The 72,089-nt window shown below is 36.6% G+C and overlaps 1 long non-coding RNA gene across 1 annotated transcript; it reads left to right on the top strand.

Moving 5' to 3' along the window:
* Positions 1 to 34,929: 34,929 nt before the first annotated feature.
* On the top strand, positions 34,930 to 51,539 carry LOC118762778. The gene is made up of 3 exons (XR_004998527.1): positions 34,930 to 34,972; positions 36,898 to 36,900; positions 51,416 to 51,539. It is a non-coding gene; the product is annotated as an uncharacterized LOC118762778 (long non-coding RNA).
* The last annotated feature ends 20,550 nt before the right edge of the window (positions 51,540 to 72,089 follow it).

Here is a 72,089-nt window from a genome sequence, read left to right on the forward strand (position 1 = left end):
TATTCTTAAAAGCGATGAATTAGAATTGTGCAACATTTAGGATTTTTATTTTCTTTCTTCTGCAGTTTTTTTTTCTCTGTACCATATTTCAGATAAATGATAAAATATTATGTTACCATGCAGTTTTCTAATTTTCCTGCTTAATAGATTTCCATATCTAAACTATCAAGTGCTGTTTTAAGATTCTTCTCTAGATTTATCAAGAAAATAAACACTGAGATGGCAGTTAAATATTCTGTTGCCTTAAATATGAACCAAATATGTAGATATAAACTGAAGAATGACATTACAGCTTGCAAAATATTCAGGTGCTTTGAAAATTGTGCAATAGTCTTTTATTTTATGTATGTTTTTTATTTTTACTTTAGAGTAGATTTATTAATTCCAAACATTTCTCACATTACACAAGTGATATTTTGTTTACGAGAAAACTTATTCTAAAATAAGGAATAGGAATATTTGCCTGAAACAGTAGAAGATCATTGGATTTCTCACTTGGTTTTGCTTTGTTCATATTTCTAGATAAGTTTAAGAGACATAGCTATCCAGCATTTATACGATTCTCAAATCTGTGAAAATCTAGTTGAGAGATATTTTAGGTTTAAATAATCTGATACATTTTATTGGAAATGTAACTGTTCAATCCATGGCAACTGTAAAACTTTAGCAACAACAGTCATATGTTGAGAGAAAAATAAGGTTTATTGAACAGTTCCATGAGAAATAGTTTGTCTTGTTTTTGTTGTCTTTTCATTTCACAACTGCAAAAACCATTCTAAAAAGTAAGAACATAAATTTTGCAACAGTAAGTTCAGTTAGTATACATAACATAAGAGACCAAAGTAAACCATAAAGAACATTTCTGAACTGTCATTAATATTTATGAACATTCAGAATTTTGCTTAGATGCCCATACATAAATGTGTATGGATTTATGCAGATCCAGAGACACTGAGATGTACATTAATATTGAAAAATGCAATTCAGATACACACTCGCACACATATATTTATGCACACTCACACACCACACACACACTTGTGTTTGTTTGTGTGTGTATGTAGAAAGAGAGAGAGAAAAATTTTTATATTTATATAAAGCTATCAACATCAAAATCTTGTTAATATGTTCTGAGAAAGAAAATGAATTCCTCAGCATTGCATTTCAAATGTTCATTTCATTGTTAGTACAATGTATATTGAACTAAGTTGACTTCCTTGCTTGTTAATATATTTCTCTATTTTTGTTTCATATATTCACATATTCATTTATTCAGTTATTTAAATATTTTATTGAAAGATCATTCAGTTTAATTATAATTGTAATACATTGTTATAAAACAATAACTAAATAACAGTTTCAACAGCCTTAATAGTTTTGTAACTATCAAATGAAAGTATGTATGACTATATGTGTTTGTGAAGAAGTGTGCATGTGTGAGTGTGTGGCTAGTGAAAGCATTATTATACAGAGTGCAATAGAGAATCTTAATGATTTTTTTTTTTTTTTAATGAATGCAATGTTGACCAGTGTAGGATAGTAACTGCTTATTGTCAACAGAGCAATGCATCCCATTCCTAAATATATAAATAACACATAAGTAACTTTACAATTAATTTTGAAAACACCATTCAAAAGGCAACAAGATGACAAACTCATTAGCCTGTTGGACAAAATGTTCTGTAGCATTTCATTTGTCCATACATTCTGAGTTCAAATTCCACCAAGGTTGACTATGTCTTTCATTCTTTCAGGAATTGATGAAATAAGCACCATTCAAGCACTGGAGTCATATTATCAATTAATCTCCTCCCCCAAATTTTCAGGCCTTGTGCCTATGATAGAAAGGATTATAAGTATTATCTTGTATATATACATGTAGCCTAGCCTGGAACTTCTGTATTGCATACTGCATGGTGTCTTGAGGAATAGCCTTTATTTTCCCAACAGCAGCTTTCATTTCATCTGACAAGGGAGCTTTACTAATGAACACTTTCCCTTTGAGGTTGTCCAAAAGAAATAATCACAAACTAAAAGGTTAGGGTAGCCAATCAGGTCATGCTTACTGCACTGGGAGATGATTGATTAGTAAACATATCTTTAATAACATTTATGAAGCTCTTGTTGTACACCACAGCCACACCTTTTCAATTTGGTAAATAGTAATGAGTAATATAAACACATAACAAACAGATGCTTACACTCTTCAAAGGATTTCGGACCTATTACAAGAAAATTTGTGACACAGCACAATACTTTTGCATATTCACGTTGAAGGGGATCCTCATGAGGTTATCATGGATTGCTGTGCATCTAATATGAGGGCCATAATAATACAAGGCAAGAGAGGGAGATATGCATTTCATCACTCATAAAATAAACCAGATTGCCAGTTCATATTCTGATTATGTTTCCTATAAACATTTCCAAGCATTCCCAATTTTCAGTCTTTATTAATTATTGACTGCCAAAATTGTAATTATTAAGATATACATATGTATATAAGCTCGCTCTCTCTCTCTCTCTCTCTCTCTCTCTCTCTCTCTCTCTCCTCTCTCTCTCTCTCTCCTCTCTCTCTCTCTCTCTCTCTCTCTCTCTCTCTCTCTCTCACACACAAACACAATTATTAACTGATAATTCTTATTTATACCATCTGTTTAAATCTATATTTATAAGCAGCGGTGTTTGTCTGGTTGTCCTGAAGCAATTCTGCAGTTTCTCAAAGAACTTCTATCAAAATTTACATAAATTTCCAAAATCATCCAAGAATAATGTATGAAGAAAAAAAATGGGGTTTGAAGGTCTCCCTGGAGCCATATTAGAACATTTTGTTATACACATACACTACACACACACACAGATACATACCTTTGAGCATGGCAAAATGTCACCATGACAACAACAGTTAATAGATGTCATTATTGCACATAAACAGAAGAGGCAAGCTGGCAGAATCTTTAGTACATTGGACAAAATGTGTAGCCACAAATCTTCTGGCTCTTTGCTTTCAGTTCAAATACTACCAATGTCACCTTTTGTTTTCGACCATTCAGAGTTGATATAATAAAGTACCAGTCAAATACAGAAATCAATGTAACCCTTATCCCTAAAATAGCTAGCCCTGTGCTAAAATTTGAAATAATTATGATACATAGACAGTCTTTCAGTTTCTACATTTTCATTGAATGTTTCATTCAGTTTCTACATTTTCATTGAATGTTTCATTATTATAATATAAAATTTAAATGATATAAATTAATAGAAAAAATATAAACTTGTTTCTTCACATATATATGTATGTATCTATCTATATTCTCTTCTACTTTTAATTATTTGAATTCTTCCTCTAAGATGGAAGTTGGTTTCTAATAAAGATACAAATCTCTCTCAATGGAATGTTGATGACAAAAATAATATCACATTTTAAACTTGAAAACGTTTATGCATATTTTTACTGTTCCACTTACAGATTCTATTTGTAATGTGCAAGTTAGTTGGTTAACTTTTTGAAAACCCTAGCTTATCCAAATTGTCACCTTGGCATTTACTCACAAAATCAAGTGCACTGATTGTTATTAGTATAAATGTGAATATATAATCCAGATATAGAAGCTGGAGGTTTCAATGCAGTTGTCCATAGTTAACTGCTTTCTCTTTGAGTTTGAAAGAGATATTTACATCAGCAGGCTAGCTGACCTCAATGTCAGTACATACGTTCTTGGTTTGTCACAAACAACAATATTCAGCCTGTTATGTTTACACTTGATGTTTTGATTGGATGTTCCACCTGTATTCCTAGTGTTGATGTTTGTGTATGTATTCAATAACAGGGGAGTTCTTTATATATTTCTCCTACATCTGTCTTGCTGTGAAGGTCATATCCATAGTAACACAACCAGAAGGGAAGTCACGTTGTGATTCATACAGGACAACTTTTATTCAGGCAGGAAAGAATACTTAATACAGTTCTATATTTAAGAGATGAGGAATTATGTACATTATTTACATTATTTACATTCGACAGATATTTGTCCTCATCTTGTTTGTTGTTAACACAACGTTTCAGCTGATATACCCTCCAGCCTTCTTCAGGTGTCTTGGGGAAATTTCAAACCTGGAATCTCATTCCTAAGGTATTCTTCGATGTTATTATTATTATTTTTATGATTATCATTATTATTATTATTATTATTATTATTATTGTTCAGGTCACTGCTTGGAATCGAACTCAGAATCTTGGGGTTAGTAGCCCACACTCTTAACAACTGTAAATAATGTAATTAAAGAAGAATATTTGCCAGAAACTTGTCATAGCTGAGGGTACAGCAATACTTCTATGATCGCCACACTTTATTCTGACACCCTTTCTTTTATAAAGAGGAAGGATAATTGTATCCTTCCAGTCACTGGAGACAGCAACATCCCCCCAGTCTATGCCTGTGAAGTTTCTGTTCAATATGGTTACCACCAAAGTGCAAGACCTCAGTGCAAATTCCACCTTTACCAGGTACTTTAGCAAGATCCACCTTACTTATTACTGTTACTACCTCGTCTATTGAGGGTGAGGAGTCCAAGGTGCTGACGATAGGTCTTTGCTGAATAGTTGCAATTACAGCACCATCTGCAACTGACGCACAGTTTAGAAATTCAGAAAAATGTTCAATCCAGTGACCCGTGATTTCTGATGATTTAGTAAGTAGGGTAGCAACCTCTTTGGAAAGCAAAGGAACTAATACAGAACTTTTAAGGCCAGAAGCTAGTGGATAGAACTTCTTGCTGTCATTTGCATCACCAGCTGCTTCAATATCACAAGCAAGACTTTCCCACGAGGTGTCCTGCATCTTTCTGAGTGATCGATGCAGTAGAGATTTTGTATTCTTATGATGGGTAAGTGCTAGGTTCTGCTGCACAAACGATAGCTTTTTGTGCAATAATACATTGCAGGCATTGCACTTTGCATATAGGAGTCTCTGAACCACAGTATCCTTTTCATCAAACCAATGCCTATGGTTGGCTGTAGAATAATGATTCTGAAATTCTTTCCTCACAGTAGAATCATATATCTTATGGACATCCAAATGCTGAGGAATCCCAGCTAGCCCTCTTCCCTCCTTTACTCTGATTACCATCCAGATCCTTGCCCACACCAAGCAGTGGTCTGTCCAGCACTCTGATCCATGAAAGACTTGACATTACAAATGTCAGAGATATCATGCTTGCAGATGATAACATAATCCAGAAAGTGCCAAACCTTAGACCTTGGGTGCATTCATGTTGTTGTGAGATCATCTCTGTGTGTAAATTAAGTGCTTGCAATGTAAAGGCCATATTCATCACAAAGCTCTAGGAGTATGAGACCCTTGCTATTCATCTTCCCTACACCAAAACAACCAAGAGAGTTCAATGTTTGCCCATCTGTTCCAACACTAGCATTGACATTCGAGAATGATTTTGTCTGACTTGGGGATTTTCTGGATTACAGCTTTCAGCAGGGCATAGGAAGTTGTTTTATCTTCATCAAAACTGGCCAGAGTAGGTGTATAGCAATTATCAGAGTAGCACCCCCTCATACATGTGTATGCATGTGTATAGAAGCATATATATATATATATATATGCATGTGTATACAAGCATATATATATATATATAGATACATATATATATAGGGAGAATTAACAAAAAAAAACAAAAGACGAAGACAGGTGGTGTAGACAACAAACAGATGTATTAGTATAATGTTTGGGAAGTGAAAAAGTCGCACAGCAACGTTTTTCAAATTCCATCCATGAAGTCTACTCACAAGGCTTCGTTTAGCCTGAGGCCATATCAGAAAACTAGGAGACACTTACCCAAGATGCCAAGTAGTGGGACTGAACCAGTAACCATGTGGTTTGGAAGCAAAATTCTTACCACATGGCCACACCCAATCCTTTGTTGATGGAATTGAACAAAAAAATGTATTCTTTGTTGAGTTGTTAGCTTTTAATTTCTATATCTCACCATTATCATCATTATTATTTAACCATCCACTTTTCCATGCTCACATGGATGAGATGATATTTCTGTTGATGAAAATGAGTTTCTTAAGTCAATTCCTTTTTGCCATAAAAAAAAGAGCAATTTCAAAACTTCATCTGTTAAACACATACAAATTATTCTGTTATTTGTTTAATGTTAATATGGTTGGTTACTTTTTTTTCTTATCTTTTCTTTTTATTTTTCATGTCAGAGTTCTCGTAGTGACTTGTACAATGTATGAAGGATTCTGAGTCAGAATCTCCTGACTATAGTCACAGAAAAGTGAAGAGATTACTTCTAACTTCCTCAACAGCCAAACACTTCACTTTCATACTTCACCTTAAACCACTTCCTTTAAACATTAAGTGTTTACCCAGTATTATGTATTATGTGCTTGCCAGTATTGCTGTATGTGAATATGTATACATAAACATGCCAATACATATACACATACACACACACATACAATCATACTGATATATGTATACATATATATATGTATGTACATATATGTGTATATATATATATGTGTGTGTGTGTGTGTATATGTATTTGTGTGGAGGCCAATGGCCCAGTGGTTAGGGCAATGGACTCGTGGTCGGAAGATCGCAGTTTCAATTCCCAGACCAGGCATTGTGTATGTTTATTGAGCGCAAACACCTAGAGCTCCATGAGGCTCCGGCGACCCCTGTTGTACTCTTCTGCCCCAACTTTCTCACACTCTTTCTTCCTGTTTCTTGGGTAATGCTGCAATGGACTGGCATCCTGTCCAGCTGGGGGGGAACACATATGCCACAGAAACTGGGAAACTGGGCCCATGAGCCTGCCTTGGCTTGAAAAGGGCAGAAAAAAAATATGTATTTGTATATAATGTGTAAGTATATATATATATTTGGATAAATATATATGTAATATAGGTGATATATATAATTACACCTACACATATCAAATGCAAATACATGTGTATACGTATGTGGATATACATGTATATATGTATTTATATATATGTGTGTATGTATGTATATATACATATATACATACACATATGTATATATATATATGTGTGTGTATATATATATATATATACAGGCACATACATATATATACTCAGATGCACATAAGCATTTATGGAGATATAAACATATATCGATGGGTATATATTACAGATATACATATCGTGTGTGTGTGTGTATGTTACATCTTGCAGGGACCTTGACATCAATAGACTGCATTAATTCATGACTTGAAGTTCAGAACTTTGGCCCCTCAACCCAGGTATCAGGAAATTAGCAATAACATTGTGTATATGTAGGAATATATAATATATATATATATATATATATATATATATATGCAGAAAGAAAGAGAGAGAGAGAGTGACATAGATATGCTTATGTCCATACACAGATATGTATGTATGTCCCACCATGCCAGCATGAAAGGTAGACAATATGTATATATATATATATATATATAATTATATATAAAGAGAGAGACAGACAGACAGAAAGAGAGAGACGTATCTATACACATATTTATACATACATAGAGAGAAAGAGAGAGGCAGTGAACATATCATGTTTATTGACAGATGTATGCCTGTTTGTGTATTTGCGTGTGTGTGTGTGTGTGCATGCATGCGCGTACATGTGCACATTTCTATCTGTCTACAGAAACATAGATAAACTGATGAATGCTAGATATAAATTTATATATATAATTTCTTTATTTACCATCGTATAATATTGATCAAACATCAATCACCCACATATATATATTTATTCATATGTGCTTTATTTATTTTGTCTGTTTGCATGTGTATATGTATTTATGTATATAAATGTGTAAATATCAATAAATTTAGAGGACTAATGTAGATTTATTTGATTTTTCAGACAGTAAAATTAATTAGCTTCATCCTAATGAACTTTGATTTTATTCATACAATGGCTCCATACAACTGTGTAGGAACAAATTGGTTTTGTATGGCACATGCATTACTGCTTATTATTTATTACTTTTTGTTTTGTTTTGGGTTTTTTTTTTCAAGATTTTGGCATATTTATTTTAAACTGAATATTGATGAGTTAAAAACTTACAATTCATACACATCCATGTAGAGGGTTATATTTGTGTGTGCGTGTGTGTGTGTGTGTGTGTGTGTGTGTTGTTGTAATATGCCCTGTCACGCTAAATGGAGTGTTTGACAATCCATTTCATCACTAGTCTATCTGAATGTTTGCTGAAATTTTTTTACTTGAGCGACAACTTGATTATGGTGCTGTGATGTTCATCTGTTCCACAAGAATATTCACAGTGTCTAAAACTCTATTTGCCAGGAATATATCACCCTCTTCAGTAATCAACAAACATTGCTACGTATAGAATTGGCCAAAATGCCCATTCAATTTTTGTCAACACTAAACTTCAAGTATTCTAAGTAGCTAACTCCAGTCTGTCCCTTGTGCATTGCACTCATTAGATAATTGACATTTCAATGTAGTTTGACACAAACTTGCAATGAGACAGGTTGTATTTTGTATGTTTGGGATTACTCTGAAACTGAAGAAAGAAAGAATACATTAAGCTTTATAGTACACCGATAAATGGGCTATGGAATGACCTGCTGTGATGAAGTGGGTGGCAAAGGGATGGTCTGGTATGAAGTGTGTTTCAAAAGTAATCAGCAAAGCAACGGCCTGATTTCTTCAATGCAAGGTGCTCTGCAAAGTTTGAAGATAATACAATATATGAGGTTTAAAGATGTGCAACAGAGCAGAAGTTTTGAGTATTCTAGTATATTTATGTTTCTAGGGTCTATCTATAATTATATAAATGCATGCATGAAACCACACATTGGTACTTATATATCCAGATAAATGCATATACATCATGCATTTTTCTGGTTAGATATGGGATTATTAATACACACATACATACGTATCTATATGTATATATATATTATATATGTATACATATATATATATATATATATATAATTATATATATATATATATATATATATATATATATATATATATATTATATATATATATATATAAAACATTATTGGTGAATGAAGAAATGGAGCTGAACGCAGATTGAACAGAAATCGTTTTATTTCATTCTACACGTGTTTCGAAAGGCACAAATTACCAAAATCCGATTGAATAATGGGACCATATTGTGTCTTTCTCTTCAGGAAGAAAAAAGGAAATCCGTTGGAAAAACAAAAACAGAACAGAGGCAGAGCAAAAACAAATCGAACTGTGCTCCTAAGAGCCCATGGCGAAACAGTTTCGCCATGGGCTCTTAGGAGCACAGTTCGATTTGTTTTTTGCTCTGCCTCTGTTCTGTTTTTGTTTTTCCAACGGATTTCCTTTTTTCTTCCTGAAGAGAAAGACACAATATGGTCCCATATTCAATCGGATGGTAATTTGTGCCTTTCGAAACACGTGTAGAATGAAATAAAACGATTTCTGTTCAATCTGCGTTCAGCTCCATTTCTTCAATTCACCAATAATGTTTTTAATTTCAATTATCCGCACCAACGCACGGTTGCAACGCCAGATGGTTGTACCTCCAACCGTGCTGTTCACTGCTGTGATTTTTGCTACTAAGGTATCGTTAAACTTTTGATTATCTACTACAAGATTATTCATCTTTCTATTTCACATAAATTATATATATAATATATATATATATATATATATATATATATATATATATATATGAGCTGGCAGAAACGTTAGCGCGCCAGGCGAAATGCTTAGCGGTATTTCGTCTGTCGTTACGTTCTGAGTTCAAATTCCACCGAGGTCGACTTTACCTTTCGTCCTTTCGGGGTCGATAAATAAAGTACCAGTTTCGCATTGGGGTCGATGTAATCGACTTAATCACTTTGTCTGTTCTTGTTTGTCCCCTCTTGTGGGTAGTAAAGAAATATATATATATGTACAAGCAAACTAGCACAAATGTGAAATGTTACAACACATAGACAGAAATTCAAAAGATGTTGTAGAAAATGTAAACACAAAAAGAATTAACAATAAAAGTTTGTACAGGGATTTGTACAGAAATAATACAGAAAAAAAGAAATGAAGCAAGTTGTTGTGTTGTGTGGACTCTTTATCAAAGTAGAGTAAACAGTGGATAAAAGAAATGATACTTATGTACATACATATATCATCAACATTTGATATCCATGTTACATGCCAGTATGGCTTTGGATAATCAATACACACACACACACACACACACACACACACACACACTCACACACACATATCATCATCATCATTATCATTTCACATGCATTTTTTATGCTAGCATGATTTAGATGACTTGACAGGAGTTGGCAAGTCAGAGAGCTGCACCAGTCTCCAATTTTCTGTTTTGGTATGGTTTCTATATCTGGATGCCCTTCTTAATGCCAACCACTGTACAGAGGTTACTGGGCGCTCCTTACGTGACACCAGCACAGGTGCTTTTTAAGTGGCCCTGCCATAGGTACTTTTTATGTGGCATCAGGACAGCATGGTCTCGAAGTAGCTTGGGACGCAAAGACCTCTTAATAGAGAGAAGCTGTGGAACAGAGTGAAGTGGCTTTGTGCCAGGACAGAGGTTAGAGTATAATAGAGAGACAGAGAAAGTTATTTTACTTTAAAGGTGATATGTATTTGATAATTGGAAAATGCATCATATATATGCATCTTTCTGAATATATATAAGTACCAATACACAGATGCTTGTATATATTTATTTACATTTATCTGCATGCTATAAACATTAGAATATACCAATAAATATATTTTAGTAGCATAATTTTCTTCATGATATTTATAGTAACATAATCTTCTCAATCTAAAAATTTTTGAAATGCCTATTTTAAAATTCTTTCCCTTACATGCCTGACTGGTCACGAAACAATAGCAAAATGTGTGCATCAAACCAGAATAACTGTTTCTACCATCCCTTTATCTCAACCCACGTTTTACAATCACATATACTGTATTCTTATTGCTTTCCATTCCCTCCATTTCTTACACAACCAATTCTCTTACCTAACTACATCATATCTAATTTTCATTCACATCACTCCACCCATCAAAGGAATACTCATTCAGAAAATATATGCAGCCAGGAAGGTCCAAAGTAAAGGATAGCCAAATGATGGCAGCTAAGCTGAAACTTTAGCATCACTATCAACCTTTTTATTGAGAAAATTAATGAATATGTACTTCACAAAATAATATTGATTAATCCTTCAGTTTAATGTTCAGTTTTTATATATAACTTTAAACACACACACACATATAAAAAATTCATATTGAATTACTTGGTATGTGCATGTGTGTGTGTGTGTGTGCATGTATGTGTATGTTTGTGTGTGCATGTGTTTATGTGTAGATATATTTGGACATTTGTTTTAAGTTATTTATAGTCATAAGTTGTATTTTATTTCATTTGTCCTTTCCTTCTGCTTAACTTCTGGCTAACAGCCAGATTTTGAAAATATTGTTTTACTAGCTTAAGGTGACCCGCTCTATGCATGGATGAGGGTGTGGTAGTTACTTTCTGTTGCTTCCTTTCTGTTTCTTATTGACACATTCTCTCTCTTTGAATCTCTCCTTTCTCTCTCACTTTCCCACTCTCTTACTCTTCCTTTCTCTCGGACTCTCCCTCACTTTCTCTTACACATGCATGTAAAATCACAAAAATAATTCAAAATTACTTAAAATTTTGCGAAATTTCATACTTTTTTCTGGTATATTTTGACAGTTCATGATGCAAATGAAAGCTAAAATTTTGGCCTTTAACACAATGCTATTTTTACCCATGTCAACCAAATAATGCAAACAGAAAAAAATTAAATTTAAAAATAGGGCAAAAATGTACTCTTTTTAAAAGTTGAAAAATTTTAACCCCCTTTCCAAAATCCCCCAAATTTTTACACCCACAATTAAAGATAACTTTATTCAAACAGCACAACCTGTCTATCCCATAAAACTCAATTTTTCCCATATTCCTCACCATGGCAACTAAACGGTAGCCCTGAGTGACTTGCAACCCTCCTCACACCATTGCCCACCCCATTTTACTCCCCAGTGTAAATTTTGGCACCAATCTGACCCCATCTACCGCCCCTTAAACCATTTCCATCCCAAAATGAGACAAACAACTTTTTCTCATTTCAGCTTTATAGATATTGAGGTTTCTAACTCTTTAGCATTTAAACCTGCCATATCTGGCCTAGATATTTTGTCTGTTTTACGTTCAATCTGGCCAGATCCTGTCTCTCACATCTACCCTGCAATGTCATTCTAAAAATAATCAATAACATCTTTGAAATCTCAAAGCTTTGAGATAATACAGGATTGGTGTTATAAAAAGGTAAATATATAAGTTACACACTTGACAAAGTAATCTGAATGCTAAAGGGCTTAGGTAGATATATATTATTCAATTTACAGAGAAATACCCATGTTTTATACCTTTGTTTTGTAAGTACAAGACATGCAAGACTCATACTTGAGTTACTTATGTAGCTATGCAGCTAAACAGTAAGAAATTTTGTGTGCTTTTATGCAGACGAGTGTATCATCATCATCATCATCATTAAATATCCACCTTCCATGCTAGCATGGGTTGGACGGTTTGACAGGAGCTGGGCAGAAGACTGCATCAGACTTCTGTGTCTGTTTTGGTATGGTTTTCACAGCTGGATGCCCTGCCAAATGCCAACCCCTTTACAGTTTGGGCTGAATGCTTTTTATGTGGCACCAGCACTGGCAGGGTAACCTGTGAGACAAAGATCCTTTGAGAGAGACGGGGGCATTGGAAGAGGTAATCATGTGTCAGATGATGAAAGGTTAGAGTGTAACAGAGAGACAGAAACAGGTGTCTTGCTGTAGAGGAGGAACATGGTTACCTGGCAAAAGATAGAGAGAGGGAGGGAGAAAGAGAGAGAGAGGACAGAAACAGGTGTGCTGTTGTAAAGATACATGATTACCCAACCTGAGAGAAGAGCAAGAGAAGGAGAGAGAGAGACAGCAAGAGTGCAAGAGAGAACAGGACAGAGATGGTGGCAAAGTGCCAGGGCTTCCTTAGAAGGGATGGGGATCAGAATATAAATGGGATGGTAAAGGAAGAGAGAGATAGATGGTTGCAAGTGCCAGGGCTTCCTTAGAAGGGATGGGGAACAGAATATAAATGGGATGGTAGAGTAAAACAAGAGAGAGATAGATGGTGACAATAAACCTGTGTCAACAGTGCAGTAGGTAGGCTGTTTCTTGTCATCAAAAACTAAAGCTGTGTCTGTTTCGAAGAGGACATATTGTGTTAATTACACAACTAAACATTGTATACTATAAGTGAGTAGTATAAGATATGGATTCAGAGAATTGTGCAGCTGTCACAGTAAGCTCCTCATACGAACTTGACTATCAGTCTACATAGTAATCAATTACAAACTAGAAAAATATAAACTGTTTACGAAACTGAAAATCCAGAAAACCTGAACAATAAAATTATTTTGTGAGGAGTACCGTAAATCCTCAAGTATAATCCGCATTTTTTCCTAAAATTTAAAGGTCTAAATCCCTAGTGCATACTATATACGAGGTTTAAAAGGAAAAATATTTTCTAAGCAACGTCCGAGTCTCTATTTGCTGTCTGGCAATGTTTATTCAGATGTATTTTGTGATGTTGGGTGCAAAAATACCTTAAGCTAAGCCTGAAAGCAATGAAGTCATAAAAGAATCATCGATAACTTGCAATAAGCAACATTTATTAAAATAAAAGTATTCAGAACACAGAATAACATATAACAAAAACAATTTGCAAACATATTTACATTCCCATATAACAGTTAAGAATATCACCATTATTGTATTACACATGTGCAGAAGTGTTTGTTCGACTAGGTGCTGCTGGCTTAATTACGACAACTCAAGTTAGAGAGGGAGTGCATATTATATACAAGGTTTAGATTTTTCAGAGGTACAGCCCCCTAAAAATCCCCTGCGTATTATACTCAAGGGCAGACTATACTCAAGGATTTATGGTATATAAAAATATAAAGCCAGGAGGTATAGAGAGGTGAATATAGATTATTTAACAATGTGACTTCCACAGGATTATGGCCATTTCACAACCTTATTAATTTCAGTATGCAAGAAATTATGCATATACGTTTGCATTAATATGTATGCTTTGGAATAGTTCAACTGTTGATGTAACCATGATATCCTGGTGATCTGATGAGGCGAGCTTTCTTTATTTGCATAAATTTGTGAATATACGATTGTATTGTATAATGCTGAGCTCACATATTAATGCAAGTATGGATGCATAATTTCTTTCATACTGGAATTTTTACTATGAAGAACATTGTGAAATAGTTGTGATCCTATAGAAGTTGTGTAACTAAAGAAATCTAACTATATTCACCTCTTATACATCCTAACATTATGTATGTATGTATGTATAGATAGATAGATAGATAGATAGATAGATAGATAGATAGATAGATAGATAGATAGATAGATAGATAGATAGATAGATAGGTAAATAGATAGATAGGTAGATAGATAGATAAATAGATAGATAGATAGATAGACAGATAGATAGATAGATAGACAGACAGACAAACAGACAGATGGACAGACGGACAGACAGACAAACAGACAGACGGACAGACAGACAGATTGATAGATACCTAGATAGATGAGCTGATGAGGTGGAATCAAACTGTTTTAAATAATAATAATATGAATAATAATAATAACAACAATAATTTCATAGCGTCTATTGCCATTAACAGCCAATGAAAATGCATCATAGCTCTTCACTCCTACATTCAAAAGTCCAAGTACTATAATGACAACTTATTCTTTATCCTAAATTATAAATATATGAATAATCCTCTATTTACCTAATATCAAGGTCTCATTCTTTTGTTGTCTATTATTATTATTATTATCATTACTATTATTATTATTATATTCATATATACATATTATTTATTATTATTATGTATATATTATATATATCTATATATATGTAATACACACACACATACACACACACACAAGGCACTTTCATACAGTTGCTGTTCTACCAAATTCACTCACAAGATATTGGTTGGCCTGGGTTTTAGTAGAAGATACTTGTCGAAGGTGCTGCACAGTGGAGTTGAAGCCAACACCAAATAATTGCAAAGTGAGCTTCTTAACCACACAGCCATAGCATAGCATTATAATTATATACAGAAGTGGATCCACCTCTCCTGATATTTGGTTTTGATTTTGTTCTTGCTGGATATTGGTTAAAAACCATAACTTTATTAGAAAAATAAAATTTTCGTTCCAGCCTCTTCCTTTCTCACCTTTTATTTCTTTTATGACTAACTTCAGGAATATTTTTACTCCTCAAGCTTCAGCTGAAAGATCACTGCTATTTATGCTTGGAAGCACAATAGGACCAGAATTATTAAGATTTAGAAGATAAAATAATAATGTTAAAATGGATGCTATTGAAGCATAAATACAACCAGGATAATACAAATTGCTGTTTCAAAGGTAGAAAAGCGTAAAAACAAAAACATATTTTTAATAATCAAGGAGTAAAAAAGAAAAAAAAAATCATAGCTACAACTATATAAATAAACATGATGAGATGAACCAAACCAAAAAGTGAACAAGGATTTTCACCGTTACGCTGCTACACAGTAAAAATCATTAATTTAAACCACTTTACAATTCATGCTTCAAATTAGTCCAATCTCATTTTGATCCATCTGTTCCAAATTTGAATATTTGGTATGAGAAGCAGCAGACATGGACATAGGTTCCAAGCATATAATCACAAAATATTTTATACATTCAGAACTTGATTAGAACTATGAGGGATACATATACATACATATCTTTTATTTGTTTCAGTCATTAGACGGTGGCCATGCTGGAGCACCATCTTTAGGAACTTTTAGTTGAATGAATCACCCCTACCAGTACATATTTTTGTTTGTTTTTTTTTTAGCCTGGTACTTATCCTATTGGTATCTTTCTGCTGAACCATTAAGCTATAGGGACATAAACAAACCAACACCAGTTGTCAAGTGGTGGTGGGGGACAAACACAGACATGAAGACACATACATACACATGTATGTATTATATATATATATATATATATATATGACAGGCTTCTTTCAGTTTCCATCTACCAAATCCACTCACAAGGCTTTGATCCACCTGTGGCTTTAGTAGAAGACACTTACCCAAGGTGCTATGCAGTGAAACCATGTGGCTCAGAAGCAAGCTTCTTACCACACAGCCACACTTATGTGTATATGTAAATATGAATATTTATTTATTTATTTAGACAAAATGACAGACAGACAGATAAATAGATGGATAAATAAATATACACACATATATATCATCATCAGCATCATCGTTGATTAACATCCGTTTTCCATGCTGGCATGGGTTGGACGGTTTGACTGAGGTCAAGAGAGCCAACGGCTGCACCAGACTCCAGTCTGATCTGGCAGAGTTTCTACAACTGGATGCCCTTCTTAATGCCAACCACTCTGAGAGTGCAATGTGTGCTTTTTACATGCTACTGGCACAGGGGCTATTAAGGCGGGCTGGCAACGATCATGTTCAGATGGTGCTTTTTATGTGCCACCAGCATCGGTCACAATGGGTTTGCACTTTTTACATGCCACTGGCACCAGAGGTAGTAAGGCGGGCCTAGCAACGAACACATTCAGATGGTGCTTTTTATGTTCCAGAAACAGGAGTGACAGTGATTTCAAAATTTCAGAATGCTAGTGTCTGTTAGACTGTTCAATGAAGGCTAACAAATTTTTTTTTTAATCCCAATCACAATTCTACTGAACCAATGTTAAAGAATCACATGATAATGAAATTATTTAATATTTCAGTACAAAGAAACAAAAGTAAGTCTTTAACAGCCAAATTTTTTAACCTCTTAACATACACATTTTTTTTTCAGTTTCCATGCAAAAATTTTTTTTTATTATCTGTTTTGAATCTGTATATAAGGAAGAATAAGTACACAAATCGTTTTGGATCGTTTATGATTTATTATGAAGTTACTGATAGAAATTCTAGTTATTGATAGTTTATGATAATAATGGAAGTCAAAGAATTCGATAATGATGTCAGTGATGCTGGAGGTGGGAGCAGAACCCAATGGTGGACGCACAGATGCGGCCACATGTTGGGCATGTAACAGCGGAAGTAGAGTTGGGGATCCTCTCTTTTCGGGCTTGTTGCTTCTGGTCCAGGCTCTTGAGGTGCTTTTTCTTGAACAGTCTAACACCCTTTTGGACAGCTAGACACCAGGCACCACGGTCAGAGGCAAGCTATTCCTAGTCATGGGCTGAAATGCCACAAGCTTCAAGGGGAGTTTTAAGGCTGTCCTTGTATCAACTCAGTAGCCTTCCAGGGTTTCTTGCTCCAGAAGCCAGCTCAGAGAAGGAGATCGTCTTTGGTAGTTGCTTATCATCCATTTGGACAACATGTCCGACCCACCGGAGCTGGGCCCTCATGATGAGGGCTTCGATCTGGGCATTTTGGCTCTGTGAAGCACCTCAGGGCTGGAGACTCTGTCCTCCCAGGAAATTCCCATGATTCATCGCAAGCAGTAAAGGTGGAACTGGTCAAGTACTCACATTTGCCTCCTATACAGCATTCACGTCCCACAGCCGTAGAACAGAGAGGTGATGACGACTGTCCTATAGACCGCTAGCTTGGTGGAAAGTCTGATGCCTCATTTGGCCCATACACATGTCCAAAGTCTGCCAAACAAAGCTCCTGCTTTTGCAAGCCTCATGGAGACAACTTTGTCCATGCTGCAGTTTGAGGACAGGCAACTTCCCATGTATGTAAAGCTCCCCACGTTGTTCAGAGTTGTGCCCTCAATCTCAATTTGAGGCCCAGGAGGTGTCAAGCCAGGTGCAGGCTGAAGCATCACTTCAGTTTTTCACAGGCTAATGGTCAGTCTGAAGGCTTTTGCTGCTTCTGCAATAGTTAATGATAGAAAACAGGAATAACATCATGAACAAAGTATTTTGGGTTAGAAATAAGTGACAGATATCTCAGAGTACAGTGAATGTATATTTTCATTCAAATATATATTTACTAGACATCTCTGAATGAAAATATACGGGTTAATATGTTAAAAGGTTAACTAAAATGAAAGAAAAGTACTCAAAAATATTTTATGAGGAAGCAATCCTTCAACTCTTTAGCATTCAGATTACTATTGTTAACCCTTCATTGGCTGGCGGGGTTTGAATTACACAAAAAGCCATTGGGGTCCCAAGGGACACCCTTTTATTTTTGCACATTTCCACACTAGCCATAAAGTAATATTTCGTTAATCTTGTATATATGTGTGAGTGCATGATACAGAACAAGAAATTTAGCACTTTATAGGTATATATTTGAAATTATTAGTGTTTAATGGAGGGGAATTAAAATATAATTTATTGACTGTAAAATACCTTTATTGAAAGAAATCAACATTTTTTTATAGTTTTATAAACTACACATATAGCTCTAAATATAAAATAAAACAAAATTATTTAGTATTTCGATTCATACCAGTACATATACAAAGAAAACTTAACTTGTAGTTCATCAGAATATCTGAAAAAAGAACAGAAAAAAATAATTTCACAGAAAGCCAATGGGATCCAGTTGGACCCCAATGACCATTTTTATGCTATGACTGGAAATTTTCCATGTGCATACATAAACTATTGACAATAAAAGTCATGAGATATAAAATCATTTAAATATAAAATGTAGAAGTTGCATTACTTTTAAAATTTGCTGGGGTCCCAAGGGACCATGCCAGCCCATGAAGGATTCTCTTTTACTCTTTTACTTGTTTCAGTCATTTGACTGTGGCCATGCTGGAGCACCGCCTTTAGTCGAGCAAATCGACCCCAGGACTTATTCTTTGCAAGCCTAGTACTTATTCTATCGGTCTCTTTTGCCGAACTGCTAAGTTATGGGGACATAAACACACCAGCATCAGTTGTCAAGCGATGTTGAGGGGACAATCACAAACACACAAACATATACACACACACATACATATATATGTATATATATATATATATATATATACAACAGGCTTCTTTCAGTTTCCGTCTACCATATCCACTCACAAGGCTTTGGTCTGCCCAAGGCTATAGTAGAAGACACTTGCCCAAGGTGCCACATAGTGGAACTGAACCCAGAACCATGTGGCTGGTAAGCAAGCTACTTACCACACAGCCACTACTACGCCTAATTCACATTGTTTTGAATTAACCATGTGTTATCCCATAACTTCAAGATTTCAATAGATGGCATGTGGCTTAGTAGTGAAGGCATTTGGTCCATGACAGCAAGGTTGTGAGTTCAATTCCCAAAAGCACATAGTATCCTTGAGCAAGACACTTTACTCCACTCTGCTCCAGTTCATTCAGCTGCCAAAAATGAATAGTAACTGTATTTCAAAGAGCCAGCATTGTTACGTTCTGTGTCACACTGAATCTCCCTGAAAACTATGTTAAGGGTACACGTGTCTGTGGAGTGCTCAACCACTTGCACCTTAAGTTCATGAGCAGGCTGTTTCGCTGGTTGGATCAACTGAAATCCTCATTATCATAACCAACAGAATGCCAGATTTTTATGATTTCAATGATGTGATTGTTTAGTTTTATTTGGCAGTGTTTCTACAGCTGGATGCCCTTCCTAACGCCATATCAGATTTATGATTATAGGATAGGTGTTAGAAGCTGGATCTGGCCAATTTTAACATAAAGCAGATAGAACAATTGGGCCAGATATGGCCAATTTAAATGTTAAAGGGTTAAATTGAAACATAAATTATATAGAAGGTTGCTGTGAGCACAGACAAGATGGAGAATAGAAATCTAGTCACCTTTACAGTTAGTGAGGTGCTATATGGACATAAAATACAAAGATGGTTTTGTCTCTGTTGTCGTATTTTATTATTTACTGCACAATCTGAAATTTAAAAAAAAAAGTAAAAAAGAAACAGCTTGCTTTAGTTTTTTGTTTGTGCTGAAATACACAAACTTCAACTTTATACATGTATGCACACGAACACAAACACACACACACACACACACACACTCTCCTTCTCTCTCTCTCTCTCTCTCTCTCTCTCTCTCTCTATCTATCTATCTATCTATCTATCTATCTCTCTTTCTCTTTCAAAATAAAATCTGTTGGAAATTTACAGACAGAAAATTTTAAGTTTAAAAACTTTTGTCACACTTTCTTTCACTCTATAACTCTCCATTGCTTCTGATACATTCTCACCTTTCTGTTTTCAGTATTATCCAAAAATTTATGAATAGTTTATATCTTCATAACCACATATTCTTTCATATAACCATATTAATATATTAATACTTCATGGATAACTCCACACTGAAAGAAGATATTCATAATAGAAAACTCTGGATGCCATAATTCCCAATCATATCTTTCTATGTCAGATGATCTGTACCATGTGTATCTATTGAAATATTCATTCAGGATAAATTAGTGTCTCATCTACATTTAAAGATGCAATGACTCTGAGAGAAATAACAGCCATAACCTTTGTTGGTCAAATTTGGTATCTAGCTAGATCATTTGGTAACAATTGCTTTTGATAAGACTTTCTGGAAAGCTTACCTGAGAATTTTACCTCCACAAGAAGTGGGTGAGGAAGATGGTTAAAAAAAAATATCACCTTATTATCTATTTTACATTCATTTGATAAGATAATTAGCCTGAAACATTCTGCAGTTCATATATCTTTAATTGATAAATAAGTATTAATTCTTGATGTTTACTGCATTTCAAGTTTTCATTTGATAGTGACTACTAGTGATATTGCTAGCCTTCTGTGTGAACATATGCATGTGCATGTGTGAGTGTGTGTGTGCGTCTGTGTGTGTCTGTGTGTGTCTGTGTCTGTGTGCATGTATATGTGATGCATTCTAGAAGTTTTGAAACTTTTTTAGGAGAAGCAGTTATTGTAATTTGTGTATATCATTACCATATTTATAATAAGCTAATCTGCCAACTTTTCATCCCATTTTGAAGGAGACAACTGTAACAGTACTTTGAACACACCTCACTAAGCACTACTTCTCACAACTGACTAACTTGCAGTATGTAGTTGGGACATAAAGACAATTTGGAAGCTTTTTATGCAATAAAGTTTTGTGTTAAACTGGACAAAAACACTACAGAAACTTGTGAGATGTTCCACACTGCTTATGGATTATCTTGTATGAGTGAAACATGTGTTTTGTTGGCTCAAGAGGCCAAGAAAAGCAAGATTACCAGGAAGCTCATGATGATTCCTTTTTTTGATAGTAAGGTCATCATCAGTATCCACTGGGCTACTTTCTGAGGGTTTTGAGGGAGTTCAAGAAGAGTTTTTGTTGCAAAAGGCTAGAGCACTACAACAAATGCATTGAAGTTAGAGGATTCTACTTTGAAGGAAATTAGAGTTTTGTACTTTTTAAATGGATGTCTCTCCTGAAAAGATCTCAAAATTTCTGGAATGCTTCTTATACATGCATGCATGCATGCGTGCATGCGTGTGTACATACATACATACAATCATATGCCAGATTACTACCTCCCACTTTGAAGGGTATGTATTTGCAATCCAGTAACAAGAAATATCAACCAAGTACCTAATGCTCAAAAGGGATAGAGATGCGGGTAAAGCTGTAAAGTGTGACAACCAATGCAGACTTTGAGGAGTTCACACTGAAGATATCACCCACATCATAAGCAGTTGTCCAAAAATGTCATCACGGTATTATCTACCAATGAGACATGACATTGTAGCTGGGACACTCTATAATGAAGTCCATCGGAAGGATGATCCCGATGACAAAGAAATAATATGGTAGAAGTCATAGCCACCCATAATAAAAAGGAATACTGGTGGAATGTACCGGCAAAGACCTCAATAAATATAAGCAAAACAGACCTGATATAATGATTTGGCATAGAGAAGAGAAACTATGCACAGTTAAAGCTGAAGATCAGTGAAAAAGAGAACACCTATGCTGAACTATTGAGAAATCTGCAGTTACACTATCCAGATTACAAGTTCAGGTTTACACCTGTAATTATTGGTGCCCTGAGATATGTAACACACTGCCTAAATACCAATCTTGGGAAATTAGGCTTCTCAAAACCAAAAAAATAGAAAACTAACTCGAAGACTACAGATCCAGTCCATCACTGGAACTGTAAAAGTCTGTAAAACTTTCCAGAAGTTTATCATTTAAATATATATGAACATGTATAGATATGCAACTATATGCCTGAAAATACATGCATAAAACATACAAATTTGTACGTACATACATACGTACAAACAAAAATACCCTGTTGTTGATGTTGAAATTCCAATGAAGGAACCTTGGATCTAGGTTAGAAACCGGTTCTTTCCCTATTAGCAAGAAATCTTGAAATAAACTGAATAATGACATACATACATACACACACATGTACACACATACATACACACATACATACAAACACACATACATACATACACACACACACATACATACATACATACATACATACATATACACACACACACACATACATACATACATACATTCTAAAATATCACTGCAGTTTTCTGTATTTTGAGAGACTTATCAAAAGCAACAGTTAGCATTTAGAAATGGAGAGACAAAGAGAAGAAACAATCTCAGTACAGGATTTGTACTCCATTTATCAACCCCCAAGAAACTGGAAAGCAAATTTGATCTCAGCAATATTTGAACTTAGAGTACAGAGAACTAGAACAATTGCCACAAGGCAATTTATCCTATATTTCAACAACTTGATCAATTTTCCATCTCACACTCACACACTCTGTGTTTCAAATGCTGAAGAACAAAAGTGTTTACATATAATACTTAAACTTCTTTCCAAAAAGTTTTTGTTACACTGTTTGTCAAAAGCATTTTTAAAAAGTCAACAATTTTTGAGAAAATCTTTCTTTATAAGGAGTCCTGAAAAGTTACTGATTTTAAGGTTATTGCAAAAGGCCTGGTTGGAGGTTCAAACTTCTTAGTTCTTTTACATGGCTTACAAAAACTGAAGGACCACTGCAACAAGTTTATGAATCTGAGAGGGTAATATATTGATTGAAATCATAATTAACTGATCTTTCTGTATTTTCCTTTACCCAAAACCAGGAACTTTCAGCACACCCTTGTATATAGTCCAAATAATTTCTAATAGAAAATTCCTTACACATCTAACTTGTAAAAGTTTGTAATACCTATTAGCGAATAAAACATGTGTAATGGTAAATAAATAATACCAAAAATTTCCACATTCCTGCTTTGTAATATATTATCATCACCATCATCATCTTTTAACATCCATTGTCCATACTGGCATGGGTTGGACAGTTTGATCAGGGCTGGTAAGCGGGGCTGCATCAGACTCCAGTCTGATTTGGCATGGTTTCTATGGCTGGATGTCCTTCCTAATGCTAACCACTCTAAGAGTGAAATGGGTGTTTTTACGTGCCATTGGCATGGGTGCCATTTGCATGGGTGCCATTTGCATGACATCATTATCCGCCATGACTATGATTTCATTTAGCTTGATGGGTCTTCTTCTCAGGCATGGCATACTGCCAATAAATAAATATATATATATATAAGCTTATAAAATACTATAATTATTATTTACAGAATTTTAAAAATCGATGATGCTTAACGACATCATCACAACAAAAGCACATGAAAGTTTGCTTACAAAAACAACTACGAACTAATTATAGTTCTTAAATCTGACAGAAAGATGTTGGTGAGCTGGCAGAAAGGCGGTGAGCTGGCAGAAACGTTAGCACACCGGGCAACACGCTTAGCGGTATTTCATCTGCTGCTACATTCTGAGTTCAGATTCTACCGAAGTCGACTTTGCCTTTCATCCTTTCGGGCTTGATTAAATAAGTACCACTTATGCACTGGGGTTGATATAATCGACTTAATCCATTTGTCCATCCTTGTTTGTCCCCTCTGTGGGCAGTAAAAAAAATATGAAAGAAAAAAACAGGTTGGTGTGTTGGTGTAACGGTAGCACACTTGGTTGCATAAACGAAGAGGTGTGGGTTTGAGTCCCACGCATATGAGAAAACCCCCATTATTAGACTATTTTCTTTAGTCATTACACGGTGATAACTTTTCAGCTTTAAGTTTATTAAGTAATATTATTATTATTTATAGAATTGTAAAAATCGACACTGTTTAACAAAACTATTGCAGTGAAGGCTCATGAAAGTTTGCTTACAAAAGCAACTACAAACTAATTATAGTCCTTAAATCTGACAGAAATAGGTTGGTGTGTTGGTGCAATGGTAACACACATGGTCGCGTAAACAAAGAGGTGTGGGTTTGAGTCCCATGCATGTGGCAAAACTTACATTTTCTGTCAAAGGCTTACATGCCCCCTTCTTGGACTATTTTCTTTTGTCCTTGCACAGTGATTGCTCATAAGCTTTAAGCTTATAAAATACTATTATTTTTATTTACAGAATTGTAAAAATTGATGCTGCTTAACAAAACCATCACAGTGCAAGCACACATATATATATATATCATCATCATCATTGTTTAACGTCCGTTTTCCATGCTAGCATGGGTTGGACCATTTGACCGGGTCTGGGAAGCCAGGAGGCTGCACCAACCTCCAGTCTGATCTGACAGTGATTTTACAGCTGGACGCCCTTCCTAACGCCAACCACTCCGTGAGTGTAGTGGGTGCTTTTTACATGCCACCGGCACAGGTGCCAGGGGAGGCTGGCAATGGCTATGATTGGTTGGTGCTTTTTATGTGCCACCAGCATGGAAGATATATATATAAGAGCAAAACGCCCCCTGTCCAATGGACAGTGCTGAGTTGTCAAACATTTAAACCAAATTTTCTCAAAACAACTTGTCTGACCATCCCATATGTCTCCCCTTTGAGAAACACTGATTTAACCTAAATTTGAGACACCAGCAAAAGAAGAAATAAAGATAAACTTTTTTTCTATTCCAAGAAAAACGATTTTACAAATGCACGTTCCTACAACTTTATCGATCGCATTCTCACCTGGAATCGATTTTTGTAATTTTTTTTCCATGACTTATACATGCCCTGATACTGTCGATATCTACATATCAAATTTGAGCACAATCAGATGGAGGATGCCCGAGATCCTAGAAGACACACAGACAGACAGACAGAACGGATTTTATATAATATATATATAATATATATATATATATATATATATATATATATATATATATATATATATATATATATATATATGCATGAGGAATATGAAGTTGTGTAATTGCCACTAACCTATTCATATACTCTCTTAAAACATCCAACAATAGAGAGACAAAATGCATCACTTTATTCTCAGTCATAATCTTGTAAAACTCATTCATTTCTAAACAATTACACTTCAGTTGATAATGTTGCTTGGCTTTGGGTAATTTAAGTACAGTGGATATAAAGTCAAAGTGTTTGTATGCTGACATGTTCCATAGTTCAAAACTTGCTATAGGCCATATTTTGTAACTTGATATATGTAACAAGAAGAGGAATAAGCACTTTTGTTTTACTTATTGGATTGATATATAAATAGATGAATCTCACATTACAATGAATTGGTTAGCAATAAGAATGCTGTCTAGCATTGAAACTTATCCTCTACAATTGTCGAAAAGTTGATAACGGAAAATTATCGCAAAACCATACTCTAAAAACAAACAAAAAATATCAAATGTATATCAGTTAAAATAAAGCACTTTAAAGCTATATCACACACACACAAACACACACACACAAACACACACACACACACACATACATGCATGCATGCAAACATACATAGATGCAAGTCGAGTTGTATGGTTAAGAGGTTTCTTTCTCTATTATGCAGTTTCAGATTTGGAATGTGTTTCTACTGTCAGAAATCTTGGAAAAGTATCTTCAACGATAATATTTGAAAAGATATGATTTTAGTGCTGCATACTTCCAATAGATTAAATCCTGGTTAAAATCCGCACTTCCCTTTGTTTTTCGGGGGTTTTTTATGACAATTTGCAGCTTGGCAAGTATGTCAGGGAATACCATTCAGTGCTCTGCCAAAGCTTCAGCATAGTGTCAATTACATAACATGAACTAACTTAGGCACAGGTATGGCTGTGTGGTAAGAAGCTTGCTCCCAACCACATGGTTTCAGGTTCAGTCCTACTGCGTGGCACCTTGGGTAAGTGTCTTCTAATATAGCTTCAAGCCAACCAAAGCTATGTGAGTGGATTTTGTAGACAGAAACTGAAAAAAGCCCATTGTATATACATATATACACCTATGTGGGTGTGTGTCTTTGTTTGTCCCCACCATCACTGCTTGACAACTGGTGTCGGCGTGTTTAAGTTACCATAACTTGGCAGTTCAGCAAGAGACTTGTAGCTTAAGTACTAGACTTTAAAAAAGTAGTCATGAGGTCGATTTCTTCAACTAAAACCTCTCAAGGCGATGCTCCAACATGGAGCACCTATCCAAGTAAAAGAGTAACAATTCCTCTCTTGAAATGTTGGCTTATTACTCACTTATCTATTACCTCTACTGTACATTGAAAAAGCACAAAATGTTCCACAGGATCAGTGTGTCACAACTGAAAATATGGTTGAGATTTTTCATGCTAATTTTACATTGATAGCTTATTACTTATAGCCCAGTTTCAATTACTATCATGAATATTTTATCTTATCCTCAAAAGAGCAAAATGCCTTTTGGCAAATTTCCCTTGCCAGCTCGTGAATTCACTACTTAAAGAATACTTAGAATATAATTCTACTTATTTAATCCATCATCAACCTTTTTTTATTGATATAAGTTGATTGGTATAAATTTTAAGCCTCTCCCACTTTTAACTGGCGTCTATTCAAGATGCTTCCATATATTCTGCTTATGATTGATTTTTCAAAGATATCTGCCAACATCAAAAGAATTTATAAGGAGTGTCATTGATTAGTTTCCAATGGTTCCTTTCTTATTGAGATATTATGCCAGCATAGGCTCATCATGTGGTTAAGAACTTCACTTAATAATCAGCTTGTTCTAGGTTTAGTCAAACTTTCTACTACCATAGCTATGACCCATGCCAAGCCTTGTAAGTGAAACTGAATAGATAGAAACTTTGTGTGAGCCCTTCAGATAGACAGTGTTGTATAATGAAAATAACAGGTAGAAAAATAGACAATGAGAAATTACTTTAAAATATGGAAAAAATTTGGCTTTGACAATCAAATAACACTGTATTCAAAGCTTTTGATTTTGCCCTTGATATTAAATCTATGGATAGAAAACTGACAGAGGTAATTTTTTAAAACAGAAAAAAAAAAAAAAAGATTATGATAAAAGATTATAAAATAAGGACAAAATCAGCTTCAACTAATATGTGGCCATAGATTTCCATTGGTTATCAATAAAACGGGTTGCCCATACAAACTAACATATTAGACTCATTCCTCTCTAGTTTTTACATGTTCCCTGCACTCAGTGCCCATGTTTCACTACCATGTAACATTGCTGTTCATACATAAGCATTATACAATCTGCTTTTCTCTTGGGGAGAGAGAGAAACTTTTGTTGCCATCAAAGATAATAGCTCTCAGTACTTCTTCCATTTTATTCTTACTCTAGCAAGTATATTTTCAGAACATCCTTCTCCACTGCCAATCAGATCATCTTGGTAACAGAACCTATCTACTACCTCCAGGGAGCCTCCAGATTATTCAAGAAAAATATATTTTCCTTGTGGCTTTAGTGTTTATTGACCCTGCACATCTTCCACATATAGTACTATTTTCTTCATTAAACTTCCTGTGATTCCATTGTACCTCTTGTGTGTCCATAACTTATTCTGGATACACCATATGGAATTCCAGTCTATACTTCCCTACATATCAAGCTCAGTCATTCACCTGAAGAGAGTAGAATCCTGTATGCTTTACTGCTTACTAGAACTTTGGTCTTTGAATATCTATTATATAAAATCCCTTCTATCTGTCTGTGTGTGTGTCTTCTAGGATCTCAGTAGCTGTGTAAATAGCTCACCATCCGATTGCATTCAAATTTGATATGTGGATATCGACGGTATCAGGGCAGTTTGCACATGCAGTTTGTACAAAAAAAGCCAGCTGGCTTGAAATAATGCCACAAAATGCAGTATATAGTCTTTTACCTATTTGTGTGAATAAAATCGTTTTTCTTTGGAATAGAAAAAAGTCTATCTTTATTTCTTCTTTTGCTGGTGTCTCAAATTTAGGTTAAATGGGTGTTTCTCAAAGGGGAGGCCTATGAGATGGTCAGACAAGTTGTTTTGAGAAAATTTGGTTTAAATGTTTGACAACTCAGCACCGTCCATTGGACAAGGGGAGGGGCGTTTTGCTCATATTAATATAAAATAAGAATGAAATAAATGAAATAAAGTAAATAAGAACAAAGTAAATGAATAAAATGAATGAAATTGAAATAAAGATAGAGAGATAGAAAAATCATAACATGAAAAGGTAAATTACTACAAATATAGTTTTTCAGTTTCCTGAAGCAGTGCCTGAAAAGGTCCAAGAAAGGCAGTGTATAGTTGAGAGATGTTGTAGGTGCAGTTACCTCCCCTGATGGTAGCTGTCTAAATAGCTCATCTCAAGGTGGAGTAGCATGTAACTTTGAAATTCTAGGACTTGTCTCTCTCTCTTTTTCACTGCGGCTCACAGCAAGCAAGACATGACTTCCTCGGCTCTTCATCTCACCTTGGGGAGATGCACAACCATGAGACAAGCAACAGCAAGTAGACATTAAGCCACTATGACTTGGATTCCACAGAAGATGAACATGGTCTTCACTTGCAAATATTTTGTATAACTTATTCTACTTGTACATATCTGAGACCTCAAGTAAAAGGCATAAAAACTACAACTTGGTTCTGAGATGTTCAATACATGGTGTTCTTTCTTCACAAAGTGATATCTTCTTTTCCATCTTTCTGAACAGAGCCGTTATTTAGATGGTTCTGCCACGCTAGGCAACAGCACATCTAAAATGCTCTCTTAAGTAATATCAAACCAGATATACCAGTCACAGTGAAGACAAAGTTAATGCATTACTACAAAGGAATGATGAGCACAATTAGCACATTTAGTTGAGATATTGTAAATGGACAAAGTCATATCAGTTTATAGCTCTGGTGAAATATGAAGTTTATGTGCTAGTTTGAGACATTATGAAAAAACAAGTGCCATAGTTAAAGGTTTTATGCAAAGAAGCAGATATTTACAAAATCTAAGATTGTAAAATAGATGTGGCATTGATGTAGTAGAGCATAAACCTCATTTTAGGTGTTAGTAATTCATAGGCATAGAGATGAAAATAAAAGACATAGAGAGATCTGGGAAAAACATAGAAATAAGAGAGTAAGATGCATAATTATGTAATAAGGTAATATTAACTAATTTCCCTAAGATAATGTTGGAAAGCTAATTTTAATTCATGCTTACAGTTAATAATTAATTCTTTGCATTTATTGAATAAATTCTCACTATTAGCTTATAAAATTTCCACAGCTTCATGAAGACATACTCTGCAGGTTCATCTATTGCCTTGATTAGGTTCGTTTCAAATTATAATAGACCAGTTAATAAGAAACCTTACATTCTTGGAATTTAAGGAAGAAATATATTCTGCTAGTGGTGTCAAACATTTTGATATATCATTAATATAGGAATGCTTATGAACAGAAATTCTCTCCTTGACTAAGTTAATTGTAGCTCTAATGTAAAAACAAGTTGTATTATTGGTTCTATCTGCACACTCATGAAGGCACATGGCTCAGTGATTAGAGTGTCAGGCTCACAACTGTGAGGTTGTGTGTTCAATTCCTGGACTGGACTGTATGATGTGTTCTTCAGCAAGATACTTTATTTCACATTGCTCTAGTTCACTCAGCTGTAGAAATGATGCCAAGCTATATTGGCCTTTGTCCATCCTTGGACAACATCGGTGGCATGGAAAGGGAAGACTGGTATATATGGATGACTGCTGATCTTCTACAAACAACCTAGCATAGACTTGTACCTCAGAGGGGAACTTTCTAGGTGCAATCCCACGGCCATTTGACTACATTCCAGTACATCTAAGGAACAATCTTTCTTAGATCTACAATTACAGTTGTTCTCTAAATCAAAAAGCCAATTTAAATTATTGCATACACATACACACATACAAATGATCAGATGGTGCCTGACCACTTCAAAAGATATATATAACATACATTATATATATATATATATATATATATATATAGAGAGAGAGAGAGAGAGAGAGAGAGAGAGAAAGAGAGAAGGAGATGTATGTATTTATCAATCTATCTATATTTACATCTGTCTATCTTTCCCTCTCTCTGTCACACACACACACACATTCTCTCTCTCTCTCTCTCTCTCTCTAAATATATATATATATGCACATACATATGTATGTATGTATGTATTATTCCTTTCTCAAAGCAGTATGTTATGCTCCTCTTTACTTAATGGAGATTAAGTAGCTAAAGTATTACGCTAGCTGAGAGGATAAGATATTTTACTTTTGTCTAATCAACTATTGATTTATATTCTGTTACTATTGTTACTGGTGTGCAATACTTTGCTGTTTTCTAAGGCAAAATACCCAGTTTCTTTCTGTGTTTTTTTTTTGTTTCATACTCTAATTTATCGAAAGGGAATTGGAATTACTTGTAGTAGTAGTATAGGAGGAGGAACTAAAAGTAAAAATATAATAAACAATATGGATGAGGTAAAATAAAGCAAGAAAAAATATGGAACCAATAACAACAAGACAAAAAAAATTAAAAGAAAATGGTGAAGATGAACACAAACAAGAACCTGAAGATCATGAAGGAAATCTGGGATAAGAAATTGGGAATTTGAACATTTTAATAGATATTCTGTTTAAATCCTTGCATATCAGTAAGTTCTAGGACATTGTTCTTTGTAAACTACTATTAGAAATTATTGTATAAAATGACAATAATCTAATAGGATATATTTAGACAATTAAATTCTTATATATAACACGGCTAAGCACGTAGATTTCGGATGCTCACTACACCCACTTTATAGTGATAAATCAATATTTAGCTACGTCAAGTTTGTACGTAGTAATGGAAACATTTGCACTGGGATTCACAGCTATCATTATTTAGTTATTATCCATTTGGATTTCCTATTCAAAAGTTCCTTTAAGTAAGTTAGCTCTTTTAAAGATCGCTGTGATCCATAAGGGCAGTGCTTATCTTTGGATTAAACAGCATTAAGGAAATGGAAGATAATATACTCCATGAATGTAGCTCAATATAGCAATGTTATAATATACAGAAAAGAAGGCAGACACATTTGAAGGATTTCTCTTTGTTTTCTTAATAAAGATTTGTTGTGGTATGTTAAACTGGAGTTAGCCTGTTATCTTCTATTCTTTACTTTGAGCCATACCAGAGCACCATCTTGAAGAATTTTTTAGTCAAATGGGTCTACGCCATTACTTATTTTTTGTTAAACCTGGTACTTATCATTCAATCGGTCTTTTTTGCCAACCTGCAAAGTTATGGGAACATAAACACACCAACATTGGTTGTCAAGCGGTGATGCAGGACAATCGCCCAAGGTGACATGGTGAGGGACTGAACCCAGAACCATGTAGTTAGGAAGCAAGCTTCTTATTTTTTATTTCTTTATTGCCCACAAGGGGCTAAACATAGAGGGGACAAACAAGGACAGACAAACAGATTAAGACGATTATATCGACCCCAGTGTGTAACTGGTACTTATTTAATTGACTCCGAAAAGATGAAAGGCAAAGTCGACCTTGGCGGAATTTGAACTTAGAACGTAAAGACAGACGAAATATCACTAAGCATTTTGCCTGGTGTGCTAACGTTTCTGCCAGCTCACCGCCTTCTTTCAGTTTTTGTCTACCAAATCCTCTCACAAGGCTTTGGTTAGCCTGAGGTTGTAGTAGAGAACATTTGCCCAAGATGACATGGTGAGGGACTGAACCCAGAACCATGTAGTTAGGAAGCAAGCTTCTTACCACGCAGTCACATCTGTGCCTATACACTTTCTAAAGCAGTTCCTAAGGGGAATTTAAAATAGCTTCCATAAGGGATTGATAATGTTCATAGACCAACACAGTGGTATAACTTACAGTTACTCATTGATGATGCTTACCAATCAAAAGATAGAAAGGAAGTAGAATATGTAATTCTGAATTCTGAAGCCACTCAGTTTACTAAGATGATTCTCACTGGTTTTAAGATAGAGATGTGGCTATAGAATATCTTGTTTAGTTTAGTTAATTCTCTTTGTCCCATAGAGTTTTCTTACAAAAGTTAAAAAGAATTAATGGCATAGCTGTGTGGTAAGAAGCTTTCTTCCCAACCATATAGTTTCAAGTTCAGTTTCACTGCATGACACCTTGGACAAGTGTTTTCTATTATTACTTTGGGCCAAACGAAACCTTATGAGTGGATGTGATAGATGGAAACTGAAAGAAGCCCTGTGTGTGTGTGTGTGTGTGTGTCTGTGTGTGTGTGTGCCTTTGTGTTAGTGTTTATCTCCCACCACTGCTTGACAGCTGGTGTTGATTTCTTTACATCCCAGTAACTTAGCAGTTTGGCAAAAGAGACTAATAGAATAAGTACCAGACTGGAAAAAAAAAGGTAACAGGCCCAATTCATTTGACTAAAAGTTCTTCAAGGTGGTGCCCCCGCATGGCTGCAGTCTAATGACTGAGATAGATAAAAGATAAAAGATAACTCCAGCTACAACAATCTAATATTGCTTACAAAATAACCACGTTTAGCATTTAAACCAACCATATCCAGCCAAACTATTCCACCTGTTTTATGCTCAAACTAGTTAGATCTGGCCTCTCACACCAACCCTACAATGACATTCTGAAAACTAACAGCTACCTCATCAAAATCTCAAAGCTACAAGATAATGCATAATTAATTCAAAACAATGAATAAATAAGCATTATATTTAACAGAATAATCTGAATGCTAAAGGGTTAGCCTTTTGGCATTTAAAATATGCCAAAAGCTGACTAAATTGCTGATATAATCAATCACTAAGTTTTCTATACTGGACAAAAAGTGGTATGGTCATAACTGGAAGGTCTCTGTTCATATGTCTGCTGACTAAAGGCTGATCTAAGTAGCTGATTCACTTCTTGAAATGGTTACTGTTTACAGTACAGTGCTCACTATTACAAACTACAATGTAGATAAGCACCATCCCTACCAACCAAAATTAAACCCAGTCATTCAAGATGCTAGAAACAGCAGCCAGATCTCCTACATGTCAATTTATACAGTCCTAAATAATGGACATATTAGATAATATAGTCCTAAATACCTATAAAAATTTTTTTAAAGTATTAGATAATTACAGTTAGATGTTTTGAACACATGTCTACCCTATCATAATTGACCTGTGGTTAAACACAAACTAGACATCAAAGACAGTAAATTAATTACATCCTCGACATCATCTTTGTTCTCCTCGTTGTTATTGCCGTCATCGTTATCATCAGCAACATTCTCTGTGCTTCATACAACTGCAGCTGAGTCAAACTAACATGTTCTCATGTAAATTAATGTTTATCTAATTGGCCTGTAATTTGAACAGACTCCTGTATTACTTGAGAACAGCTGACATCATTTACAACATTAAATATATATATAAATATATATAATTATATATATATATATTATATATATATATATATATATATATATATTTAAATAAGTGTGTGTATGTATACATATACATATGTGTCTGTATGTGTATATATAAATACACACACACACACATATATATATATATGCACATATATGAAGGTATTTATAAACATGCATGAATTTAATTACATATAGCTTCATATATACACTCACACAGACATATATGTGTGTGTGTATGTGTCTGTGTGTGTGTGTCTCTGTGTGTATGTATCTATGCATATAAATGTGTTTGAGAGGAGTAGAAGTATATGTGTGTTTGTATGTGCATGCACGCGCATGCACACACACACACACACACACACACCACACACACACACACACACATGTATATACATACACATGCTCACACACAGATACATATATAGAGTGAGAAAGTGGGTGTGAAGAGGCAGGAGAGACACACACAAACGAGCAAGCTTACGTATTTACCTTTGTCACTTAGTGTGTATATGTATTTATGTATCAATTATGTATGATATAGTTCACTAGAGAAAACATGGGTAACTTCATTGTTTGATTTTGTATTTATTCTTCAGACACTGTACATTATATATACAGAGGGTAAAGTATGCGTCTTCTTAAGTCCTTATGTAAATGTGTAAAATGTGAGTGAGTTACTGTTTGTATATTCATGTACATTAGTGTATGAGTGTATTTGAATGTGTGATGATGGGTTTTCAAGGTTTAGGAGGCTGTTTGTCATGAAGTGTGTATATACAACTATATGTAAGTATGTATGTACATGCATACTTATGTATATAAGTATGTATGCTTTAATGAGTGTGTGTGCGTAAGTATGTATGAAATATATATATATACATATATATATATCTATATACATATATACACATCTATATACATATATACACATCTATATACATATATATACATATTTATATATACATATATATATATATGTATACACATATATATATATGTATGTATCTATGTATCTATGTATCTATGTATGTATATGTATGTATGTATATGTGTATATACCCACATGTAAGTGGTAAGTGTTGGAGTGTAAGATAGTGAGGGAATTATATAAATATTACTTCCTTTATTTGAATTTCTATGAGTATTCTAATATATAACTACCTAATGGTTTCCTGCTGTACAAATGTGAATTTCAGAATCTGTGATGAAAATTTCCTGTCCATTCCTCTGTTAGCTTTACAGAGTTGCTCGCACTTTTACTTTTTCATGTGTGTGCATTTATATATGTGTGTGTGTGTATGTGTGTGTGTGTGTGTGTGTGTGTATGTGTGTGTGTGTATGTATATATATAAATAAAGGTGCAGGCATGGCTGTGTGGTAAGAAGCTGACTAACCACTTGGTCCCGGGTTCAGTCCCACAGTATGGCACCTTAGACAAGTGCATTCTGCTAAAACCTTGCGCCAGCCAAAGTCTTTTGAGTGGATTTGGTAGACAAAAACTGAAAGAAGCCCATTGTATGTAAGTATATATATACATGTGTGTGTGCATGTGTATGTATGTATATTTCTCTGTTTGTTTTGTATTTGTCCCCAACCACCACTTGACAACCGGTGTTGGTGTGTTTATGTCCCTTTAGCTTAGTGGTTTGGCAACAGAGACCAACAGAATGAATGCTAGGCTCAAACAAAAAATTCCTGAAGTCGATTCGTTTAACTAAAACCTTTCAAGGCAGTGCCCCAGCATGACCATAGTCAAGTGACAGAAACAAGTAAAAGAAAAAAGATGAAAATATATATATATGACAATATATATATATATATATATATATATATATATATAATTTTGTCTGTTTTCAAGAGAAGTTGTTACTAGTTACTTTTGAAGTCTTCTTTGAATAGTCAGATGTCAGAAAGAAACAATGCAGTTATTAATAAGAAGATTTTAAAATTGATGCATGAAAATTTTACAGCTCTAGCACCACTCCAGTAAACGTTTCCCTCACACACACACACCTACCCTCACATGCACACACACATATACACATACATATATGTATACACACACATACACACACACACTCTTATATAGGTATTATATATATTAGACAGATAAAGGAAAGAGAGAGAGAGATAAACAGACAAACAGACAGATAGATAGATAGATTTGATGACCTTGTCAGTGATGGTGTCATATAAAAAGCACTGGTGCAGGTGCCACATAAAAGGCACTCAGTGCACTCTATAAAGTATTTGGCGTTAAGAAGGGTCTCCAGCTGTTTGAAGCTCCAAAGAAGTTATAGGGGTAATTCACAAATATGCAACTACGAGTGTACTGCAACCTAAACAGAAACAGCTGTAAGCTAATGAAGCTCATGACAATTTCCTGTTCTTGTGTCATTTTAATTTCTAATCACACACACACACACACACACACATCAAATAATTGGTCACATGTCAGTAAAACACAAAAAAGACTAACATGTCCCTAGATCAGCTGTCCTCTTTCCTTCACTCTTCTGTCCATATTCACTCCTTAAAATGTTGAATAGCCCTAGACCTCCTCTTACACTACCCTCCCTATCACCTTTTCAGCCCTAACCCTCCCATTTTCTCAACCTTGTCTCTCATCCCTTCTCTCTCCTTGGTTCACTGCCATACTCCCCCATCCTCTCTTTTTGCCAAACCACTAAGTTATGCAGATGTAAACAAACTGACTCCAGTTGTCAAGCAGTCAGGGGAGACAAACAGAGACATAAAGACACACAAACACACACACATACATCATTGTTCATCCATTATCCTTCTACTTAGGATCATTGCCCACGTTTTTTCTGTTCTCCCTCAATTATAGAAGCAACCTCAGGGCCTTAACCTTACAAGTTAGGAGGTAACCATTACTTGTGCTGGTGCCATAACAAAACACCTGATACCCTCTGTGAAAGTGGTTGTTGTCAGGAGAGGTATTTAACAATAGAAGGTTTGCGAGCTGGCAGAAATGTTAGCACGCCGGGCAAAATACTAAGCGGTATTTCGTCTGCTGTTACATTCTGAGTTCAAATTCCACTGAGGTCAACTTTGCCTTTCATCCTTTCGGGGTCGATAAATTAAGTACCAGTTATGCACCTGGGTGGATGTAATCGACTTAATCCGTCTGTCTGTCCTTGTTTGTCCCCTCTGTGTTTAGCCCCTTGTGGGTAATAAAGAAATAGAAATAGGTATTTGGTCTGCTGTTATGTTCTGAGTTCAAATCCTGCCGAGGTCGACTTTGCCTTTCATCCTTTTGGGGTCGATAAATTAAGTACCAGTTACGCACTGGGGTCGATATAATCGACTTAATCCGTTTTCTGTCCTTGTATGTCCTCTCTGTGTTTAGCCCCTTGTGGGTAGTAAAGAAATAGGTATTCAACAATAGAAACTATGCCAAAATACTTTGATGCATGTACAATAATCCAACATATCAGACACTGTCAAACTAGTCAACGCAAGACAGCATGGGAGTCGGATGTTGAATAATGATGATGATTATGAATTGGCTTGAAGTCATCCATCCACCTTAAATATTCATGAAATTATTAAGAAAGCCATATGTCTATGTGAGAAGATTCATTGAGATTTATTTTACCCCATATAACTTGATGACTTATATTTGGGATAGATTAATATCTTGTACTCTGTCTTGGGGTATATTCTTTCATAAATCTCCTCCCACCATCATAATGCAAGTAAACTGAACTAATTAACTACATTTCAACAAGTAATACATGCTATAATTAATTTCCCTTTAATTAGTTCTGTTACTAATATTCACCTATCTATCTCCTTGTATATCAGTGCAGCTATATGTATAATTATACATGCACGCATGCACACACACACAAACACACACACATATATATATATACAATGGGCTTCTTTCAGTTTCTGTCAACCAACTCCACTCACAAGGCTTTGGTCATCCCAAGACTATATTATAAGACACTTTCCCAAGGTGCTACAGAGTGGGACTGAGCCCATGACCATGTGGGTGGGAAGCAAGTTTCTCACCTCACAGCCACGTCTGTGCCTAGATATATATATATATATATAATATATATATATATATATTATTACTTCTGGAATAATCGCAATGCATTTTTCAAAACATATTTTGGAAGTACAAATGATTTGAATAACACCTGCAATTGACTTCATTTCTTAATTTATCCATGTCATCAAAAACATTTCACTAAACCCTGGAATTTCTCCCTTTATATGTAAGCTGTAATATCCTTGGTGCTTATGTGAAATTTTTGCTACCCTGGTAACTATTTATTTATTTATTTATTTCTTCTTTGTTATTTATACACATTGAAAAAATACATATACATTTATAAATATATATATATATATATATATATATATATATAGTCAATCCAAATATGAACAAGCAAGAAAAAACAACAACGTGAGGACATGGAATAAGTACAGTGTTATTGGATGCTCAGGAAAGGAAAGAAAAGAAAGAGGATTTCACATTTTGAGCAGAGCTCTTTATCAGAAATGTAGAAAAAGTCCAAAGAAGGGAGGACAGAGAAAGAAAATCGCCAACGATACACATGCGGTCACTGGAAAATGTGTATTTGAAAATGCACATAAATTTCAAAAACTTGTAAATGCTTAAAATACATTTATTTACATATATACCAAACTAGTTTCAACAATATTTTTTGTTTATCAATGGTAAAAGTTTAAAATTAGGAAAACATCTTTAAAAGTTTCAATGTTGACAAATTAAAGTGTTTCAATATTGATAAACTAAAATGTTTCAATGTTGACAAATTAAAATGTTTCAATGTTGATAAATTAACATGTTCAAAACAGAAGCTGTAAGTTTGAGTGTTCATAGCAGTCAATAAAATTAAAACTGTATTTCATTTTGTTTGAACGTACAAAGTTCATTAATTTTAGTGGTGGTCGACAAGTTATACTGAAAAATACAAGTGTGAAATGAAAATAGTAAAAAAAATGGGAATTTGGTTTACAGTTTCTCTGATCCTCTTCTAATAGACGCTTTTACTTGTAGTGGTATGTTTTAGGATCAGATGAATTTATAATTTTTTTTCCATGAGCAGTTCTGATTTTTGATTAGTTAAAATACTGGTGATTTTTTTTTTCCTGGTCAAGCTTGTCATTCTGCTTGGTTGGTTTCTCTGTGGATATGGTCATAAGTTGTTCCAGTTGGCTGGTTCTCTTAAAGGGTCATTTTGTTGTATTTGCTGAAATTCAGTTTTGATTGGTCTGGAGTTAGGTGAAGTCAGCAACTGGTGTTTGTAGAATTTCAATGAACTGGAAGTGGGTGACATCAGCAACTGATGTTTATATGGTGATTTGGAATTTCAGTTTCAGAGCTCAGGTGGAAGATTGTTACTAAAGTTTTTAAAAAAAATTTTTTGTTGTTCCTCGTTTTTTGTGTTGAAATTTAGTCTTTTTCTGCTTTTTCTTCTTTCTAAAGGATATTCAGCTGTGGTTTATATTTTTTAATCAGTATGTCTTCCTTATTTAAATGGAATTGGGTTGAAGTTTTCCAGTGCATTGATAGAGAGGGAAGATTTGGTATTTAGGGTTTATGTCTACGGGGCATTGGTCTAGGTGCTTGCTTAAAGGAATTTTCCTAGTAGTGGGATCCCAGATTTGTTGCCTGTGTACCGTAAGTCTATCCCTCAAAGTTAAGCTAGTTTGACCAATGTAGTCACCACCACAACCTCCACATTTAAGAACATAGATTAAGTTCTTTGAAGCATAGGTGAAGTCATATTTTATGGTAAAAGTTTGACCTGACATAAATTTGTATGTTGAGCCCTCTAAGAGGAAGATGCAAGTTCTGCAGTTAGGGTGGTTGCACTTTCTGACTTGTGGTGTTGTATTTTTGGTGGGTAATTTGACGCTGGTGAGTAATGTTTTAGGGATTGCGGTTGTCTCTTGCTTTTAACAATCCAATGTGTTTCTAGTGCCTTTTTCATTTGTGAGTCCTTCATAAGGAGAGGGTATGTTTTGGTGGATGATGTTGTATGCTTCCATGTTTCTTGGATTGTGTGTTGATACATAAGATAGAGTTTTAAGTGTGTCATGGTGTTTTCTTGTTTTCCATATCTCTTGAATGTCTATCATTTTTGCACATTCTATTCCATTTTGATTAGACTGGCTGGGTATGTTATATCTAGTAAAGTGTTTTTAAGTTCTTGGAGTTGCTTTTCTCGGGTTTTGGGATTTGATACAATCATGCAAATTCTTCTTGCTAAGTTGAATGGTATATTTATTTTAGAATGTTTTGGGTGGCAAGAAGAGAATTGAAGATATTGTTTTGAGTCCATTGGTTTGAAGATGTCGGTTTCAATTTCAGTATCTCTCTTTATGATGTCCAAGAAGGGCAGTTCTTTGTGGCTGTATTCCATTGTAAACTGGATACTGTGGTTAATGCTGTTGATTAAGTTTTTAAATTTTGTGAGTTGTTTATGGTTATGTGGCCACAGGGTGAAACAGTCATCCAGATATCATTTCCAGTTGGTGAGAAAGTATTTTTGGAAGTTATCTCCAAATTTCAATCTGGTGTGTTTGTATATTTGGACTTCCAAAGTTGGCAAAAGTAGGCGCTACTCTAGTTCCCATCACCGTGCCTGATTTTTGTCTATAAGTGTTTTTGTTTGTTGTACCTACAGAATAATTTCTTCAATTTCTGATCCCAAAACATACACCTACAAGCAAAAGCATCAATTAGAAGAGGATCAGAGGAACTGTAAACCAAGTTCCCTCTTTTTTACTATTTTCATTTACTATAGCTTAGCAGTTTGACAAAAAGACATCAATATTTTAAGTACCAGGTTTCACAAAATTATTGTGTTCAGTTTGTTTGACTAGACCCTTCAAGGTTGTGCTCCAGCATGGCTACAGTCCAATGACTGAAACAAGTAAAAGATTAAAACCATGAAGTGTGGAATGATGTTGATGGATTCATTTGGAAAAATTTCCTTATTTTGGTTGTTATAATCAGAATTTTCTGGCTGTTGAATCATTCTTCAAGTGCCTGTTCTATTCAGTAACATACTTTGAACTGAACCCTTTAACAAATAAATAGATGTTTCACATTCGGTTGTTCATACCAAAGACATTCTTACATTAGTTATTCTTCTATTCATATTGCTTGCTTATCCAACGTGTATCGGAGTACATATAGATTGACTAACCCAGTGACTGAATTCATTCCATCGAAGCGTGCTTCACATCTATTGAAGCATGCTTACATCATCTCTTTCCTGCTTTCATACAAGCTCTACATTCAAGGCCTATGCTACATACACTACTGTACACAATTGTGCTTCATATACATACATCATACAAACTACTTTTCTCTACGAGAGAGAGAGGGGGGATAGGTAATAACTCCCTCAACATTTCTCATTCCATTCCTACTCTAGCTGGACTGGACTACTCACCTCTAGCTTGGATTGGAATACTCACCTCTGGTACTGATTAGGTCAGCTGTGTGGTAAGAAGTTTGCTTCCCAACCAAATGGTTCCAGGTTCAGTCTCACTGAGTGGCACTTTGGGCAAGTGTTTATTATTATAGCCTCAGGCCAACCAAAGCCTTATGAGTGGATTTGGTAGATGGAAACTGAAGAAGACTGTTATATGTATGTGTGCATGTGTGTGTCTTTGTCTCTTTGTGAGTTTGTCCCCCACCACCACATGTAACCAGTGTTGGTGTTTTTGCATCCCTATAATTTAATGATTCAGCAAAAGAAACCAATAGAAACCAGGCTTAGAAACATTAAAAAGATCATTGGGGTTGATTTGTTCTACTAAAAATTCTTCAAGGTAGTGCTACAAGGCGAATTGAAATAAGTAAAACATAAGAGATAAGTAATTCTAGAGAATATTTCCTGCATTTGAAAGAACATACATCTTGGGTGATCTTACTGCTAACTAGTCCTGCACATCTGCTCTGTACAACATTCTCTTCTAATTTGCCTGTGATCCTACTGCATCACTTTTACACTAGTTATAAAGTTGTATCACATAGTTAACATTGTATATACAGCATAGAATGCCTGCCTGCAGTCAATTTTGAGCACGGCCGCTTCCCAGATTGCTAATAGAGATTTATATTCTTGCTTACTATCAAAATTTGTCTTTGGTACATTTCTTTTAGACCTCTCGGTTATAGACAATGCTTTATGGTCTGAAACTTTTCAGCTAATTCTTTGATTGATCTGGCTATATAAACTACGACATTCATATAAAAGAATTACCATAGACATAAGTGTAGGAGTGGCTGTGTGGTAAGTAGCTTGCTTATGAACCACATGGTTCCAGGTTCAGTCCCACTGTGTGGCATCTTGGGCAAATATCTTCTACTATAGCCTCAGGCCAACCAAAGCCTTGTGAGTGGATTTGGTACACGTAAACTGAAAGAAGCCTGTCATATATATGTATATGTATATATATGCATGTGTGTGTGTGTATACTCATATGATTGACATTTCACTGCACTCAATAAGACCTGTCTGTCACAGTGAAAGTGACAAGCAGTTCTTATTGAAGGCATTAAGTTTATGTCTATACACTCACCAAGACAAGCTCCTGCACTCAATCTGTTTCCATCAAGCCTTCCCCAACTATCATCTTCCAAACACTCTTCCCTTTATTACTTTCCTAAGTATGGCATTATTCAGTTACTATCATCAAATGGCTGCAAAATCTGCCCATTTTTTCTTCCACATTGTGCTATTAGTTATGCTTCCACTCCTTGGAATCACTTCCTTTAACATCCTTCCTTCATTCTCAATATAATCTCTTCAAATTTTGTTTTCCACTGATCATCCCTTTCTGTACCACCAATCAATGTTCCCTCTCCTTTGAACTACGTCTCAGGACAGCCATACCTCTTCTTTAACACTTTCATATTTGCTATCATTTTCAACACCCAGTCACATTTAGTGTTGACCTTACAGTTCCCATTTCCCCGACTCACTATAGCCACTACTATATACTTCTGACCTCCATCTGTGTCCCTCTCTCACCCTACACATCATCTCTATCTGCAGGCTTGTTATATTTCTGCTTTCCAACCTTCCTGTACTGCCACTTGCTATCTCCTTTCTCTGATATTTCTTTACCTTTTCCCCACAATACAAATATTTATCATCAACCATACCTCGATCTTTGTTCATCATTCGCTAATTTAACATCTACCCCCATCGTCTATAATCATAAGTTACTCTCCTCTTACATTCCTATGAACTTATCTTACCCATGTCTTCTTATCCTTAGTACATATTTCTTTCATATACTCACCTACTTGTACCTCTGACACCTTGCCACCAACATCTTTATCTTTTTACCAGTAACCCCCACCCACTCCTATATAATGTGGAATAGTCATACATCTCCTCTATAACAAAACACTTGTGCCTGTCCTTCTATCATGCTTTAACCTCTCGACACCTAGCAAAAAGCCAACTCCCTCCCCTTTTGCTACAATACAGTACTTTGTCTTGCAAGTCACTTGGCAATGCCTCACTGGTGCTAGTGTTACAAAATTAAGCAATCAGTACACCCTGTAAAGTGGTTAGCGTTAGGAAGGGCATCCAGCTATAGAAGTCATACTAAAGCAGACACTGGTGCACAGCATGATCTTCCAGTTCATTGGATCCTGCTAAACCCTGCAAAACCTGACAGTATAGAAGATATGTTTCTTCATTAGCCACATAGGGCTGCACACAAACGGGGACAAATTACAAGGTAGAGCTTTTCTTTTTGGGGAGAAAAAAAGTGGGGGGTCGGTTTTCAATCAAAAGGGATCGTAAAAAGAAAAGAAAAAAAGGGGGAGGAAAAAAACCATCAATAGGGATCATGTATCACAGAAATGTCATGATATAAAGTGTAAAGGGGAAACATGAGGTTTATCCGTGGAAAGAAAAGCCTACGGAAAAGACCACAGTAACCTCGGTCAATAATGTCACATGTTAACACATTTATTTGCAAGTAAGTAACTCTCTGTTTTAAATTTTTCCGGGTTCATAGGATCATACTCAAGGTGGCTTCATCATTCATACATGCCATCCTTGCTACATTCACCCGTCTTTTTTAAAAACATTTGCTAGACAAAACTTGCCTCTCTACTCTCACTTTCCTTTTCATGTGATACTTGAAGTTGATGAAAGATTGACCAGAGAGGAAAGTGTTTGTCTCTAATCCTTTCAGACACATCCACCAGTTAAATTCTTTCGCCATAACCACAAGTATGATGAAAATAGCTCTTCCTTCCCATTTGAAGGAAGGAGGCATAGCAATATTGACGATAGACACGGCTGATAAACTGACTCGTCCCACATGGGACAGCAGTTGTTCGACATAAGCCCACAGGTCAGAAATGGCTAGACACTGCACAAGTGCGTGCAGAATGGTTTCGTCACTCTGACCGCATCTCAGGCAGGTCAGCTGTTGATATATATCGTGGGTAGATGGGTGTGTGTGTGTGTGTGTGTTTATATTGTTTCTTATATTACCTTCATGTTGAAAGTAAGAAATAATTATTTACAAAATGAAATTATTTGAAAGGTACTCCAGCATGGTTTTTGCTATGATTGTTGAGATGCATTAAAGAAGTCTTTAATGTATATGTAAGCCATTAACTATTTGATTTTCAAGTCTTAAAGATGCTACATTTTAGCTTGCTTTTTAGAAAAAGATATAATTAATAATATGTTCAAATATAGCATCAATGACAGAATTTAAACTGAAAGCATTTATTTTGATAAGTCTAGCATTAACATTAATGCAAGCACACATCATATAACTTAATCTATAAACACGAAAGAACCTGTTATATGCAAATATAAAATTGAAAGTAAAATGCACGCAAATATGCCATCAATTTCAAAACTGTAAGTTAAATAAATTTAGCATCTTAATTTAACTTTTAACTATCGACAGCATCTATGATGTTTCACAGTTACTGAAAGGATAAAGTTACTTGACTGTTCAGAAATGAGTTATCTGTTAGTTTCACTATTATTTTTAACAATTTTTCTACTGATTCGAAAGAATCAAACATTAGGATGATATTATCTGTTTTCTTTGAGATCTCATTCCATGAGTCAGCAATAACTAAGCATTTAATTGCATATGTTATACTCTAGATTATGCTTTTTTCCATTTTTCTGTCAACTATGATTTCCTGAGAACAAAAAAACACTAATGGAAAAGAAAATAATAATAAAAATAAATAATAAATAAAGCTGAAAGAATATAGTCAATAAAACAATGTTTCTGTGACCAAAATAGTAACAACAGAAGCAATTCTCAAACACTTTTGTCTTTCAATAAATATCATCATGATGTCGGAGATGGTGAGTTTGTTTAATGGCACAATAATAGCAGAGCAGATAGAATAATTCTCTACAGTCCTGACACTATAATGTAGACTGTTTCCTGTATTTGGATAGTGAAAGAGAAAGAATTCATTTCATTGATATAGTATAATTGTATAACATCGACATCACAAAATATATCAATTTTTACTTCCATTTTTCTGTGTTAGCATAGGTGAAATGGTTTCCACTATGTTTATATAATGGCTTAATGATAAAGCAATCATTATTGCTGTTGAATGTTCTTCTTACCACTAACTGATTAGCCATGGATGTTATTACTGTTGTTGGTGTTATTGTTATCAGTGTTTAACCCCTGGTGAGTATTGATTGAGCAGGTCTATCATCAAAAGCATTCCAGCTATGACCATCCTATCTTTCTTTTCAGACATAATGAATAGAGAGGAGTATTCTTCAATTCTGACTGACAAACATTTTTGGCATTGGTGACATAGTGAAAAGAATTCAGTCCTTGTAATTCAGTCAGCAAAAGGAACATATATCTATAAAAAAAAATACATGCAAAAAAAAAGAAAAGAAAAGAAATACAGAGAAAACATGGCACACACAACAAGTAGAGATAGTTTTCACTCTTGCTGTATATATCAGATGACAAAGGAACAAGACAAGTGGCTAAATGCTGAGGTAGAACAGACCTGCCCAACTCATACCAACATAGAAAAAAATGGACATAAAATGAGCACACCAATTCCACTGCCACCACTATTGTCATTGTCAGTAGCAGTAGCAGTGAAAACCATTGTATCTAAAACATTTTTAAGATGAAGAGGAGGGATTTCAGGAAGATTGTTTCCATTTCCTGTTGTATAAATGAAACCTGCTCCTTAACTCAGAAATTTAAATTCAGGCACACAGAACACAATTGAACTCAACTTGAGAACAGCTTGTCCTTGCTGTTCTCAAGCTGAAAAATAAATACCAGCCCCCACTCCCACACTCATCTGCCATAAAAATATCTGTGAACTCAGCCCCACCTTACCTCTAATGAAAAGATAAAATAGAATCTGTGTCTATGTATTTCTTCATCATAATTTTTGGTAAATTTAGAATGATTAAAACCATCTTAATTTTATCAGACATGTCAGTTTTCCTTGTCCCATTTTCAATCATCACAATCACCTACACCCATGGGGAATATGGCCCCTTACTATGAGAAACAATGTTGTAGTCAGTGGTTCAGTAATGCTAACCACATGACTAGTATAATTCATATATTAGTATCACAGTGTTGTACTAAACAGTAAGAAGCATTTCTATTTCTTAACCATTAGACAAACATAAGATAAACACTGAGTAAAAAGAAGGCTATAGCTTTCTTTGTTTGCTTGTTTGTATTATACCATTATCTCTTAGATTTAGAAATTTTCCTGAAAGATAGTATCCTTTTTTTTCTATATTTTCTTTTACTGTAGTGTGGATGTGTGAAGACGCATGATTATAAGATTATGGGTTCAATACTTGACTGGGTGGCATGTTGTATCCTTGGGCAAGGCACACCATTTCACATTGCTCCAGTCTACTCAGCTGAAAATGAGTATCAATCTAGTGCTGGTGCAGTCCTCTCTCCCTCTGGCTGTCACATTCTTGATGCTCCACTGGATCAACAGCAGCTGAGAGGGTATCCATGCTACTCATAACTTCTTAAAAGTAAACAGTGAAAGTATGGTACATGTTAACAGGTTGCACTCATTTACAAGAGATGGCCTGGTCATATTAAGTGGAGATACGATAATTTAATCTTGTTGAAAGTAATTTTAGAAAAATGGTAGACCAAAAGGATATTTATTACTTCTTATATTATAAATGAGAATATTGGTTCTTAATCTGAAATTGTCTATTTTTAATTAGGATAAGAGATGATCAGAAATATAAAAGCTATAGTTTTTTTTCTTAGTGGAGGTGCGTGGCTTAGTGGTTAGGGTATCAGCACCATGATCATAAGATTGTGGTTTCAATTCCTGGACTGGGTGACGCATAGTATTCTTGAGCAAAACACTTCATTTCACGTTGCTCCAGTCTACTCAACTGGCAAAAATGAGTAAGGCTGCAATGGACTGGCGTCCCATACACCATTGAAACCAGGAAACCGAGCCCATGTGCCTGACTAGGCTTTAAAAAAGGACGCATTAATTTTTTTATTTATAGTTTTTTTAAAGATTAGTATTGTTGTTTAGCTTATGTCCAGCTTTGCTTGGAGAAGCACATGAACAAAGCCATTTTTACCAAAACTATCTCATATATATTTCTTTCTTTTCTTTTTTTCTTTTCGTTGTTTCAGTCATTTGACTGCGGCCATGCTGGAGCACCGCCTTTAGTCGAGCAAATCGACCCTGGGACTTATTCTTTGTAAGCCCAGTACTTATTCTATCGGTCTCTTTTTGCCGAACCGCTAAGTGACGGGGACGTAAACACACCAGCATCGGTTGTCAAGCAATGCTAAGGGGACAAACACAGACACACAAACACACACACATACATATATATATATATACATATATACGACAGGCTTCTTTCAGTTTCTGTCTACCAAATCCACTCACAAGGCATTGGTCGGCCCAGGGCTATAGATGAAGACACTTGCCCAAGATGCCACGCAGTGGGACTGAACCCGGAACCATGTGGTTGGTTAGCAAGCTACTTACCACACAGCCACTCCTGCGCCATATGTATACCTATGTTTATATTATCCAAAACTCAGGGAAACTTACAATAGGATATTGCTTTCACATTTGGAACAGTGAGACTGCTGCCAGAAAAAAGACACCCTATTGGTTGGCTTAAAGTTACTCACAGGCATACTCCAGCCCCTGGTTCACAACTGTGCTGTGTCATTTTTCTACTCTTTCTACTGCCATTGTAATGGCTTTTGTTCCTTGGAATTCTTTGAGATCAAACCACCTCCACTCAAGCATTCATGCCCCACTCATCTCTCTTCCCCTCTTTATCTTTGTTGCATCCACCCCCATCAAGACTCACAATAATCACTCCATTTAGTCTTTCCTTCCCAGAAAATCATTCCTCTGGAACTCCCTCTCTGCTCATAGATTTTCCTGAAGGCATTTGGTTTTACAAAGGTTCAAGAGGAACATTAATGGCATCAATCTCACCGGTCTAAGAGTAACTGCAAAGGCCATGGGCACTGTTTGTTTCTCTAGGCCCAATAAGTAAAATACATCTTTCTTTTTTATAAGAGGGTTGTAGTTTAGGAGAGATTTGGCTGTTGTTTCATGTAATTGTGTAGAGTCTCCCTCATTTACTTGCATTTTTAAGATTGTTACAAAAGTGATGTAATAAACTTTTTGTTAGTTTTATTATTTTTTTTTTTTGTGTTCTGTCATGATAAATATATTTTATTCTTATCTTTTGATGATCCAATTGCTCCTAACTATATGTAGATTAACATTTAATTTTTTTTTATAATCATATAAAATTTGTTTTCTTCTCTAATGTATGATTAGTTATCTACACTTTTCCTTGTAGTCATTTTATCTCTGTGCTGAGAGAAATTTTCAATCAGCTTTGTGATACACTAAATTTTCTTCTAACCAAATATATTTCCTATCTACTATTTCTTGTTCCATATTTAAGAAATTCACTTGTTGTTGCATTGTTTAAATAACTTAAAATTTCAAACACTATCTCACCATCTAGGTGCCATACAGAATCTATGGCTGCTGTTTGTACAAAACCAATCAACTAAAATCTCCAATGACTCATTACTGTCAAATGAGTCAAACACATTTTAGATTTCCAGACAAATTTTACTTTTGCATATAATTTGAAAGCAAACTATTAAATGAGATGAGACACAATCATTGAGAGGTTATAATGCAGGACTTCTGAATATATGATTATTAATTTCATTCTTACTATAGCCATTGTGTTTATGCTCCTTGACAAGGAATATGAGTCCAATTGTGTTAGTCTGCCTTGTCTTCTATGCAATCAAATGGTTAACAGAATAGAGGGCATTCTTTTATTCTTTTATTTGTTTTCGTCATTTGACTGTGACCAAGAAATCGACCCCTGGACTTATTTTTCATAAGCCTAGTACTTATTCTATCGGTCTCTTTTGCTGAACCGCTAAGTTACAGGGATGTAAACACACCAGCATCAGTTGTCAAGCGATGTTGTGGGGGACAAACACAGACGCACAAACATATACACACACACATACATATATATATATATATATGTATATGATGGGCTTCCTTCAGTTTCCATCTACCAAATCCAATCACAAGGCTTTGGTCGGCCCGAGGCTATAGTAGAAGACACTTGCCCAAGGTGCCATGCAGTGGGACTGAACCTGGAACCATGTGGCTGGTAAGCAAGCTACTTACCACACAGTCACTCCTGTACCTAGCAATTATATCAATTTTTGTAAGAGTATAAATATATTGTAAACACAGTAATATGGATATGAATCTATAACAAAAATAAAATATATGTAAGTGCAATTTTGCTTTTATACTTGCTACAGTTTTATAAATACATATCAATATTAATACAATCTCCAATGATTTCATTCTAAGTTGTTTTATTTTGCTGTGTTTTTGTAACGAGCAAGTCCATTATTTCAAAATTTCTTTCTTCTAAGAATTTTATCAGCTTAATGTTTCTCATAAGGTTGGGGAGCTGTGAGGGTTGGTAAAGAGCTGGAAATTAGGCACATGGAGTGGCTGTGTGGTAAGTAGCTTGCTTACGAACTACATGGTTCCGGGTTCAGTCCTGCAGCATGGCACCTTGGGCAAGTGTCTTTTACTATAGCCTCAGGCCGACCAAAGCCTTGTGATTGGATTTCGTAGATGGAAACTGAAGAAGCCTGTTGTATGTGTGTGTGTGTGTGTGTGTGTGTGTGTATGTATGTGTGCATGTGTTTGTGTATCTGTGCTTGTCACTCCAACATTGCTTGACAACCGATGCTGGTGTGTTTACGTCCCTGTTACTTAGCGTTTCAGCAAAAGCGACCGATAGAATAAATACTAGGCTTACAAAGAATAAGTCCTGGGGTCGGTTTGCTCGACTAAAGGTGGTGCTCCAGCATGGCCGCAGTCAAATGACTGAAATAAGTAAAAGAATGTGGTATGCAGAGTATTTCTCATTTGGAATTTTTGTTGACATTTGCAAGCTCTTCACTACAGGGTTCATGTGGCAGGTCATCTGGAAGTGAATGCTTTTTGAGGAATTCATTGTTAACCTTCAAGTTGTCATTCACTTCCTTTTTGATATATTTGTTGTTGACATTTATTTTCACTCTTATTGTTTAGCAGGTGTTGTCTGAACGATATCATACAGCACTCAAAGGCTGTCTGTATTATTCTTAAATGCCTTCTCTCCTCTTCTTTCTCCAAGATAGGTCTCTGTTGATATCATTGTTTCAGGGTAAATTTGTAGCTGATGGTAGGAACACATGGAGTTTTATACTAAATGATGCAGATTTACTCTATAGACCAGTTGAGTTTCCAAACTATGGGTATCAGTACAGGTACAGTAAATGCATTGGGAAAGATTGTCTTGCCATAAAATGAAAGCTCTAACTGCCATATTTTATAAAGTTTAGTATAATTTTCTTCGTTTATTTTATGTATGTATGTATGTATGTATGTATGTATGTATGTATGTATGTATGTATGTATGTATGTGTGCATGTGCATGCATGAATATATATATGGAGGATGACAGGATTCAACAACAGCTCTTCTATGGTGAGCTGTGAACTGGAAAGCATTCTCTGCACCAAACAAGGTACAAAGACTGTATTAAGGGTAATATCAAGGAACTGCAAACTGATGTAAAGAACCAGGACGAACTTACTTTGGAAAAAGTTGAGTGGAGGAAATGCATAAGGGAAGATCATAAAACTTTTGAAGAGTGTCATCTTGAGCACAAAAGACCTAAGCACCGGCTTATGAGAGGCTGTGATTAAAACTTCAATAAGGAAATAAAGTGCTAGAGGTGTGAAATATTTGGTTGCGTACTCTTTTCTAAGGCTGGGTATGTCAATCATCTGAAGCCCCATGAAAAATCAATTGTGCACAATATCATTCCTCCTTGATTGAGTGATTAAATGTGAATTGTGTGTGAAATGGCTTGGAAGTCAATTTCAGGTCTGAAGAGGCATATGGTGGTTCACAGAGATCATATCTCACAAAATGATCTGATCAATCCAGTGGAAGTTGCGACATTTGTTTGTCACCTATGATTCAAACTGTGCAGTTTGCAACATGAGTGAATAGTTATCTGAAAGGTCATAGACAAAAGTTCAGAAGTGCCATTGAGAATGAGGAAGCTTAGAAAGACAGCAGTCATCTGTGAAGATAGAGCAATTACCATGTATGTTTGTTTCTTCACTTTTTTTTATTTATTAGAATTCTTCCAAACAGAAGCAACGTCACTGGAATTTAGATGATAATAATACATACTGAACTTCAAGAAAGTCTTGTATACTTTTGCTGTTCCACATATGGAATTTGTGAAGTTCGTGTGGGCTAGTCTCGTTTTTGTTTGAAAATCCTAGATTTTCCAGATTCTCACTCAGTCATCTACAATTTATGTACATATGGAGGGACAGATGGATGAATGGATGGAGGAATGGATGCCTGCGTGTTCATGCATATTCTTCACCAATGTATATCAGTAAAGGATGTAAACGCTGGTGAGAAAATTGAAATGAAAAACTGGTGCTTTTTTGCATAAAGTTCCTTGCTACATTTGTTCTGAGTTGAGGTATAGAAATTCGCTTGGCACTCTCACAATCATAAATGGACCAATATTAACCTGTAACCAATGAAACCAATATAAAATGGAAAAACTAATCATACTTTCACGCACATCCATCCATCCATCCATACATACATATATACATACATACATACATACATACATACATACATACGCATGCACGCACACACATACATACATACATAGACAGAGTAGACAAGGAACTCTACAGGAAGTAATACCTTATGTTTAAATATCCTTATAGCCAGAGCACCTGTAATTCCTGTATCAATTTCAAACTTTTCCCTCCATCAGGACTAACAGATGCACCAACCAAAATATGTGCCCCAAAATACTGAGTCTGGCTCACATATCATGATTGGTGCACCTACTGCATACACTGCTATTATAGTCAAACAACAGACTCTTTACATGGTTGCTTTGTCTGCTAGAAATAACAGCTATATCTCACTCAAATCATATGCATCATCTTTAAAAACTGAGTACACATTATTGCACAGTGTAGTTTAAGATTACCAAAGGATGGACCAATCACTACCAGAATACCTTTGATCATAGGCTTGTTTGTTTAATCAGGGTTAGACGTGTTAAACAACAACTACCACAAATTGACAATCTGCATCTGAGACTGCATTCGGAAGCACAAATAACATTTTCTTTGCGCTATAGAATTTGCAGTGCTGAAATCACTTCACACTCTGTATCTGCATCCTAACTTCTCTACCCTACCCCATATTGTTAATCTCTGTAAACCATGCACAAAGCACAATACCTGAATAAGAGAGCACATGACTAAGTATTTCTGAATACACAGAACCGAATTACATCATATGCTGTATGGTTTGGTGTGTAAGTAACCTGGTTACTTTTATCAAATGAACATGAAATTCTTCTGTGCATGACAGACTATTTATAAGCATCTAAACTAAAATGGAAAAGAGCATAGCATGTAGAAAATCTATGTAGACTCAAAATCATGAGAATCTAGTTCTCAGTTTTTGATTCCATTTTCTCCTAAGCTTTTCTTAAATCCCCAAAGTATATTCACAATAATAGCATGTATATCTGCACACACGTAAAACATGCTAATCAGAAAACTTTAACATATTTGTGTGACCTATTAAAAGCAACAGCCCAGCCACCCTCATATCACATCCTATTGTCTTAAAAAAAAGGAAGAACACATTGGGTAATTTTGTCACTAAGGTATAAAAATATGGATTAGTCATAGCTGGAACAATATATCTATTATCATAAATTTACTCAGTTAAACATGACCAAAGGATAAACAATAACATCATACACATAGTACACACAATTTACAGGTAGAGAGTTGCTTGTGTGGTTTAGCTCCAGGTCAGCCTTGTCTGTGTAGACTTATGATTGTGGTGCACCTGATCACTGTATACAATAATTTCATTATTATTATTATTATTATTATGATTTTTCCTTTTTCCTTCAAATTTTCTTCCGTTTCTCGCCGAGTGTTTTCCATACACCTAGGGCAGAGAAGGGCATTGTATGCATTCCCAGATTACACGCGCAAATTCACAGATAAAATATGTATTTAAAAATTAATAAATAAATAAATTCATGAATGGATGTTATTTTCACAGCGATAGTGCTCTTCTCAGTACATGAGCCATTCCAGTTAATACGATTTTTTGCACTTCCTGTAGGGATGTTAAGCCTGAAATCATTTTTCAAATAGGTTTCAGTACCTTTTTTTATCATTCCTAGAGATCCTACAATCACTGGTACTGTAGTCGCCTTGAGATGCCACATTTTTTCAATTTCTATTAGCAGGTCTTTATATTTACTAATCTTGTCAAATTCTTTCGCCGCTATATTGTGATCACAGGGAATACTCATGTCAATTAATAAACACATCCTTTTTGTCTGATCTTTTATAATAATATCCGGTTTATTAACTTTTATCGTCCTGTTGGTCTGCACGGGGAAGTCCCATAGAATCAACACATTTTCTCCCTCAGTGACAGCTTCAGGATGATATTTATACTATTTGTCAGCGGATTTGATTTTATAATGCCGACATATTGTCCAATGTAAATACTGGCCGATTCTGTCAGGTCTTGCTTTATATTCTGCAGGTGCTAAGACTCTACACCCTGAGATTAAGTGGTCTATTGTTTCAATCTCATCGTTACAGAATCGGCATTTTGGGTCAGCTCCATTTTTTATCACAATGGCTTGGTAGTTCCGGGTTAATAAGCTTTGGTCTTGAACAGCTAATATGAAACCTTCACTCTCTGCTTTTAGCGCTGAGCTTCGTAACCATTGGTGTGTGTGCTTCTGGTTGACATCAGCTTGTTTGCTATGGGCCACATACTTGCCATGGAGAGGTTTCTGTTCCCATCTGCTAGCTAAATTTTCATGTGCTTTTGTCTTTGCAATTAATTTTATTTTCTTTGCAGCTGCAGTTGGCGCATTTCCTTCAGCCTGCTCAATCTGGTGGGTATCTAAGAGATCAGCAGCGAATTTTTTGCTCTCTTTGAGAATAGAGTGAAGTTTTTTTAGGTCTTTCATGTTTTTCAACAAGTTTTAGCATCCAATCGTTGGTTGTTTCAAGGTATTTGGCCAGTCCGAATGTGGTGGTTTTGTATGTAAGTTCAAGTTGGATCAAGCCTCAACCTCCCTGAGCTCTGGGAAGGTAAATGCGATCCACATCTTATTATTATTATTATTATTATTATTATTATCTCTCAGTTTAGCTATGACCATTCCAGAAATATTTGATAATGCAGTCTTAGTTTTCAGATTGCCAGAGGGTGGTTGATTAATTGATTTCATGGTTGCCCACAGTTTCAATGTATCAGATACAGTTCAGTCCTTTATCAATGAACATTGCCTGATGATGGCTAGTAAGCTGTAATTTTGAGTCACTGTCAACTTTTGCCTTCTATAACTAGAATATATATATATATATATATATATAACAGAGCAAATAATTCAGCAGAAAATATTTGCAAAGATACTATTAACTCTATTATTATCTCGGATAAAATAATTGAATTGATAATAACAGAATTAATAATATAGGCGATTACAGGCCTGAAAAGACATTAAATAACTGAAGGATTAAAATTTATATTAATCAAAGGACATACTGAGTGTGTCTACCTGCTGGAAATAGCAGTCAAAACTCTCTTATTTAAACCACCAAAATAAAAAAGAACACTGACAATAACTACAGAAATCAACCATCTGTGAGCATGTGGGTTAAAAAAATCATTCAACATACCAATATATAATCCAGCCATATATTTTCTAGTATTTGGACTCACGTGGACTGGTTTCTGGACTGGCATTATAGCCTCACCTTCTTCAGCATATGTTACCATGATGAAAAAATCCCCCAACATATCACATTGAAGTCTGCACTGCAACTGATTTGTTTTGCACCAAATCATAGTATTTTCAATGTGAAAAAATAATTCTAATACGAAACAAAGAAATCAGCAGAAAATATTATAATCTAGGATAAAATAATTGAATTGATAATATAGGTGATTGCAGGCCCAAAAATGCATTAAATAGCTGAAGGATTGAAATTTATATTAATTAAAGGGCATACTGAGTATGTCTACCTTTATCATTTACATCATCAGGAATTCAAGGAACCAGTGATTGATAACTTGTAACCATCAATACTGTTGCTCACTGAATATAATAACAGATCTCTATTCATTCAGTGATGGGTATTCAGCAGTGTGATCAACTAAGTTATCTACTTGTTGAATAAGTATATCACTGGCTGAGTATTCCACAGTCACATGTAGATAAACATAATTTTCAGACAAGATTAACAAAGACAGTGTGTGTGACAAGGCTTGAACATGTCAATTCATTGTCATCATTTAATATCCATTTTCCACCCCGGCATGAGTAGGATAGTTTGGAAGGAAGAACCAGTGTCTCATAAAGAGTACCTAGCACACTCTGTAAAGAGATTGGCTTGAAGAAGTGCATCCATCCTAGAAAACCAAGCCAAATCAGACAATAAAACCTGGTCCAGCTCTCCTGCATGACATCATGGAAGAAAATAATTAAATAATAATACTGATGATGATGATGATAATGATGATGATGATGACGACGATGACGGTGGCGACGTTGGTGGTGGTGGTAGTGGTGGTGGCAGCAGTGGTGGTGGTGATCAGAAGACTTCACCAAGCTCTGCAGTATGTTTTTGGTGTGGTTTCTATGGCTAAGTAACTTGCAAGATAAGACCCATCGACTGAGGGGAGTAGTATTGAGGAACAGAGAAGGTGCCTTGCAATAGAAGAAAGACATGGCTACCCCAGATAGAGAAAGGGAAGAGGAAAGATGGTGAAGATGTAACAAGGAGTGGTAGGGGTAGTACACTGAAATTACAGGTTGGTGTGTATATAATGAAACAGACTGGGAATTAGAGAGGGTGAGTGGGTGGATGAGTTCACAATATTTCAAAACGGAGTGGGAGCTAGAGATAGAAAGGAAGGGATTTAACTGGGGCATATTGTGTGCAAGTAGATAGGTGGATACATGAGGGAGAATAGCGAGGAGGGAGGAAACAGGTGTTGAAGGTACAGTTTAATCTACCTAATTCTCTCACAAAGAATGGTCTAACTCAGGGCTATAGAAAATGACACCTGTCAAAGATGCCATGCAGTGGGATTGAACCTAGGACCACATGGTTTCAAAATGAACTTTCTAATCATTTGGCTATACTGTACCTGCATCAAATATCCTTTCTACTATAGGCATAAGGCTTGAAATTTGGGTGGGGAAGGGTTAAGTCGAGTACATCGACCCCAATATTCAACTGGTACTTGATTTATCGACCCTGAAAGGATGAAAGGCAAAGTCGACCTTGGTGGAACTTGAGCTCAGAACATAGCAATGGGAGAAATACCGCTAAGCATTTCGCCCAGCGTACTAATGATTCTGCCATCTCGCCACCTTGCCTGCACCAAATATGACATCATATAATATAAATAAATAGCAAAACTAAATATAATAGATAATTTCGCTATTTAAGCATAAAGTTGCCATGCTGTCTTTTACTGAAAACATTCACTTAATGGAAATACCAACAACTTATTAACTTCTAAACGACTAGGAAATAAAATAATCAGCAATTTATCTACTTTAATGGGATTCATAAAATGAGATTATATCATTGCTATGTATATTTATAAAAGTATGTGCATGTATGTATGTATGTTTGTAAGTAGGTATGTAGTTAGGCAGTTAGGTAGATAGAGTGGTTGGTAGGTATATATGTACGTGATTTTATATATGTATATGTATGTACGTGTGTCGGTATCATGTATGTGTGCTGTCTTAGTCATCTATTATAATTCCATCCACATCTAGGATGTTTTATAGGAACATTAAATCGCTTGCAGATCTTCATTCATACTTATTTTATCGACCCTTGAAGGAATAAAAGACAAAATTGACCTCGGCAAAATTTAAACGCAGAATATCATAAAGAGGAGTAACTAAACATACCACAGGCTGAAATGATCCTGTCAATCGACAGCCTTATGTATCTACGTACGTATGAAAATTTGTATTAGTGTGTGTGTGTGTTTATTTAAGTAGGTGGGTTGGTAAATATGCATGCATTTGTGTTTATATGTGTATGTAATAACATGAAAAGGGACAACATTGAAAGCTGTACAACATCAAAGAGGCTATATTTATGATTGAATACATATTATGATTGGACCATTAACCTCATCGTGTGTTTCTCTCTTGAATGCTTTTTCATCAGTATTCCCTGATCAGCATCCAGTCACACATTTCTACGAAAATATATGCATTATCTCCAGGATAAGCTTGAACTCATAAGACTTTGTTTGTAATGTGTAACACTGTTTCGCAGTGGACATGTGTTGAATACAAAATTTCTCTTATAATAATAATAATAATAATAATAATACTCATGGTGGTGGTGGCAGTGCTGGTGGTAGTGGTGGTGGTGGTGGTGGTGGTGGTGGTGGTGGCAGAGATAATGATGATGAAGACAATGATGACGATGATGATGATGATGATGATCATCATCATCATGCATCTCAAAAATTCATGTAGTTATGTTATGACACATTGTTTAGGAATATTCAGCCTGGAACTTTAGTGCTAATTGCATATCACCATCACTTCCAAATCCAGGTTGTCAAAATCATCATAGTCATCATCATTGCCATTGTTGTTACTGCCATTATCATCATCACATTCATCTGGCACTGGCTCATTTATACACACACACACACATGCATACACACATATATACATCCGTTTGCTCCAGATCCTACACCATCACAGTGAAGTACCTCAGAGCCTTTATGTGTTTACTCAGCCTAGCAAAAATATTTCTTTCAAAGCCAAATCCCTCTTCAAGTCATACACCACATTCCTTCATTTTTCTTTTCTTTTTTCCTTTTACTAAAAAATTAAATAATGGGTGGCTGTGTGGTAAGTAGCTTGCTTACCAGCCACATGGTTCCGGGTTCAGTCCCACTGTGTGGCATCTTCGGCAAGTGTCTTCTACTATAGCCTTGAGCTGACCAAAGCCTTGTGAGTGGATCAGGTAGACAGAAACTGAAATAAGCCTGTCATATATATATATATATATATATATTTGTGTGTGTTTCTGTGTGTGTGTCTTTCCCCCCAACATCGCTTGACAACTGATGCTGGCACGTTTACATCCTTGTAACTTAGCGGTTCGGCAAAAGAGACCAATAGAATAAGTACTAGGCTAACAAAGAATAAGTTGTGGGGTTGATTTGCTCGACTAAAGGCAGTGCTCCAGCATAGCCACAGTCAAATGACTAAAACAAGTAAAAAGAGTAATATATTTAATAATGTAGTCTGGAAAAGCATTAGATGGCTGTGGCAGAACACATTTGATTATTAGTCAGATACAGGACCAAATAATAATAACAACAACATAGCATATTATTTTTGCCATGTGCTGCCCATGCTACCTCAGTTATAATTTCTGCTTACAGTCTAAACCAGCATTTCTCAACCAGGGTTCCCCAAAACCTTAGGATTCTGCAAAAAGTTTCTAGGGGTTCTGCAAGAAAGAGTGAGGTAAGCTAATGCTAATTTCATGATCGTAATATTACTATACATGCACAACATATTATTGATTATTGTAATATTGTAATATAGTCATCTTCCTATCTAATCTGTTATGTTATCAAAAAATACAACAACCATAGGGGATATATTTAGTGATGTCTGTAATTTTTCTTAATTTTACAAAATTACCTAATAACCCAATGTGGTGGTTTTTGAAGAGGAAACATTAATTAAATTCAGATGAGGCTAGTGATGAAGAGCCACAAGTTCCTGTGCAGGGGTTCCTTGAGATGTGTATTTTACTTTAAGGGTTACACAAGGGTAAAAAAGTTGAGAAACACTGATCTACACAGATCTTATAACTGCACTTTTTTGTCATAATTATATTCAATTACAGTCAATACTTTTTTTCAAGGTTGCCAGCAACATTTTCAATATAGGTTTGTAAGTTTTATTCAGTTAAAATGAGAAAAATATTTGTTTGAATTAGTATTAATACTATTATGTGGCTCATATCCCCCACACTAGCCTGTCCTATAGTTTGATATCCATGTTGTCCCATACTGGATATAGAACTGAGCCAGAACTTTAGTTACATGTCACACATCACAGCACATATACATTCTATTTGTACATATATATACATACATATGTATTCCCCCCCTCCTCATCTAACCCCCCTCCTCTCCTATCCTTTCCCCCCGACCCCTACTTCTTCAGTCCTTCATCCTTTCACCCCTACTCCCCTTCCCTTCTTCCCTCTTCTCCTTCCCTCTGCTCCCTCACTCCCCTTCTCTCTCCCCCTCTTTCCTCCTTCCCCCCTCCTATCTCTCCCCCATCCTCTCCTCCCCCTCTTCTTCCCTCCCCTTCTCCTCCCTCTTCTCCCCCTCCCCCTCTTCTCCTCACTACACCACACGACTTTACACATCACATCATATATGATGTGCCATACTAATACATACACCAACTAATACATACTAATACGTACTAATACATACTAATACATACACCAACCCTATACATACACACGTCCAGACCCCTCATACGCACTTATACTCTCTCATACACACACACTTATACATACTAATACGTACTAATATACACTAATACATACTAATACATACACCAACCCCATACATACGCACGTCCAGACCAATCCTACGCACTAATACTCTCTCATACACACACACACACACACACCCTTATACATACTAATACATACACCAACCCTATACATACACACGTCCAGACCCCTCCTACCCACTATTAGCTGGACCTTCAACCCTATTATCAACCCTATTATCAACCCTATTATCTCCCCTTATTTCGCTCTCGCGTCTCATGTTTGATCTTTGACCTCTGGCCGAAATCAGATCGCCATGTTGATTCGTTAGCTACTGCACGCATTTTTTTTCTCTCCTTCTTTCTGTGTTTTTTTTCTCTCTGTGTATCTTTCTGTTGAAGAGCGTAGGCTCGAAACGTTAAAGACTTGTTTTATTTATATTTCCTGAGCGCCATACTAATACAATTGTTCGTTTGTTTTCCACCTGCCTTCGTCTTTTGTCTATTTTCATAAAGCTTCCCGTTATATATTATGCGCTCACGTGGTCTCACTTTCATCCTATATTCTACCAATACCACTATCAACACTTACCTCTACCTTGGATTTTCTTTACCTCTTGGATACTTACCATTGGCTGCACCTCTCTTTCGCGGATCAAAGTGACTTTGCATTGATGTGAAATCCTTAAAAAATATACCACGACGTCTACACATTTCTCACCTTGAACTTTCAACCTTGAACTTGTTCGCATAAACTGTCCCGTTTGTTGTATTTTTATTTTCTCTTATATTACCACTTTTTTTACATTCATTTCATGCTTTCCACATTTTCCTGCATTTTTGTTCTCCTTTCCGTCTTTCTTCCCTCTCTGGATGTCCATACTCCGTTTCCTCTGCCTGCACCCCCCTTTTTTGCCTCCCCCTCACTCTGCTTCCCTTCTTTCTTTCCCTTTTCCGTTTGCCCCGTCTTTTCTGCCCCTATCGCTTACTTATCTAGTTTTTTCATACGATTATTATTTTTTTGTTTTTTTGAACGTTTGTTTTTTCCCCTTTTTTTCTATTTTTTTCATACGATAATTTTTTTTTTTTTTTTTTTTTCGAACGTTTTTTTTCTGCTATCCCATCATGCCGGATCCTAGGTCCTACCTCCTCACCCTCCATCACCGTTTGAAGGATCATCTCCGTTCTCTTCCTGTATATTGCCTTCAGCCGTCCGTTAATCTCTCTCTACTTCTTTTTTAAAAAAACACGCTTCTCTAGCCATGTCTCTTTCCTAAGCCGCTGCCTACATCACCGACTCATCCCTAAAGGTTTCCGCCTCCACTTCCACCCTGCTCTCCACTCGGATTCTTCCATCTTACCCATACTCCGCACCACATCTTACCACCTTATGCGGGCCACCATTCGCTCCAATCTCTCCAAACTACATGCCATCAACCGCCTTCTTCCTCCTGCTTTCTCCACCTTCTTCTCCTCTCTGCCGCCTCTCTATGCTCCAAACACGCTACGCTTCATTATCCATTTGAATCAACTCTTCCATCAATTTCTTTCTGATACCAAACTTCGTAAACTCCAATCACTCTTCCATTCCACCCTACCCGACGCCACTACCCCAACTCCTCCACCACCCTTCTCCCCTCCCGATAGGCTCCATCCACCCACACCTAACCCCACTGTCCCTCCCTACAACCCCTTCTCCCCTCCCGATAGGCTCCATCCACCTACACCTAACCCTACTGCCCCGCCCAACCACCCCGACACACCTCCCCAATCTCTCCCCCTCAGACCTCCACGAGACCTACCACCCCTCCTACTTCTATTCCACCCACCCCTTCTCCACTTCCGTCTGTTGTTACCATTCCCCCGATCTTCCCCTCTCTGCGGCTGAACGCTCCGTCCTTGGTAGGGGTCTGCGTTTCATCCCCCTCACTCCATCCTGTAAGGAATTCCAGACGCGAGTTGATGTCCACAGCTTTGTGCGCCGTGTCCGGTTGGGTGCGCATTACCACGACTCGCCACCCACACCCAACGAAGAGGACTGCTTCACTGGCCTGGGCCGCCGACCATCCCCGTGGACGCCTGCCCCTGGCCAGATCCTAGCAGTGGATCTTTTCGCGGGCGCTTGTCAGCGTGCATTGGAGCGGTTCAACTTCTCCAGGCGCCAACGCCGCCTCAACATCTCCCCGGCTGAGCTCTTGCTCTTCGTTCCCTCCAACGGCGCGCTGACATTATCATCAAACCGGCTGACAAGGGTGGAGCTGTAGTGGTGTGACGCGCGGACCTCTATAGGGCCGAGGCTTTCCGCCAACTCAATGACACCTCCTTCTATTCCCCTCTGCCCTCTAACCCCACACATAGCTACCAACAGACGGTATCCTCTACTGTCCACGACCTCATCTCGTCCTCCCGTCTCCCCCGCACCGCATCCAACCTAATTGTGCGAACCCCACGTACCCCCACCATTTACTTCCTCCCCAAAATCCACAAACCCAACAACCCTGGCCGCCCCATCGTCTCTGCCTGTAACTGCCCCACGGAGCTCATCTCTAAATACCTCGACCGTGTCCTTGCCCCCCTAGTGGCATCTCTTCCCTCCTACATCCACGATACCAACCATGCTCTCCGGCTTTTCAACTCTTTCTCCTTTCCTCCCGGTTCCTCCAAAATCCTTTTTACTATGGACATCCAAAGCCTCTATACTGTTATCCCTCACCACGAAGGACTGCAGGCCCTTCGACACTTTCTTGACCTCCGCTCTAACCCTGTACCTGACACCTCCACACTCATTCGTCTGGCCGAACTTGTCCTTACTCTGAACTGCCTCTCGTTCGCGGGCGAGTTCTAACATCAGGTCTCGGGAGTGGCCATGGGAACGCGAATGGGCCCCAACTATGCGAACCTGTTCGTTGGCTATGTTGAGGTCCAAATATTCTCTAATTTCACTGGTCCCACTCCTGAACTATATGGTCGTTACATCGACGACATTATCGGTGCCACCTCACTCTCCCGCGAACATCTAGATTCCTTCCTCTCTTTCGTCCAATCTTTCCATCCAGCCCTCCACTTCACTTCCACTATCTCCAACACCTCTGTCTCCTTCCTCGACATTTCGGTTAGCATTCTTCACTCCACTCTTACCACCTCCATTCACTACAAACACACAGACTCACACTCATACCTCAACTTCTCTTCCTCCCACCCAGAACACACCAAGCTTTCCATCCCCTATTCCCAATTCCTCGTCTACGTAGGCTCTGTAGTGACGACCATGACTTGAGACTCAGTCTCAACGTATGGCTCACCACTTCACCTACGTGGATACCCCCTCACCACTATCCACACCGCCCTTGCCAGAGCACGGTCCGTGGACCGTGTATCTGCTCTCTCTCCCCGAACCCGCCCTGTAGTCTCCCGCCTCCCTTTTCCCCTAACTTACCACCCCACGACCCTACGTCTCCAACGCACCATTCTTCGAGCTTTCCGTCATCTCCAGTCCGACCCGTCCACTTCACACCTCTTCCCTAACCGACCCCTCCCCTCTTTCAAACGAGCCCACAACCTTCGAGCCATCACTAGCAAGTATGATCTTGTAGCATTTATCAAGCTTTGACTAATTGCTTCAGATACTTGAGTAGGGGTGAAACAATACAGTCTTTTATTCTTTTTACCTTTAACATTCCAGCAGAACATCAAAAATGTGACACCTGGAGGGTGATACCCCTTTACAGCTAAGTAAACAGAATATCATGAACTGAAATGCCTTATTCATCATCATCATCTTTTAACATCCACTCTCCATGGCATGGGTTAGATAGTTTGACTGGAGCTGATAAGCCAGAGGGTTGAATCAGGTTCCAGTCTGATTTGGCATGGTTTCTACAGCTGGATGCCCTTCCTAATGCCAACCACTCCAGGAGTATAATGGATGCTTTTACATGCCACCAACACAGGTGGCATTTACATGACATCATACAAGCAACAGCCATGACTATGATTTATGGGTACCATTTACATGGTACTAGCAATGAACACAACTACAATGCACAGGTACCATTTATATGGCGCCAGCAGCGACCATGACAATAAAAAGCATATCCTGGTTCATAAATCGAACCTAGGACTTTATGTTCATAAATTTGATATCCTAACTACTTAACAACATGCTTTCACACATGCATATATTTCTTGTTTTTTTCAAAATCTAAATTCTTATTTGATGCATTACTACTTTTTTTACATTTTAATTTCAGGCAATTAGTTTTGCTCAAGATATCTCATCCATTTTGTCAACATATTGATACAAACATTAGCTAATAATATATGCAGGAGATATGACAATATCTTTGAATTAGATCAAGTCATTTTCAATCAAATGATAAAATCATTTATACAGTAGTTCAACGCCTAAGATACAAGAAACTGGAATCAAAGGCCAGCAGAGCAAAACCTATGACCTAGTATTCTTGATCAGAACACTTAACTCTATTTCTTCCCCTGCAGCAAGCCTAGAACCAGCTAAACAACACTTTATCTCCTCTAAATTTAGAGAAACAGAGGTGAGATTGTTTTCCTTAGGCTATTCAATAAATCTCTAAGAATTTGTTAGAGCTTATATATTGAGGATCTCAGAATTGCATGGAAAATTTCTTTATATTATATGTTTCCTTAAAAATGTAGTCTTTGCTATTTTCATAGCACTATTAGGAATTTATAGTGGTGCACATGACCTAGTGGTTAGCGCAGTTGACTCACGGTCAAGGGATCGTGGGCTTGAAGCTCAGACCAGGTGGTGTGTGTGTGTCTATAAGCAAAACACTTAAGCTCCACACGGCTTCGGCAGAAGGTAATGACAAACTTCTGCTGACTCTTTCGCCACAACTTTCTCTCACTCTTTCTTACTGCATCTAGCAATTCACCTGCAACACACTGGCATCCTGTCTAGATGGAGAACCTATACACATATGAAACCAGGAAACCGGCACTTATGAGCCAGGCATGGCTCGAGAAGGAAAAAACAATTAGGAATTTGTAGTGAGGATAGTTAATATAGACACAGACCTGAATGAGTGGTTAAGAAGTTCACTTCACTATCACATGGTTCAATTCTACTGTGCATCATCTTGGGCAAGTATTCTTAACTAGAGTCTGGCTGATGTCTCAAGAGTGAAATATAGTAAACAGAAACTGTGTACAAATTCATTAGACACACATACCACACTTACACATGTGCACATATATCCAATGTTCTGTTGATCGTATCAGCTGGGACCCTCATTGTCATACCAGATGGATTGCTCTATATATACACACACACACACACATATATATATATATATATATATATATATATATATATATATATGTGTGTGTGTGTGTGTGTGTGTGTGTGTGTGTATATATATATAAATTGTGAAGCATGACTGTCACCACTACTACATGAACCTGAAGATTGCAGAATTTAATGCATGAAAGTACTAGTTCAATCAGAATGAACATTTAACATTCTACTATTTTATTTTATTTTATTCTATTATATTATATTATCTTATAATATATCATTATAAGATTGTAAATAAAACGTGAAAATCAGACAAGGTTGGAATTCCTTTTATTAATATATTCTTCTATACACAATCACACATACCCGTATTTATATATGTATATATATATATGTGTGTGTGTGTGTGTGTGTGTGTGTATGTATATATACATGTATGTATGTATGTTTGTATGTATGAACCCAGGAAGACATGGGACAAGGTGGTGAAGTATGATCTCCAAATGTTGGGCCTCACAGAGGTAATGACAAGCGAATGAGACCTTTGGTGATATGCTGTGCTGCATAGACCTGTGAAGCCAAATGAGACCATAGTTGTGACCGATGTCGGTGTCAGGTTAATGGCACTCATGCTGGTGGTATGTAAAAAACACCCATTACACTCTAAGAGAGGTTAGTGGTAGAAACCTTGCCAAATCAGATCAGAACCTGGTGCAGCTCCTCGGCTTAATAGTTTTCTGTCAAACCGTCCAACCCATGCTATCATGGAAAATGGACGTTAAATGATGATGATAATGAATGATGATGATATATATATATATATATAAGAAAAGAACATAGGTATAACTTGGTACTCCTTTATTCCAGTTGTTACATATGTTTCAGTATTTGGCAACTCATGATGTCACACTACAGATGCAACCAGTGGGAGCAGCATATAAGGAAAAACATGGGACAAACACATAGCCAGATAATCAATAAAAATTTGTTTAGAGTCAATTTGTTTGACTAAACTCTTCAAGGCATTGCCCCGGCATGGTCGCAAGTGTAATGACTGAAATGAATAAAAGGCGAAAGATAAAAGATACTAAATATTCAAAACAAACAACAGCTAGTGAGAAAACTGCAAATGGCTCCGTGGTATAAGAGTGTTACTGCATTATACGAAGATCTAGACATTGACTGTGGAAGAGGCACAAATGTTAGAGAGAAATTAGTCAGGTGCGGAATATTGAATTTTTTTAATGTCAACTTGCATAAACGGCGAAGCAGTGAGCTGGCAGAATTGTTACCATGCCATGCAAAATGGTCAGTGGTATTCTGTCCCTCTTTACATTCTGAGTTTAAATTTTTCCATGGTTGAATTCGTTTTTCATCCTTTCAGGGTTGATAAAATAAGGACCAGTTGAGTACTGGGGTTGATGTAATCAACTTACACTCTCCCAAAATTGCTGGTCCTATTCCAGAATTTGAAATCATCATTATTATCATTATTATTATTATCATCATCATCATCATCATCATCATCATTATTATTATTATTATTATTATTAATATTATTATTATTATTATTATTATCATTATTATTATTAATAATATTATAGGCGACGCACAGTATACAATATCATGAGGTCATTGATTGAAGATATTGTGTTTACCAGAGTTTTGTACTGTTTGTCAAGTCACAAGGACCTCAGACACATGGTACTTTATGCAATATGCATACAGTTCCAAGTAATGACGACTTTTACAATACACCTAGATTGTAGGGTACTTTTTAAAGTTTTCAGATGTTTATTATTATTATATTATTATTATTATTATTATTATTATTATTATGAAGGTAGTGAGCTGGCATAATCATTAGCATGCCAGGTAAAATGCTTAGTGACATTATGTCTGTCTATACATTCTGAGTTAAAATTTTGCCGGGATTGACTTTGCCTTTCATCCTTTCAGAATCAATAAAATAGGTACCAGTTGAACACAGGGGTCTATGTAATCGATTTACCTGCTTCCCCGAATTTGCTGGCCTTGTGCCAAAATTTGAACCATCATCATCATCAGCATCATCATTTAGCATCCATTGTCCATGCTGGTGTGGTTTGGACGATTTGACCTGGCTGGCACTTTAGAAGGCTGCGCTAGGATCAGTCTGATTTGGCATGGTTTTCTACAGCTGGATGCCCTTCCTAACACCAACAATTGTGAGAGTGTTATTGATGCTTTTATGAGCCACCATCACGGGTGCCATTTGCATGACACAGGTAGTAGATAAAAACAATATTTGAGGGAAAGTGGTGACAGCCAACATCAGCAAAACTCATTTAAATTCTCATGTTTGAAAAACTTCGTAAACTATTGAAAGATACAATTTTAGATACTTCACGCAATGCCATTCTTTTGAGTGAGTAATTTAATGTGTTTGAGATAAAAACACTGAGAAAATAAGTGTGAAATGTCTCAGAATAATCATCAAATTATAGACAGGATAGCTGGTTAGACTAAATGGATAAGCAAGGGAAATCTGAGGTTGAAAGCATGTTGTATACTAAATGGTATATAGCTGAGATAGAGAAAGACTAACAGAAATATTAGAAGTAGTGGTGACAGTGTTGAACCTTAAGGTTTAGGTTTAAAAGATTGCATCAAGCAGCAAACAGTTAAGTTGCATAGTAAACCAGGTTCAGACCAAAGGATAAAAAAACATGACATGAAATTAACAAATTCAATGATAATGATGATAACAATGATGAAAATGTGGAGGAGGACAACGACAACGACAACAACGATGATCAGAAGGACAAGGAAAAGTGGGAAGAAGAGAGTGATAGTGGTGGTGGTGTCGATAGTGATCATAGTGGTGGCAGCAGCAAGGGCAGGACAGCAACAACAGTGGGGGTAACAGTGGTGGTAGCGGTGACAGCAGTGAGAGTAGCAACACTGATATTTGTGGTAGCAGTGGTGGTGTAACCGATGAATGATGACGAGAAAGAGGATGAGAAGTGGGAAGAGGTGTGTGTTGTTGGTGGTGGTGGTGGTATTAGAAACAAAATGGTAGCAGCAGCAGTGGTGAAGGGGTCAGTGGTGGCAGCAGCAGCAGTGGTGTTCGTGATGTGACTAATGAATGATGAAGATGATAATGAATGATGATGATGATAATGAATGATGATGATGATGATGACGATGATGATATATTAAATGAATTTAATCGATAGCATTAACAATATATAACATAATATCATTAAAGCTATAACATAATGAAATTAATGTCATAATATAAATTATAGCTTGTTGCAAACATATTCATTCTACCTTCAAATAATAACTTCATTTATAAAAGAAGCATCGTTACAATTACAGTAAACAGATTATAAATTTCTAAAAACAAAATTTGAATAAGGAATTCATTGCTAAGAATTCATCACACGTGCTCTATTCTTCTATTTGTTGCTTACTAATTAGATGAATGCAAAGTACATCTGTCTTGCATGGTCTTTGTCATAATTAAAGGCTATTTTCTTATAAAGACATGTTAGGTGACATTAATGTTTACACACTGTAAATATCAGAGAAATTAGTAGAGGAAACTGAAGAACAGAAATAGTAGTGGTTTGCCTCATCAATTTTTTTATGTTTTATGATTTCCTCTTATCTTTCACTTGTTTCAGACTTTAGACTGTGGCCAAACTGAGGCACCACCTTTTAAAATTTTAGTCAAATGAAACAACCCTCAGTAGTTTTCCCTTTTTTTAAAGTATGGTATTTATTCTATTGGTCTCTTTTGCTGAAATGCTAAGTTACAGAGATGTAAACACATGAATGCAACACCCTTGTCACAAGGCCATGTGTCCTCACATGTGTGTGTGTGTGTGTGTGTGTGTGTGTGTGTAAGACCCTGCTAATGGACAGAGATTTAGAGATATGTTACTTGAAGCCTTTGACGAAGCGGAAGGGGGTATAGCTACACATGGGGTAGAAGACAACTGGACGTTTCTGAGGGACAACCTGCTGAAAGCCGCTTACCAGATCTGTGGCTGGTGCAAAGTCCCCTTAAGACCCAAAATAACGTGGTGGTGGAACAATATTGTTGACAGGGCTATTAGACAAAAGAAACAGGCTTGGAAGGCCTGGAAGAATGGTGGTAGCAGGGAAGTGTATCAGACTGCCAGAAGGGAAGCTAGGAGACAGGTCTATCTAGCCAGAGGGGAAGCAGATAAGAGAAAATTTGCCAATGTCCTGCGCCGTGAGGACGAAAGACTTGAGGTATTTCGTGTTGCAAGACAGTGTGTGAGAGAGAATCGTGATGTGGTAGGAGAGAAATGTGTTCGCATGGAGGATGGTTCACTTGCGCTAAATGAGGATGCAAAGAGAGAAGCTTGGAGACGCCACTATGAAAGGTTGCTGAATGAGGAAAATGAATGGGATAAAGAGAGTCTGCCGAATGTTGACCCAACAGAGGGACCAGCAATCCGAGTTGATAGTTCCGTGGTAGCTAAGGCAATTAGAAGCATGAAGACGGGGAAAGCCCCAGGCCCATCAGGAATTACTGCAGAGATGCTCAAAATATCTGGTAGTGTCGGCTATAGCATAGTCACCCGTATAGTTAACCAGGTGATACACGAAGGAGTCATACCCAATGACTGGTGTAGCAGCATAATAGTCAACTGCTACAAAGGTAAAGGTGACGCCCTTGATACAAATAACTACAGGGGCATCAAGCTGTTGGATCAGGTAATGAAGGTTACGGAGAGGGTTATAGCCCAGTTAATTAGAGAGACAGTTAGCTTAGATGATATGCAGTTTGGGTTCGTGCCAGGGAAAAGTACTACTGATGCTATATTCCTGGTAAGACAGCTGCAGGAGAAATACCTAGCCAAAGGTAAGCCCTTGTACCTGGCTTTTGTTGACTTGGAGAAAGCCTTTGACAGGGTCCCCCGATCCCTTATCTGGTGGTCAATGAGGAAACTAGGGATAGATGAATGGTTAGTGAGAGCTGCGCGAGCCATGTACAGAGACGCTGCTAGTAAGGTGAGGGTTGGCAACGAGTACAGTGAAGAATTCCGGGTAGAGGTTGGGGTCCACCAAGGTTCAGTCCTCAGCCCCCTCCTATTTATCATAGTCCTCCAGGCAATAACGGAAGAATTTAAGACAGGATGCCCCTGGGAGCTCCTCTATGCCGATGACCTTGGTCTAATTGCTGAGTCACTATCAGAACTGGAGGAGAAGTTTCAGGTGTGGAAACAAGGATTAGAATCGAAGGGCCTTAGAATCAACCTAGCCAAAACCAAAGTCCTAATAAGTAGGAAGGTGGACCAACCACAAAGGTAGATGGCCCTGCTTGATCTGTAAAAAAGGTGTAGGTAGAAACTCTATAAGGTGCACCAAGTGTAAGCTATGGACACATAAGAGGTGCAGCAATGTCAAAGGTAGGCTAACTGGGAAGATAGTTTTCGTATGTGGCAGATGCTCAGGAGAAATAAATACTGGAAATGTGCAGAGACCAACTTCTACCACGTTCCAGGGAGACAAACTAGAAGTAGTTGATAGCTTCCGCTACCTAGGAGACCAAGTCAGTAGCGGGGGTGGGTGTGCTGAAAGTGTAACTGCTAGAGTAAGAATAGCCTGGGCAAAGTTTAGAGAGCTCTTACCCCTGCTGGTGACAAAAGGCCTCTCGCTCAGAGTAAAAGGCAGACTGTATGATGCATGTGTACGTACAGCCATGCTACATGGTAGTGAAACATGGGCCGTGACTGCTGAGGATATGCGTAAGCTCACAAGAAATGAAGCCAGTATGCTCCGATGGATGTGTAATGTCAGTGTTCATAATCGTCTGAGTGTAAGTACCTTGAGAGAAAAGTTGAACCTAAGAAGCGTCAGTTGTGGTGTGCAAGAGAGACGGCTGCACTGGTATGGTCATATGACGAGAATGGCTGAAGATAGTTGTGTGCAAAAGTGCTACACCCTAGCAGTTGAGGGAACCTGTGGAAGAGGTAGACCCAGGAAAACCTGGGACGAAGTGGTGAGGCACGACCTACGAACTTTAGGTCTCACCAAGGAAATGACTAGAGACCGAGACCTATGGAAGTATGCTGTGCGTGAGAAGACTCGGCAAGACTAGTCAGGCCATAACCCGCGGCCCCTACCTGGGACGTAGTCAGTCCACCTGTGCATACCTTCCTTCTTGTGACACTTGTGAAGACCTGTTGAGGCAAGTGAAAATCAAACAAAATCTAAATAGATGAACATCAATGGAATTTGTATCTTTGTGGTACCAGTGCCGGTGGCACACAAGAAAACCTTCCGAACGTAGCCGTAGCCAGTACCACACCGACTGGCCTCCATGCTGTGGGCATGTAACAATCACCATCCAATCGTGGCCGATCGCCAGCCTAATCTGGCTCCTGTGTCGGTGGCACATAAAAAACACCATCCGAGCGTGGTTGTCTGCTAGCCTTGTCTGGCACCTGTGTCGGTGGCACATAAAAATACCATCCGAGCGTGGCCGTTCGCCAGCCTCGTCTGGCACCTGTGTCGGTGGCACATAAAAACACC

This window comes from Octopus sinensis, linkage group LG3, assembly GCF_006345805.1.
Source record: "Octopus sinensis linkage group LG3, ASM634580v1, whole genome shotgun sequence".
Taxonomy (NCBI): Eukaryota; Metazoa; Mollusca; class Cephalopoda; order Octopoda; family Octopodidae; genus Octopus; species Octopus sinensis.